The sequence below is a fragment of the Amblyomma maculatum genome, chromosome 3, assembly GCF_055883805.1.
Source record: "Amblyomma maculatum isolate TAMU_Amacu chromosome 3, ASM5588380v1, whole genome shotgun sequence".
Lineage (NCBI taxonomy): Eukaryota > Metazoa > Arthropoda > Arachnida > Ixodida > Ixodidae > Amblyomma > Amblyomma maculatum.
In genome coordinates this window covers 149,537,081-149,609,169 of record NC_139346.1, presented here as the reverse complement: position 1 = coordinate 149,609,169, position 72,089 = coordinate 149,537,081, and the positions used below count along the sequence as shown (strand labels likewise).

At 43.7% G+C, this 72,089-nt stretch overlaps 2 protein-coding genes across 2 annotated transcripts; both read right to left on the bottom strand.

Annotated features, from left to right (window-relative positions):
* Window positions 1–16,303: 16,303 nt before the first annotated feature.
* Window positions 16,304–19,881, bottom strand: LOC146196411 (uncharacterized). The gene is made up of 2 exons (XM_084596992.1): window positions 19,747–19,881; window positions 16,304–17,317 (listed from the first exon to the last, which is right to left on the bottom strand). The coding sequence occupies exons 1-2, from the start codon at window positions 19,879–19,881 to the stop codon at window positions 16,304–16,306; spliced, it is 1,149 nt and encodes a 382-aa protein (XP_084453118.1).
* An 18,017-nt stretch (window positions 19,882–37,898) lies between these two features.
* Window positions 37,899–70,266, bottom strand: LOC146196410 (uncharacterized). The gene is made up of 7 exons (XM_084596991.1): window positions 70,237–70,266; window positions 68,128–69,634; window positions 66,365–66,423; window positions 47,415–48,249; window positions 40,360–40,484; window positions 38,125–39,229; window positions 37,899–38,016 (listed from the first exon to the last, which is right to left on the bottom strand). Coding segments are annotated over exons 1-7 (3,636 nt in total). The 5' UTR covers window positions 70,240–70,266; the 3' UTR covers window positions 37,899–38,014.
* Between the last annotated feature and the right edge of the window lie 1,823 nt (window positions 70,267–72,089).

Here is a 72,089-nt window from a genome sequence, read left to right as displayed (position 1 = left end):
AAATGCCGAATGAAACGAGTGAACCTAAATTAAAATGATTTGCAGCTGTACAGATAAATTTTAGCACCCTTACTGATAGCATTCATGTTCAGAGCAGTGCACGCTGGAAAACAACATTGATAGCAGCAGGCAGCTGCTGTCATTTGCCAGGTACTCAGGGGACGCGTGCGCATAAGTGGAGCAGAAGAATTCATCAGAAATTTGTTTTCAGGTAATTGGTTTCGAAGTTGGAATGGCACTGCCCATACACAAGTACCGGTAGTAACATTTGTTCGAAAAAAAAGACAATGTTATTTTTTCACAACATTCAAAAGAAATTTTCACTGAAAGCAGTACAATATGTAATAGAACGGGGAATGCTCTCTTAAGATATTAATACCAATAGCAGGCATAATACCAATGTAAAAAACCTAATGTTGATTTAAATAAAATTAGGATTAAACTTTTGCTTTTGCGTACAAATGCAGAGCACTAGGTACTTGCACCAAAACAACAAACAGTATGCGAGGCTGTCAACTGTTTTCTGTCCTCTGCGCATAATCTTGACGGTTCGAAAACACGAAAACAACAAATGTGTACTTGTTCTACATATTAGAATTTAAAAAAATGAGGGCCAGGGAACTCCAAAAACCAACTCTTGGAATGCTAAAAACAATTTTGGCATCATTTAAATTAAACCACCTTTGAAAATATGTGCCTTGCTTTTAACTGCTTCAATTCTGCTGAAAGGAACTGGATCTGAGTCCACAAGTGGGTATGTGCCAGGCTTTGGAGATGTTTGTTACTGTTGCGTTAAGCCATCTCTACTGGTACCTTTTTATAGGCTGCACATTATATTTAGATACCTCTGCGCGGATCACATACAGGGCTCTAGAATCGGCGGTCGCCACAATCCGTGCTTCATAATCAAGTCAGAAATGCAGTTTGCTTCGGTAAAAACTGTCCAATGATCAAGAAAAACGTTGTGGCTTTGCATCCACACAAGGGTACGTACACAGCTTATAATTTGCCCCAGGTGGAAACATTAACGTCAGGAAAATTAAAAATGTTGATTGCACGTGTCTGATTTTAGCAGGCAGAGGTCGACAAAACAAATAGATACTGAGCATATGACTCCGCGATGTGCAGTCTACATATTCTGAATCCAGTTCACTGTCTACTTGTACTGCATGCTTCAGTCCAATGTTGCACGCACCGTTGCTTTGCCATGCTGAGCGAAGGACTGTTCGAAGCTCAAGCGCACTGGAGTGTTGACCGCAGGGGAAGCTGTCGACGCCAACAGACAACGTAAAAAAAGTTGGAGGTAATACTGAAAGCTCCAGAAAATATTCAGTTGTCAATGAGAGCGCATACAAAATGAAAGCGCGTGATGACAAACAAGTAATGCGACAAAAAATCAGTGCTTTCAAGGTAAGTTACCGATTGTCGAGAAAAAAGTCACCTCAAGTGAAATGGTGAAGAGTACCGCGCATGCATAGGAAGGTGATACACCTAGGTATGATTTCCAGGCATTTAGGCTTTCAATGTTGATCTAGAAAAACTGCCAAGTACACTTTGAACTTATCACGTCTTCTCTTACACTGACTTCCGTCAGTAATGAATTGATCACGAGCACAACGATCCAATCGCGAGCAGCAACTAAAATGGCAGAAACTTGTTTATAGCGCAGCTAATTTGCACTTTTCTGGGAAAGAGAGCATTGGTTAGCCTTGACCGCCTAGTAAAGAGCAGAGACGTGAGTCTGCCAACCAAGATCCGTATAACTTGTGCTATGGTCTTTCCAGTTGTGATGTATGGATGCGAGAGTTGGACTGTGAAAAAGGCTGACCGCCGAAGAATTGACGCGTTTGAATTGTGGTGCTGGCGAAGACTCTTGAGAGTTCCTTGGACTGCCAGAATATCAAATCAGTAGATATTGTCGACCATAAACCCTGACTGCTCATTGGAGGGTCAAATTCTAAAGTTAAAGCCCAGCTACTTTGGTCACCTGATGAGAAGAGAGGAGTCGCTGGAGAAAGATTTGATGTTGGGAAAGGTTGAGGGTCGCCGGAGAAGGGGTAGGCAGCGAACGCGATGGTTAGATGGCATCCTCGAGGCACTGCAGATGAAGCTATGTGATATTAGGTAGTGAGAGACCGGAAAGCGTGGCGTGACATGGTCCATAGGGTCACGAAGAGTCAGACACGACTGAACGACTGAACTGAACTGAATTTTCACTTTAAATGCGCAGCACCTCTTCTTTAGGCGAAACGAACTGCGTTTGACTTCCCTATCCAGGAATTAATTGTACTTGCTTTCGTGCTCATCATGCGATTACGATAGTTCTGGTAGGTATTTTGAGGTAATTGTAAATTACATGTTTGTAAGTGTCGTTACCCTTTAATAATCACACTGTTTTCGTCAGCAGGCGCTACACTCGATTCATTTAGCTATATGACATGGTTTCAACGTCTGAATACTTCACGGCTTCTGAATAGAAACGTGTCACCTTTCTATAGTCTCAAGATCCAATTCCTCTTTGCACAGTGAGATGCAACTAAGTATGCAACTTTGCAACTAAGTCTTGAGCTAATAAAATACACTTCTCGAGGTGTGCACAATTTAAACTACATCAATGAAATCGCTGAAGCTATACTATCCCCTTTCGTAGGCTTTGAGCGTTCACTTTGAGGTCCTATTGATTTGAGAACATGTGTCCATTAACCAGACACAGTATGTCTTTACGCATCGCGCTACAAAAAATATAGCCAAAGAAATCGGAGGTAGAACATCGCTTGAAAAAGTAGGTCAAAAGCTAGACAAGTTCAAAACCATCATTTATTATATATTCTCAGTGAAACTCAATGTCAATTTAAATACGCAGAATGGTTACGGTGTCACGTGTGTCTCTACGTGCGACGAACATGAGCTTTTCATTGTTGTCGTGGGCATTTTTCGCTTTTCAGGACAAAAAAAAAATAGAAAAGAGCAGAATAAACCCGCGCTAAGTATACCTCACTCTGACGTCCTACCATTTTTTGGTAAAAATATGAAACATCATCCAGTTTAGGTGGCTTCACGAAAATTGCGCTGCCTGCCACGCGTTATTGATACCACCCTGCTCTTGAGACTTTCCCTATCAGTTCTGCCTTGGCCACCATTTAGAGTTTGGTGACACTCGCTGTCAAGAGCACGGCTTCCACACTGGATGGATGGATGGAATTGATAGAATATAGGAACGTCCCCTTTGAAACGGTGTGGTAGCAGTAGCTATCATGCTCATTTTTCTCCCTATATCTTAATTATTGTTTTAGATTGGTTAATTATGCCATCGTTCTATTTATTAAATTTTTGTCTCTACATTACTAACATTATGTCACTTTTCTGCTTTTAAGCCACCAATCTTCCAGTCGTTTTTTGACCGCCGGTTTATTCACCCGGCCACTGGTATCTCTAAACCCCACAGCGTCAGGAACAGTGACTGCTCCTGCATCGACTTGCGGATGGATATCATTACATTCGAGTATAATATAGTCAATTGTTTCACTGGAGTTACCATATACAGCACATGCGTCATCTTCATTGTTAATTTTTTTTTTGTAGCTGCGTGTTTTAAGGCAGCCTGATCTAGTTTCAAAAAGTAGGGCACTGCCTCTTGAATGATCAAAGAAAGCTTTCTTACTTATCTGCGTTTCCCACTTTTGGTATAATTCCCCACTCTGTTCCTTTTCCATCGAAATTATCCAATTTTTACCTTGTGTTTTTCACCTTTGCCTAACGCTCTTTATTTCTTCGTCCTTGTGACCAGCATACTTACTGGTTAGTTTCCTAGTTCTTTTCCTCCATTTTGAGTCAACGGTTTTTAGGTATAGGTATTTAAATATTTTAGCTGCCGATCTGTTACTGTCCAATTTCCTCAGGCGTTCCTCGTATAATATTTTACTCTGAGCTTCCCGTACTTCGAAAGATGCCCAGCCCATATCTCCTTGTACCGCCTCATTTGTGGTTTTGCCGTGGGCACCTAGTGCTAGTCGTCCGACGGCTCTCTGATTTATTTTAATGTCGACTGTACCTCTGAGTTCGTTCCAAATACCCCTAAAAACCTCATACCTGTTGTATCCTCACAATGCCCTACTGCGTGCATTATCTGCCATCTGGCGGCTGGAGACTAGATTTACGTTTTTGCAGAGTTCGCTTTTCTCGGCAGATGGCAGTGACTGCAACTTGTCGCTCGGCTGCTAATTAATTCATTGAAGAGTGTAATACAGCGCGTTGCACAATTAGAGGCGCGATGTAGAATGCTTCTCCCAGCTAAACCGTGGAATCCTCACCGTTCAAATTTTGCACGGAAAGGGCATTTTGTCGCTAGTATTTTTTAATACCAAATTTGTTCGGCGAACTTGCCTGATTCGATCAAAAGAAGTCAGATGTTTCCATCTTATGCGGCGGCGACGACGCCAGACGAGCCGCTGCCCGAGCGATGGTACTGGTGGCGCCACCTCATGCTGCTTACAACAACTCTGTAGCAGAAAAAGAGCGGGCGAATGTTTTGGCAGAAGGTTTGAGTTGTTGTAAGCAGCATGAGGTGGCGCCACCAGTAGCATTGTTGGGGCAGTGGCTCTCGCGTTGTCGCCGCCGCATAAGATGGAAACATCTGACTTCTTTTGATCGAATCAGGCAAGTACCCCAAACAAATTTGGTGTTAAAAAATACTAGCAACAAACACAATTTCTGTGCAAAATTTGAACTGCGAGGATTCCGCGGTTTAGCTGGGAGAGGCATTCTACATCGCGCCTCTAATTGTGCAACACCCTATAGAATAAATGCACTGTAATGATTTCTTTCTCTAGCTCACGGCTGCCTCTACTTTCAAAGATGAGGCGACAAGCCAATGCCTGGATCCGAATTAGCGAAGAGGTGCATCACCAAAATTTTGTTGTCAGCAGTGCTATCGCCCCCCCCCCCCCCCCCCCCCAATAACTCGCAAACAACAATACCCATTTGTGCGATAGCTTTGTAATCGAGATTGGGTATTACGAAGTTTCAAATGCGGCAAGCTTTCCCTCCACATCTTCGAGCATTACCATAAGGACGAGTGTCTGCTGTCCCCCTTCTCATCTTGTCTCCGCTATATAGCATAAGTGCTTTTAGTTTTGTGTTGTTTATAGCAATTTGTAAGATAAAGATGAAGGCGAAGACGATGCCTGTCTGCGGAACTTCCAATCCTTCAAATTTCCACATACGTAGGTTATTAACGAGCAAAAAATAGCAAAAACACAAAGAACTAAAAGAAACTACATCTTATCAGTGGAAGTTCGAGAGCCCCAGGTGGTAGAAACTTCCGCAACCCTCCATTATGGCGTCACACATAGCCGCTTTGGGGCGTTAAGCCACATAAGCCAACCAACTCCTGTTATAATTAATGTCACTACTACTACTACTGCTACTACTACTACTACCACTACTACTACTACTACTACTACTACTACTACTACTACTACTACTACTACTACTACTACTACTACTACTACTACTACTACTGCTACTACTACAACTGCTGTTGCTGCCATTAAAAGAAATAATAACAAATGAGCAGTAAGCATAAAAAGGTAGTAAATTTAAATTGGCCGGAGTTTAACACCACTAAAATAGTTAAGAAGTGCGAAACGACTGTCTGGCATGGTTTCTCACGGATTTGCTTGGCGCTCTAGCGTGAGAAACTACCGATGACTTTGGCAACGCGTTAAAAGTCTTCAGTTGGATCAGCTTTGGGAAAAATTATGGTGCAGTATCTGTCTAACTTCTTGGTGAACGCCTGTACTTAAACTAACGGCATACCATTGCAGGGGCATGTATCATCGGTTTTTGAATTCTTCTCGCAAACGAGCCTCCTTGTTGATAATTAGCAGATAGATGCTATGTGGTTAGCGACATAATATGTCATGACACTGAACACTGAACAAGATAGGTCTGCGTGAAAATTTTGACAGGAGTCATGTTATAATGCCGCGAGCCATTCGAAGCTTTACTTGTCGCTGTTTTCAACAGCTGCCACCACACGGCTTTATCACAGTCATTTTAACGCATGGAACGATCTTGTTCATGTTCATTGTCGCCAGACGCGGCTTTAACACTTTCTTTGTAGCGCAAGATATGCCAAGTTTTTTCCCGAACAATCGCAGCAAAGCCCAACCGTTTTTGTATCATTCGAGATGTTTCCAGGCTCCTTTGGCCGGTTATCTAGTTGGTTCTTTACCGCTTTTCATTGTACACTGACGAATGTAACGGGCATTCTCAGCTGGACGGCCAGCGAGTACTTGCTATTATCGCCGCTGCCGAGGTACTTAGTCTTTTTGAGGGCCAAAGTCAGCCCCAATAAAGAGTTGATTTAAGTTATATTACTCTTGCCTTCTCTTTTGTGCGTACTGCTTTGTCACTACCACTTGGCAATAGAGAGATTCAGCACACCGTGATCCGCGATCCGCTACCGTGATCCGCCACCGCGCGTTCCATTGCGCATGCCCAGATCACTTTGATGCCGATAGATGCGCCACATACTTGATGTCGGCACATTGACCTTCCGTATCGGAACCAATCAGCTTGTGCGCCCCGCCCACGAGCGGTAGAGGGTCACGGTGGCGGATCGCGGATATGCTAAATCTCTCTATTATCTGTCCGTTGCCACTTCCTCTGGATGCATTCTGCGGACACGTCGTATGAACAAATCCTATGCACGCTACTCCTCAGCCAATTAAGGCTTTCGCCTTAAAAATATGAGATCGAAGTCGGCTTAGCTTGTTTGCGCCATTCGCATGGGGCTGCCGGACATGCAGTTTTGGGTTGAGTCTTACTTTGTGCTAGAGCAGGACAGTGGTTTATTGTCGGCTATTGAGAGAGTAAGCGAGGTTGTAAAAAAGCTTTCAGGAGAGATAAAGCGATGTGATTTTACGGAAACCTATATAGCTCGTTCAGTCGAAAAGGCGTTGCCGCTGCCTTCGTACTAATCCACATTTTAGAAAAAACAAAACAAAAACGTGGCATAAAAAATGCGCGCCTGAATTCAGATTGAAATTGTGACGCATTCGTTCTTTATTCAGAATAGTGTCATATTTCGTAATTGTGTCATAATTAGTTCGCTGCCCACGTAGGCTCCATCTGCTGGTCATGTTTGCGGCTGCTTTGCGATACGAATTCTAACAGACGCAATATGTGCCTCCGATTGCATGCTGTTGATTGTAATTAGGTGTCTACCGAGAAGTGAGACAGATACTGCGCCTTCTTTCCCCCCTCCCCCCCCCCCCCCAAAAAAAAAAAAAAGAAGGCATCTACAGGCGCTACTTTACGAAATTCTATGCCAGCCTCTCAATGCCAAAAACCGGGGCTTTAAGCGCTACCGCACCTACTCTCAAGGTGGAGCTTGAGCGTTCTCCTAACTTTTATTTGGTACCTGTAGCTACAATGCCCAAAAACACCAGTTGTTTGAGAAATTGTGCTTTACTTTTGTCTGCATCTTTAATATATTTGCAGCTGGAAGAAACTCCTTGCATGATGTAACTGTATTTTAATTTTTGAACGTTACACAAACGGAATAATTCACTGCCGACCTGAAGCGCTCGCTCTTCACTAACTGCTCACGAGAGCTGCGCATTCGATACAGTAAGGCCCGCGGAACTTAATGCGACCTGAAAAATGGACTTTAATATTTTTTTGCTGTGTACTAGTGTTGCATGCCGCGAAATAAACGCGTTGCTAGCTCGCAATGAAGATGTGTGTGTACGAAAAGGCAAGATGTCTATATCCCAGCACTTTGTAGCTTTTGGTTCTGTTATACGGCTTTGGACAGGATGTTAAATTACTATACTGGGTCGTACTGATGAGGAGTGTCTGGTTCTTTAAAAATCAGCACAATTCTCTTCAAGATATTTTTACCAAATTTGCAGGCGGCATCATTTGTGCCACACGCACTTTGGCGATAGGGCGCTTAACAGAAATCCGTGTTCCTGGTGAACATGCGGCCATCCTGTCAAGATTAAGTGCGAAGCACTTACACGGGCGCATTGAGCCGATTACGATAGCAGTGAAGGATAACGTAAGACTGAAGCCTATTATCTGGTGCATTTTTTCCCTTTTATTTTGATACTATATTATTAGTTCATAGTTCATAGATTTGTGTATGTCTATGCATAAATTTTACCTATGTGTTACGGGGGGGGGGGGGGGGGGGGAGCAAACTTGCGGACACAAGAGAACAAGGAATCAGTCAATCACAACTGTTACTATTTCATATTAGATTTTAATAGTCATATGTGGCTTTTCTAAAAAGTGCTGAACAAATACAAAAAGCAGTCGAGTGCTCTAAATAATTTACACCAGCAGTGAATGTATTTTGGCGCAGACAAGTTAACAATAATTAGCAATAATTATCTTATCGACATAATCTAATATCTTGATAAGCTAATTAATAAGCAATAAGAGTTGCCGCCTTTTATTTTGCGAGAGTGTAGCGGCAATTCTCGTCATCTGCAATACTAATGTACCGTCTAGATCTCCTTTTAATGTCACCAAACTTGAAAATGTCCAGCGTAAATGTGTCAGGTTCATATACAATTGTTATAGCTGGAAAACATCCCCAACAGCACTTTTACAAACAGCTAATTTAGAAACCCTGCAGGCAAGACGATGCCAAGAAAGATTAAAAATGTTTTATTTGATCTACCACAACCAGCTTGGCATAGATAGAAATGCATACTTTTATCCAGTTACCCAACGAAAAACCCGTTCTTTTCATTCTAAGAAAGTGAGAGATTTTTTGTGCAGAACAAATGTGTTCAAAGCCTCATTTTTTCCTAAAACTATCCGTAGTTGGAACGACCTACCGGCAAATGTGGTTGAGTGTTCGACGTTGTCTTCTTTTCTCAGTGCATTCCATGATAGATAGCGGTGTTTCACACTGTCATATCATGGTGTTTACACTTCACTTTTTTCGTGCTTTTTGCTCTGTACAAGTGATATGCCTTTTTTTTTTTTCGTTGTCGTCATTCGTGAGACGGAATGTGCTATGTATTCTCGTGAATTGTATTCTTCTGTACCCCCCACTCCTGCCTAAAGCCTGACATTCAGGCTGGCAGTATGCAATAAATAAATAAAATAATGACCTTACACTTGGCGCTGGCTGAGTGGCTAGGGCACTCTAGTTCTAGGCCCAATGTCGAGGATTCGATCCCTCCGTGGCGGCCGCTATTCGATGGAACGAAGGCAGGATGCACCCGTTTACTGTCCGATATCGTGAACGTTAGTAAACCCCGTAACGTGCGAAGCGTAGATGTTACGCGACAGCTAAGTGTAGTATGCACACGAGTTTTGAATAATGCCAGTAGGAAACATCCGATGATAAGAACGTGAATAAAATTCGTTTTCGTCAATTTGCAGTACTGCGGCTAATTAGCGCCCTAAGGACTCGATTGCGCTACTGGCAAACCAAAGTGCCCACGCATGTTAATGGAGGAAACAAAAAATTATTGGGACGCTAAAGCTTCACATTAAAAGTAAACGCAAATTACCTTTAACGCCTTCTTTTAATTCCGGGAATATTTGTGTACCTTGTGCATAGGTTGGTTGGGGAGAAAAGAAGACGCAGTACTTGTCTCAGCGCGTCCTTCTCTTTTTGATTGCGCGAATGTTTGCATATTTTTTGTTTGAATTTGGGTTTTGGAGAGAAAAAGGTCGCTCATGTGAAACTCAGCTTGCTCTCTTCCTACATAATTTGCACTCATACTTAGACCACAAACTTCCATTTGATGCTTTGTTCTTACATTTCAAAATGCGTTCGATAAAATTCCTCATGGTCGCTTAATTCACAAACTATTCCATCTGAATCTCCATCCCTTAATCGTTGATTGGATCCCTGCCTTCTTAACTGATCATCATGTTTGTTCATGCTAACTGTTACTCATCTTCAGTTTTACGCTTGAAGTCTGGCATCCCCCGGGGCACAGTACTGGGCGGCCTTCTTTTTCTAATATATAATAATAATCTACCGCTTAGCATTTCTTCAAACGTCTGGCTGTTCGCCGATGATTGTGTCCTATATCACCCTATAACAATCCATTGTATATCATCGTTCAGAATGATCTTGATCAAGTGCAGCATTGGTGTGACTAGTGGCTCATGTCTCTTAATATTTCCAAGACCTCGTTGATTTCCTTTTACGGTCGTTTTAACTTTTGTTCGCCTGTAGATATATACTATTAATAAGTCAGCAATTTCTTCACTTGATAATTACAAGTATTTACGAGTTCATATTTCAAGCGATCTAACTTGGACTGTCCATATCACTCGCGTAACAAACACTGAAAACAGTGTCCTTGGGTACCTTCGCCGAAACCTTGCATTAGTACCCAGTTGCCACAAATTATTGGCTTACAAGACAATCGTCATACCTAAACTTGAATACACTAACTCTGCTTGGGACCCCTATCAGATTAAGCTAACTAATACCATTGAGTCTGCACAGAATTGTTCCGCCCGGTTTATTTCATCATACAACTCTTTTCCTGAGAGCATCTCAGAACTAAATCATGACTCCAGTTACCCACGTTTGTCCTCCGTCGTAATTCAGCCCGTCCTTGCTTATTTCATAAACTATTTTGCAATATTCCAGAAGAAAATGATATCATCCCACGCTCGCATCGCATTTTTCGCTATAACCACCCGAACGCTGCATACCTTCAACGTGCTCATACACCCACATTCCAGCAACCCTTCTTTCTAAAGACTGCCCGCGACTGGAATGACCTCCCATTTGAAGTGGCCGCCATCACCAATCATCAGCTATTCATGCTCGCCATCGAGGAAGCTCATTCATCAATATAAATCATTGTCCATCATCTTAACTTGTATTTCATATCTTGCCGTGTTATCCCCACCCCTCATGTAATGCCCAAAAGGAACCTTTGAGGAATAAATAAATAAATAAATAAATAAATAAATAAATAAATAAATAAATAAATAAATAAATAAATAAATAAATAAATAAATAAATAAATAAATAAATAAATAAATAAATAAATAAATAAATAAATAAATAAATAAATAAATAAATAAATAAATAAATAAATAAATAAATAAATAAATAAATAAATAAATAAATAAATAAATAAATAAATAAATAAAAAGGCGCAGTATCTCACTTGTACGGGTGTCGTCTGCCCGAGTCCCCATCGCAAGCTATTCTCCAACTTTACTAAAATATGACGCTAAAAAGAAAGCGAAATGGTATTACATCACGTTCAACGCTACACAAAGTACGGCTGCGCGACAGTTGCGACACGGATTACGCAGTATTTTCGCAGACGTCGGTTTTCTCATATTTTTTATATGCATAGTGTAAACAACTGTAGGCTTTTGTAGGCTGTTACGATGCGCTCGTTTTACCGCCCTAACCCCACTGAGAATCACAGAACCTGATATGTGAATCTTGATTCTTGCTTCTGTGTTCGCATGCATCTTTGTAATTTATTTTTTCTGCACGTGCGGCTCGTCTCACTAAGGTCGTGCGAGCTGGGGCTGAGGCAACTGTGTATTTCTAGTTTTCCTTCACATATTGCTGCCTACAACTGCGAAACGAAGCAGCGGGTGCACTTTGCCAATCTTCAAGGCAGGCGAAGCGTTCATGCTAGGTGAGGTTCCTTTGATGACATATTTTTTTTTATTACGAGTAAGTACTCATAAGACATCAGTGGTAGAGAGAGAGAGAGAGAGAGAATAGAATTGAAAGGCAGGGAGGTTAACCAGGGGATGCATTAATGGTAAGTTTAAAACTCTGCACACGGTGCATTGGATTGAGAACCTAGATATCGATGCTTTGAAAGCAGGGCTTTGAAACAAAGGTGCTTGCACAACGCGATGTTTAATATAATTTAGGATGTTCACGTGTTCTTGCGTTCTTCAGTAAAACAAATCGGTCTGTTGGAAAATTCAGAAAATAATCTGGTGGCACTGAATTCCCCTGTTCTTTCACATTTCCTGTTTTCGAATTTTCAGTTCCAACGTTCCTAAAGGTAGCCAAACTTCAGCCTCGAAATTCTCGACGTTTAGGAACGCTCTCGACTGAACTTTTAGCCACTAATATTCAGTTCGGGCCGGCAACATAGCATGAAAAGAAAAGCTTAAGAAGATGGCTGATGTAGTTGGCTTTATTTCTGGCTTTCTTTCTTTTAGGTTTCGGTCTTGATGGTGATTTCGATGAAGGATCCGAGCTTTCTTGACGGTGGGACAGATTGGAATGTTCGGTTTTGCTCCAGAGATCTCTGAAAATCAAGTTAAGTAATATGATTAAGGGCTGCGCGTAGGTACGTAATAAGAGAAAAGAAACATTAAATGCCTCTTTGGCGTGACGTATGTTGATACTAATACGCATTCATTTGCAAGTGCATTCAAACTGTTAAAATTTTATTTCTTTTTTGTTTGTCTATTCAAATCGGTGAAAAAATTTCCTCGTGCAGCCTGGTGTAAATAGACTTCAGAAATAGTTGGTCTGTACAAGGTGCAGACGTTTCTAAACTATAGAGATGCGTAATAAATTTGTAAGCAAAACTGAAAATCTTTTTGTACAGTCATAAGATTAAGAAGTAGTTTGTGAGCAAGGAGACTAGAGGCGACTGGAATATAACTGAAAGAAAACATACCTAGAAATTTCGGACATATTCTGGGAAACAGTTTTGAAAGCAAGTTTGTCACATATCGTCCAGGATCACGATAACGATCAATATATTCGCAAATATTTACTCGGATGGCTTGGAGTTTTTGCTATTAACTTTCTAAAACGATCTCTGCTGGCTTTGACCGGAAGTCTGAATTATTTTTTGTGAGCGCAGCAGAAACTTCGGAGCGAAATTTTTGTCACTTATAGAAAAGGTAGGCCACTCTCATCAAATTGTTCATGACAGTATCTGATGCTATCCATAAGTTCGTCACAATTTAAATGTGTCCCAGAATCCCCAACACGATAAGCCCAATAAACTGACAGCTGCATCTTCTAAGCTACGCGTTGAAGAGCAATCGTGAGTGCTTACATTTTTTCTTGAGGAGGGTGGCGTAGTCGACAGCGCTCAGACCGTAGCCGTAGCTCAGGCCGTAAGGGGCGAGTCCGTAGCCAAGGCCATATGCGTAGGTTCCCAAGGGATATCCAAGCCCGTAGCCAAAGCCGTAGCCATAGGTAGGAACGTGCTTCACAGTCGTCGTCGTTACAGCGGGGACGGTGTGCACAGCAGGCACATAAGCGGCCACCTTGGCTGGAACGGCAGGCACAGTGGCCACCTTGGTCACAGTGGGCGCCACGTAGTGGGTGGTCGTGTAGGTGTAGGCAGGAGCCACGACTCCGTAGTGTACGGGCACATAGCCGCCGAAGGCACAACCAGCCAGGGCAAGGAACAGGCACAGCTGTGGAGAACGATTAGGTAAGAAGAAATTGACTATTGCAGTGAAATAGTTCAAATAATTTTGAAGGCCGTAGACCCTAACTCTAATTCAGTTTTCTAGCACAACAGTGAAATTTATGATTTGCAATTTCAAATTCTGCTGGCCTGGTGCATTTTGTTTGGAGAATGATAACCTCATTTTAACAGCTATTTAGAACAGTACCCACCTCCAATTACCCTGAATTCCATGCTCGCAGGAGCAAGAAAATCGGGGGCCTTTTCAGGCACATACTCATGCTTTTGAAATAAGGCCCACTGGCGTCACCTGCAGAATTGAGTTTGGTTCCAAATTTTCATATGCAGACCCGTTAAACGAACTAATTTATAATCAAGTAAAATGAAGGTGGGCTGGTTGGGCTCAGAATATTTACAACACAACCAGCCACAAATGTTGTGTTATGCTAGAAATATTAATCAAATAATTTTAGTCACTATGAGCTAGGTTAAAGCTTGAGCAAAGAACGAAAAAACAAAGCATGCGCGTGTCGTACAGTGTTTCACTTATCTAAACTTTCAAAAATCTTTCGTGTAAACTCGCAGTAAGCCACACTGAATGCACAGGGCGGAAGACAAGGATAAAGAAGCCGCCCAGAGCGGTGAGTCGCAAGTGATGTTTATTGAAAGAAATTAGTTGCGAGTCAGCCCTCGCCTTACCGCCTTCTTCTTGCCTTGTAATTCGCACTGTAGACTCAGCACGAAATGTTAACAGCTTTCGGAAACGCTTAATTCCGCAACAAGCACTTAATACTCGTAACTGTAGAATTTGTATATCGCTTCCTGGGAACGAAAGCTGACAGTAAGGGGAGGAGCTTACAGTTGAACACCCCCACAAAGAAAGGCCGAAATTAGATTTAATAAGAGCAACAGTCTATAAAAATAACTTCCGCGCTTCATCAGTCGTAACGAGGAACGAAGCTGTGTACTCACAGAAATCATGGTTTTGGGCGAGTAGGTGCTCTGCAGCAGGAGACGCGCAACTGCGGACGAGCTCTACCGTGGCGGCGAGCCCCTTTTATAGACGAAACAGTAGCAGTCCAGGGGTCACCTGGACCGGCCCTGTATTTCCCCCGTTCATTTGTTCGTTATTGCAACTCCAGCCGCATGTGTGCTGAAAGTCTCGCTTCATATTCCCATTTTCTTTTCCCATCAGTTTACTGCAGGATGACCCAGTGCATATCTGAAGTGACTGAAAGCACTGTGCATCGGGTGAAAGGGTAGAAAAGTTGGGTCCGGTTCGCAACTTGTTGAACAACCCACGACTCCGCTGGGGTGGTGACACGGTCATGGAGTCGAGTTCAAGGTCTCGAAAACCAGACGGGCGAGACACTTATGGTGGCTGCCAGGAACCAGGCCTGTCCGTTTTAAGCTATCATTTCTAAATGTATGCATGCACTTTGTATCTTACTTGTCTAGCCTTTCCACCCCGCCGCACATCAACGCAATCAAAACAAGAAAGCCCCGTCGAGTGTGCTGTAACAACTGCCCATTCCTTGACGGAGTAAGAACTCAGTGACCCTCACTCAGCATTGACACAACCCACATATTCATGCTTCAGTGCCGGTGGCTTATCATACAAGTCAAGCACATTGGCCGCACATACATACAAACACACACAAACACACAAATAATACTACTCCAAACGAATGCTGGGCGTTGCCCAGTGTTCGCAGCAGTTTCTTTTAATTTTAGTTATTTCAGAGTACACGTGCGTGATCTATAATGAGTTTTTGCAAGAGAAAGAATTAAAAAAAAAGAAGTAGAAAACTTAAAGCATTCTAGAGATAACGTCTAAAAAAAGGAAGAAGCGAAATGGGTAACCGGCATTCGACAGAGATTTAAAGAGAATGACAACATTTCAAGTCAGGGGGTAGAAGTGTTCCTTCGGAATACAGATTAATAAAAGTCGGTTGCATTACTCCACTTGCCGAACTGAAGTAAAAATAAACGTCCTGCTTTTTATTCGCTCTGGGGGGATGGAGGAAGTGGTACTTGCAATGTTTAGAGACAGATAGTAGACTATGCACTTGATTTTCGGAATTCGTTTTTACTCAAAAGACGCATTATATCAAGAGCTTCGAGGGTTTGATGCGAAGCTAATGTCTCATTGCTGCAACACAGCGCAAGGTGTTTCCAGAAAATCATGCGACGTAAACTTCCTAAACATTCTCTAAACACAAAAGGATTTACTATTTTCTTGTGGCTGAACAACTTCAAAGAGTTTAGATGCATCGCGCATACGTAGTTTGTGCCACAGAACAGGACACATGAAATACAACTATACAACAGTTCAGCAATCAATTAGCAGGGTAGTAAAAGACGGTATGCTTCAGAAGATTATCGTCCCCTACATGCCTGTTTTTATTTGCAGAGGATCAACTAACTTCAGTAATTACCATTTTATTTCTGACATTTCTTTTGAGATTTGAATCTCGCGTATTTTGTGAATACATGTGAACCTCATTATGAAGGCGCAGGAATATTTGGCTTTAAACTATATTTTTGCTTCGCTTAATGACAATGGGTATTTTTCCCACGCGAAGAAATGACTAAGCCTGAAGAAAACAGAAAAAGGCACAAAGCTTTTAATACAGAAGAGTGAACACTACTTTAAAGATGGCAGTTTGGAATGTGGCTTCTGGAAGGTTGCTAGGACGTCAGGAGCGGTGATGGCTGCACCTCCCGTTTATTTCCTTCGTCTGGAATGGGTGGCCTCTGAAATAAAGGGAGGAAGGTTAAACATGAAATTCGAACACGAACCTCATAATGGGCGTCAGGTATGTGGTTTAGTCCTTAAATATTAAAGAGTGTGAACTGGCGCTGCCCTGAAACATTTATGGTACTCCGTGTCACTTCGCTGTGAGCAGTGCGATGCGGACACAATATGCAGAGTTGTGTCCGAGTTCTAATGTGTACTCACACTTCTTGTGGATTTTGGCAGTGTAACCAAAAGCATCAAGGCCGTAGCCATAGTTGTGGCCGTACACTGGCAGACCCTGGGTGTATCCTAGTGCTCCGACTCCGTACCCGTAAGCTGGTAGGTGCGCCACTGTGGAAACAGGGGCATGGGCAACACTGGAAACAACTGGGGTGGTATGAACAGTGTGTTGCTCAGATACGTGGAAGGGGTCAGCCTTGGTCACTCTGGACACTCCAGTGGCCGCGTGGACGGTTGTTACAGCCGGGGCGGCGTGGACTGCAGTCACTGCTGGAGTTGCGTGCAGTGCAGTGCCCACAACAGGGGCAGCCTGATAGACACCCGTTACTGCTGGTGCAACCTTGTATGCGGCCACGGCGGGCACGGCGTGAACAGTGGTCGCCAGAGGGGATGCTGCGTAGACAGGGGCGCCCTGGTAGACACGAGTCAGAGTGGGCGCATTGCGGTAAGTGGCGAACGTTGGCGCGGACTGGTAGGTGGCGACCTTGCTCACTGCAGGTACTGCACCAACGGTGCGAACAGAGGAAGTGAAGAGAGGAGTACTGTGGTATTGGTGGGAGGTCACTGGGGCTGAGTTGTAGGAGGCGAAAGCAGGGGTGGCGGCAAGGGTTGCGACAGCTGGTGAAGAATGGTAGACGGCCGGTCCCGACTGGTAAACACGGGTGAAAGCTGGAGCCGTGCGGTACGTAGCGTAGGATGGCACAGCGGCAGCATGGTACGAAAGAGCTGCTGGGGCCGAAGAAACGACCGTCTTGTAAGCTGGAGCGACGTCAGCAGCGACGGGGTATGACTGGACCGCCGGAGCGGAGGGTAGTGGGTAGGCTCCGTATGCAGAACCTAGCCCATAGCTCACGCGGTAGTTTCTATAAGGAGCGTAGTCGGCGAAGCTACCGACTGCCAGAGCCAGGAGCAGGGATGCTTGTACCTGCAGTGAAATGGTACGGACAGAAAGTCAAGTTTGCCTCATAAGAATCCGTTTAGAAGTGGAATATTAAACAGTGGAAAATTTTAGGCGGCATAACTGGCGATGTTTTTTCTAGATGGCAAAGGAAAAAAGCTGAACATGGAGGCAGCTGCCACCACTCCGTTCCAAAGGGGACGCTCCTATGTGCGATCCATAAGCTTTTGTGCCCATATTTACTCCGTTAGGTGGTTGCTTGCCTAATAGTCAATATTATGGGGACAAGGGATAAGTGAACAGACATGGAAGGGGGGGGGGGTGCAGACTCCTTATTCATTTCTTCCACGTCGCATATCTATACGGGTCGCCTTACAATAAATACAATATTTTAATACGAAACTGCGAGGTTTTATTAATACTCGCAGCTTGAAAGCAGAATATAAAACGCTCAGCGCGACAGATGCAGTCCTCGGTGTGTGAGAAAAACACAGTCAAAAGGTAAAACTATGTCTCGAGGTAGCTGGTTGCAGAATCCCTATCCATTTTCACATCCCTATATTTGTTGCAATCCTACAAGTAGGGTGTTTTCCTGGAAATAAATTAAGCATTGTTTATACTATATTAATATTATTATTATTTTATGGTATACTATAATCTTATATTAGAGTGTTCATAACGCGCAATAAGTGAATAGAACTCGTTTCCCCTTTCGGACTTTACTGATTGCTGCATGTTATCGCTGGAAGGCGATGAAGTATTCGGTAATTGTTCACACCCATATTCCTGCGCATGGAGATATGCTTCAAGTCGTCCCTAACTATGCTGTAGTGAAGAAACCCAACGTGACGAATTTGGAAAACATTTTTTTTCTATGAAGTGTAGCTGTTTTAAAAGCTGCTATATATTCAGGAATGCAAGCCAAATCCGCAAAGACTGCGCGTTTGCGCTGCACTTAAGAAGTTGGTTTGGTTTTGATTATTTAACAGACACATGAGTGTAGGATCAAAAGCACTGCTTGCATTCGCATAAAATTAAAGAGGTTATTGCAATTTTTATGTGCCTCATTTGAAACTGCTGTGAATCTTAAAAAAAAAAAAAGATTAGCGGCTAACGGTGAAATGTATTACTGCTTGCTCAATAATAGGTAGTCTTTTCACCCTCCACAACAAGTGTAGAACACCAATAAGGGCTGTGACGATAGAAGGTTCGGCTTTGATACTCACTGAGATCATGGCTGTGGTGGTTGTGCTTTCAGTAGTGCTGCTTCTCTTCGGACGCGGGAGGCTTATATACTGCCGATGTTTTTATACTGGCCAGGCAGTTGGCGTTGGAATGTGCGGTAGATGCAAATGCTCAGCGAATGCAAGTGAAAAATACACAAATGATATGCTCGGGATCACGGGGAGGAAAAATGTTTATGCTTCATCGAAGCGCGCTGGCGACATCTTAAGAACGGACTGACACTGAGGAGTTACTGCGAGGCTGCGTTCTTCGCAGAATGAATGTGTTTTCCCCGACCCCTATTGAAGGAAAGCAAGAAAATAAAAGAGAGAACGGGGAGCGCGGCTTTGGGAGGAGCCCCCGGATGCTACCGCATTGATATCACGTTCGCTCTTGGTTTTCGAATCTGAAGGCTATTCGAGAAATGCCTCAAGATGCGGCAGGAGGAAAACGGAAAGAAAAAAGTCAACGGCGTTCAGATTGACTGGTGTCTGGATTAAAAGAGGATTGAGTTCATTTGCACAGAATGTCGATTAAAACGGCAATTCGTCCTTAGCGTTCTTTCTCGCATATAACGTAGATCCCAACCTTGCATTCCGAGAGCTACTACTTGGAGGGATGCGCGAAATATGAGATGTTGTTTAGAATGTTGAAAATAAGGTGACCGTTTGTGTCTCTCATGCCGATTTAGTTGTTGTAAATGACTTTTAATTGCTCGGTGATAAACAATTTTCTTCTTTCCGGGTAGCTTCGAAACTGTCGCCAGTGGATCAGTGACACGACTGTTGAAATCTCGGATGCTCCGTGAAACGTTTTACTGCCTCTGTTATTATTTAGGATGCTGGATAATAGTAGCGCCCGTCCGAAATTGTTAGTCCTTGAAGATTTTTAACATCGATTTTTGCTAAAGCTCATGAGGAATGCTCGACTAAGTCAAACGTGTTTGGAAATTAGAGAAACGACGGCGAAACGTCAAAATGGGTCCACTAGACGCTGCTCTGGGAAATGTACTATAGGACACCCAAACTGACTTGCGAGATGGCTAGCCGAAATTTTGGCTGTGAGACACTTAATCGTGCAGTCGTCTCTTAGTCGCCCAAACGGGCTTGCGGGATGGCAAGGTTGACAGGGCAGCAGTTCCTGAGCCTTGATCTGTTCGGCGTAGCTCAGACCGACCATCTGATTGAAAATATGATCAGGGAGTCGCATGTAAAGTCATACGACTCACACACCCGCACCGTCGACCGCGCAGAGCCGTACCTTGGACTCTGATAGACCCCCATGCTCTTGTTGGTCGGGTGGGAACACATGACTTGCACCGATAAAGAGAGGGTGCGAGCTCCACTGCTGGCTTTCGGTAGTGCCATCGCTCACAGCTCATGTGCAATGACCCCCTCTCCTCCCCCCGCCTGCCCCCCCCCCCCCCCCCCCAAAGACACCTCATAACTCCGTTGTATACACTAAGATAAACAGTTTTAGCTGTCAAACGATTTCAAGGCCTTACCTGAATTGAGCGTAGAACAATAATTCAAGATGTGAGTACATCATAAAGGTTGGGGACATAAAGCTGAACTTGAAACTAGAGACCGAGTTTACAGCTGTCGCCTTTTTTAAGTTATAGCTGCATTTTGAAGAGCTAGATATCTTCATTAGTGTGCATTTATTATCATGATAAGCGGGCTGGCTGAGGCACACATCGATGCTTAAAAAATGTATATAAAACGCGGTTTAACAGGTACATTGAAAAGCGGCATGAAATATTTTGAGGTAGTAGAGCCCTGTGAATAGGATAGCCTGTTCTCCCATGCAGGTGGCTTGAGAAGACGCTTGTTGCTTCGTGTAGAAGGCAATTGGGATTGAAAAAAAAAGTGTGAAAGGCTGTGCCTTTGTTCTGAGGGATAATATATTTCTACCAGTATGCGTCGTTGGTCTAGTGTGTTCCTAACGATGCAAAGATGAATCTCTCATAGAGGGCGCTATCAAGGGATGACCAACAGAATAGAATGTTCGCAACGTCTCTTGTCTTCTCTCTTGAGTATCTCTTAAGCCCAAACCATATTTGCTTGAATAATATGCGCAACTGTATATTTTCGATATTTCCCGCTTAGGGTTGTTCATCAGTTCACTGTCGCTTTATCTTCTCGTCGATAGCCGCCTCGGCTAGTTAAGTATTGTGAGCATTTGAGGCAGAGGTTAGATGAAATCTGAAACAAGCTGAACTCTTGTTTGACTATATTGATATTTAAAATCTGTGCTGCTTCCCTTTGTAGCCGTAAGGCTGTCCTTCGGGTCTTTCGGTGGACGGTAATGATTCTCAATATGTCGTTATATTTCTCCTATTCTCTGACGTACCGTTTTGCGCTGTAGTTAGCGTAAGTCATTAGAGAGATTTAGCTTACCGTGATCCGCGATCCGCCACCGTGACTCTCTACCGCGCGTGGGCGGGGCGCTTAAGCTGATTGGTCCCGAAGCGGTAGGTCTGTGTGCCGACATCCAGTATGTGGCGCCATCTTTCGGAGTTAAGGGGTGTCCGGGCATGCGCAACGGAACGCGCGGTGGCGGATCACGGTAGCGGATCGCGGACCACGGTGTGCTAAATCTCTCTATTGTCAGGCAAACGTAATTTTTAGTGCCAACACAGCACCGGAACTGACACGAAGACTTATCTTGCTACTAGCGGTAATGCTGCAGAACGCAAGACGACTGCTCTTCAAACAGAGTTGAAAAAAATCAAAGAATTCTGTTTAAATTTATTGCTGTCAGAATGATACAGCCTATCGCAGCTTCAGCAGGCATGTTTTATTACTTTTATGTGATGCTAGTGATGATGAGATAAAACCTGAAAAGGGACGCGTTTGCTTTAATGGCCTTCGCTCTGGGTTACTTCTAGAAAAGTAGAAGAGCGCTTTCAGAGCAGGAATCTCGTTAAATATTCAGCCCACCAGCTGAGTTATATTTGAAGGATCGCATTTGTACGAGAGGCATACAATTCACAGGTGGTGTACCGCAAGAGAAAATATAAAAACAAAAACAAGACGTGATAATTTTTAATCCTCCCGACATGCGTAGTGCAGTTAATAGCAGAGACAAAATAGATATTTAGCCGTAATAAATATGATTAGCTGCTCTTAAAATGTGGTTTCTCTACCCAGAAATATTTAGTCTATATTTCGCAAAGTTGTTTCATATCGGTCTCTGGCTCCAGTTTTATAGCTCTAGTCAACGGGGAAGAAAAGCAATATAGCTGTTCAGAAATTTTTTTCTCGCTTTATGTAGGGGTCACTTTGCGGTTTCGTGTGACCCAGCTGCTTTTAAGTGCGCAGGAGAATAACTGGGAGCTTAAGCTTGTGCTTTATACAAGATATTTGCTCAACAGCGCGAAGTTAAACCTTCTATGCCAGTGCCAACTGAGAAGTCGTGTGGAACTAGAAAAAATTTCATAAATGTATGTCGCATTGAATTAAATAAGGACTACGCTTCTGGTATTCTCTCTCTCTCTCTTCATTCTAACGCGACAGGGTAATTTTGGTGAAGACTTATTCCGATGCCGCAATTGGCCTTTTTTTTTTTTTTTTTTTACCCGCTGCCGTTACGTTGTGCTATTTGTAGCTAAGTATGGTTTTGTACGAGAACCGTACAATACACAGGTGTTGTACTTTGGGCGGTAGCGTAGAGGTCGTGCTTGGCAAATAGCCTTGCGTTGGCGTTGTCGACGTTGTGTCGGAAAAGACCGTGCAAATAAAATGATTAAAGGCCGATTCTCACGACGGATTGAATCGCTAAAGTGAGCGGACGAACACCATATGACCCGACGTCACTGGCTCCGCCTCGTCTACGGATGGCGCAGCCCTCCCAAGTCAAAAACTGGCACGCTTGTGTTTCCCCTGTCAAATAATGGGGGTTATCTGCTATTTTTCTAACAGAACTAAATATTCTAAGCGGGGCAACAATAGTATTTTCGTTTCTTTTTGTAGTAGTGGAGGCGCTTTTGTAGCGTCAACAATAGGGTGTGTTGATGCTCTCGCCTCCCTGTCCATCGAGGCACTCTAGTCAACAATGCGGAGTAGTTGTCTTGGAATGCCGTCGCCTGCCATTTTCCTCAGCGTTCGTAGAGCTGAAAGGAGTGGTGCAGCTCTGGCCTCCGGCGGTTTCGGTCCGCAACGTCGTCCACCGCCCCGTCACCCGCCCGCGGATGAGGCGGAGCCAGTGACGTCGGATGACGTGGTGCTCTGTCCGTGGACGGTTCGTCCGACGTGTGAATCGGCCTTAACGAGACTGCAAATTAGTGCTAGAGCTTTGGGTTGCTCGCAAACGTTGGTCAAACAGTATATATGTGCGAACCAAAGTAAAAGTAAATTTCGATACACTGGGTGTGATTCGAACTCTTGACCTTGTATTGCGAGACGAGAATGCTACCTACAGGGAGTGAGGTGTTCTTTTTCTTTACTAAACAGGCCAGGAGGGTTCGTCCGGTTGGGCAGGAGAGTTGTGGACCTAGCGGATGCGTTGATGTCTGATTTTAGTATGTCTCTTAATGATATGTAACGATTAGCATTTTGTTAAACATGAGTATGGTACTTTGAATTAGGAGATTAATGTAAAATTTCGAATATTGTAATGGTTTACTAACTAGTACAATCGGAAGCATGTGTAGGAGTTCGCTGTCGCGTTACACAGTTAGAGGCAAAGCGTAGGCGCTCTCAAGTTTATTTTCCACCTTGCTTTGGAACTGAAAGCAGTGGGAAACGGGAATACAAACTGTGAGTGATAGTTAAGAACTGCTGAATGATATGTACAGAGGCTTTTACAGATCTCTAAAACTTAGATGCAGATTTCAAGTGTGTTGATGCCTCATCCATGTGGCAGGAAAGGTCGGGTAAGAGCCACGACAGTGTACGTACTATATCCATTGCCACGTACTTCAGCGGTAGCTGGACGAAACAATGTCTCAGTCGCCTATGCGCCATTAAACCCAACCCAACACAACAACACAACACAATGTCTCAACTGCGAACTAAAGCTATGAATTCATCTTTATGGTCTGTGACCGCAGACCTTCATGAAAGTGTTCTTTAGGACACAACACTCGTATTGAAAGCAGTGTAAAACCATGATCAATTCTCGGCACTAAACAGTAGCGGGAATCATGAGGGACCTGTTTGAATTCGCTTGGATGCCCGTGTTGCTACACTTGCAAAAGTTTTACGGTAGCTGCGCTCTCGTGAAATATAAGACCACTTAATCCTTACGGCCCACGTATATATGTTCCCACCTACCTGTACTTGAGTGGGGTTCCGGCATTGTTTCGTGACGTGTAGGCAGAAGTCACGCTTTTTACTCGCAAGGTTTTACTCCATACGCGTTGCTTCATGCGAACAAATAGCTGTCATTGTGCAATATCACATGTTGACTGCGGTATTGCGTGCATGGGTTCCTTTCGTGCTTGATAGGCGGAGTTAAGTTTCGCTATCTCCTCTTGCTAAGAGACATTGAAAAGAATTTGAAGTTATCTTTATATCAGAATCGGACTTCTACAGTTATTCCAATATGTTGGCATGGTGGATAAGACCAAATGTAAGGTTCAAGTCATAAAGTTCAAATAAAACATCAGCTCTCAGTATGCAATGACTACATAATTAGGTAGTTGTAAGGAAATGGTGGTGTCTTTTATGCACATACACCTGACTATAAGTTTTATTTACGCACATCTCCAAGAGTTTTTATTTGTTCAATACTCGAATGTTCCTTATGTTGGTGGTATAGCGAAATAATTTTAATCGCTCGAAAAAGGTATGCATATAAAGGTATGATTGAACCGACCTTTCAGAGGCTGGTCTTCACAAGCACTAGTTGGGGTCCCTAGTGCAGGACCCCAGTGGCGTCGGCCGCTGCCTGGGCGCGCTCTGTGATGGCCGTTTGGGCCTGTAGGTCATAGCAGCCGAGCAGGGTCGCCTGCCAGTTCTCTAGGGTGGGGCTGGGGTTAGCGGGGATAGTAGGGTCGGATTGGCAGGTCCACACTATGTGGTAGATGTTCGAAGACTTCGCCAGACGGTGCGGACTGTGCGCTCGCGAGAAAGAAGAGTCAAACGAGTAGAGAGCTTCTGGGCACAGCAAAGTATTAGAAATATACCTCAATTATCTGGACTCGATGCTGACATTGCTTCGCTAAATAACTCAGGAGATGAACTGCAAATTATGATTGACGGCCTAGACAGTTTACTGTCGGCCTACTACAAAGGTGGAGCTAAAAATAAATATTCAGCACTTTAGTGTAAGTTCAACAGCCTAGAAAAGGAAGAGTATTTTTCTTACTGTTGTGTTTTTCTATTGTTAATTTGCATCTTTGAGTGGAAAAAACAATTGCATCTGTACCGCGCTGTTTCCCCTGTGTACAAATTGTATGGTGCTCTGAACCTCGTCAGGCGCAAGTACGCACCTTTTGTTCGGGGTCCTTTAGTTTCTGTGTAAGGAAACTAAGAATAAACTTCAAACTTCAAACTTCAAACAATAGGTATCGAAGCACTGGAAGGGACAGGCGCATATGTAGATTCTTAGGACAGGTAGTGACTGCTGATCCTGACCATAAATGGAAAATAACTTTCAGTGTAAGCTTTGGACTGCACGAATTTGGCAAGCACTCGAAGATTATTACTATCAGTTTACCGGTATCGCTGAAGAGGAAAGTATATTAAATTTACGTCTTACCACCACTGAACTTTGGCGATGAAACGTGGAGGCTAGCGAAATAGGCTCTACTTAAGTTGGAGACAACGCAGATATATACGAAACTGAAAATGGTAAGCGTGACGTTAAGAGATGGGAAGCGCGCAGAGTGTGCCAGCGAAATAAATCTTGTTAATCACCTTCTAGTCGCAATTAAGAAGAATAAATGCACTTTAGCAGGTCACGCAGAGAAAAGAGAGGATAACCGACGGTAGCTTTGGGTAACAGATTGGATTCAATGGCAAGGAAAGCGCAGCAGGGGCGGCAGAAAGTTAAGAGGGTGGATGAGGTTAGCAAGTTTGCTGTGATCTACTGAGTACGGCTAGCAAAGGACCGGGTTAGTTGGGAGAGTGCAGAGAGGCATTCGTTCTACAGTGGGTGTAGTCCGGCTGATGATGATGGCGAAAATGATGACTACGTGCATAGATTGATATGGCGTGGGTGCCTTTCAAAGCGCATCTCTCTGGGAATATGTTCTTACAGCTGTGCTCCCTGTACACGCAATTAGCAGTTACGGAGTGGAACTCGTCCATTTTCAATAAAAGAAAGGCATTTTCATAGGTTCGTGCATTGCTGTCGTAATTAGTGAGATTTTCTTGCCAGATGCAACGCTCTTCTTAATGACTGCCTTCAGGCAACGAATACTGTAAACACTTTTATTGGTTGGTGACTGCCTTATTTTTGTTAGGCGCACTGCAGTGCAATTTTAAGCTGAGGAGTGTGTATCCGGTACACGACTTCTGATAGTCTCGCCCCTCTTGAGGTTACTCACGAAACACCCGTTCAAAAGCACATGAAGGTTCTACAGCTTGGCCTGTACGTCAAGCCTACACATGTAAGCTGGGCCTTCCAACCTCGGGGCAATGGCGCTCTCCTCCCGCATGAATCGGGCCATTCTAAGCTCGTGAAAAGAGGTACCACAGAGTCCTGCTTAAAAAGCTCTGTAATAAAATCGTCGTTGTCGCAGAATGCCTTTTAGCCTTCTATCACAAGTAAAAAGAATGGATGCTTTCTGCTCGGTTTCCTCTGAAACATCTCACTTCAGGGGTCGAGTCAGCCTTGAAGAAGAGGATGTCAAGAGTAGCAAGACGCGATAGCACGGAATCAAATGGGCTGCCCTGCGGTAGACAGTAAGTGGATAGACTGGATGCCGCGTTAATGAAGGGCTGCAAGAACATTGGTGTAATATGCTCAAAAGTGATGTCTGGACCTTGTATATAATTTACTGGCAGTATTGAGAACGGGCAACGATAGAAAAAAATCGGTGCGTGCCACTTTGCAATGAAACAGTTGTATCGCAAAAACCCGGGACAAAACCACGAGGAAAATACCAGACTCACAAAGTAATGAAACCAGGAAATAAATATGTCAGCAACTCTTCGTTAGTACTACTACAAAAAGAGCTGTCGCTTTTGGGGGACCTACTCCCAGCTCATAACAAGTTTGCTTGTTGTTGTCGCGAATTTCCTATTTCTTTCTTTCTTTCTTTCTTTCTTTCTTTCTTTCTTTCTTTCTTTCTTTCTTTCTTTCTTTCTTTCTTTCTTTCTTTCTTTCTTTCTTTCTTTCTTTCTTTCTTTCTTTCTTTCTTTCTTTCTTTCTTTCTTTCTTTCTTTCTTGTGCGTCTGTTTATTATTGGAATTCTGATTGGGCATGAAGAAAAATAACATTAGGTTGTTAGTCAGCGCTGTGTTCATCGCTCTTAATATTTAGTCTGTTGTCGCTGCTCTTCTTGCGCTGCTTTTCACAAGATGCCTCACAAACTAGCCTGCTTATACGTGTTTACGGGTTATTCGACTCCGATGCCAACTGGGACGTGGTAAAACTTACGATATGAAATATGGGTGGCTGGTTTACGTCTTGCTTTCAGTTTGGGAAGGCTCGCAGCGCAGTGGCACTATTGTAGGAATACGTATACAAGATTAATCGGTCTTCAAGCTTTTGAACAGATTCAATTATGCCATAAGGATCGGTGTGATGGTGTTCCGTACCTGTTTTCTTTTCTATAGTGTCTTTGTTAGCATTAAAGGATTTATTTGAGGAGAGCGTGGTTGTACTGTCAACACCAGTCTATCTATACTTGTAGGTGTCTGCTCAAAAGCTTTCACTTATCCTAATTTTCATTGGATTTAATTTACTTTTCCCTTAAAGGCAAGCAGGCATTGCATAACCGAGAGCATACCGATATGTCAGTGGTAGTGGCGGAGTACAAATTAAAAAAGAAACTACATTGGGTACGAAGGAAGAAAAAAATAACGAATTTAACAGCAAACCCTAAGAACAAAGCACCAAATAGAATAAACATAATACGTAAACAGTATGCGTTTAACAACTCTGTTCAATGCTCGATGATAAAGGTTACTGAAATTTTGAAAAGCGACTATTTTTCTTTTCACGGAATAGGTGGTGGTGGCTATCGTTATCGATGTTATCGAGGAGGCAGTGCCACATTACTATGACATGAGGAAAAAATTAATTGCTCACGGGGGAAGTGCGGGCGTTAGTGCGTGCAATGGGGTTGCTGTGGCTTAAGCGGGATGATGTTCTTGTGGGTGGTTCAATTAAAGAAAATTCTGGCGAGCGATAAAAGAAAAAGTAAAGAAGGCATAGAGGGGAAATTGCGCGGAGGACTGAGAGTGCTGGCAGGCCAATGGATCGTTTTTAGTAACGGGACGCTGGCATTCCTTGAGTATTCCGATATCATGAAACGTGTGGCTCGGTTTTGGATTGGTTCAAGATCTGAAGGGAGCTATGCTTGCGAAAGATGCCGGACAGATGAAGTGTATTCTGATTTCAGGTGTACGAATGTTGTGTATGGTATTCTTTTACATCCGGTGACGCGGATTTCAAGTGTGTGCCGGAGAAGTCCAAGCGTACGCGATGCTTTGGAACAATGTTAATGTGTGTTGCCCATCGTAATGTGCACTCACAAATATTTATACGATGACGCTTTATTGATGCTCCTTGACATAATATTGTAAGCGTTAATACTGTAAGTAATTACGGTATGTTTCCGGGAAAACGTAATGAATTGACCTTTGTTTAGATTGAGAGGCATGTTCCTTTTATCGCAACATATTGCGATTTACGTTAGGTCCTGTTGGAGAGAGGTGAAGTCGTTAGCGCTGCAAATAGGGCTGTAAATTATGCAGTTATCTGTATATAAACGAAGTGCCGATTTTATGTCAATCGACAGGTTATTGATGTAGATGAGGACTAACAGAGGGCAGACAGGCCTGCTTCTTGCGGTACCCCGGATGTCACCTTGCTAAGAGTTGAGCTACAGTTGTTGACAAAGTTGAACTGCTTGCGTCCTTTTAAGAAATGTTCTAGCCACAAAAGCAAACGTTCTGGAATATCAAGGCACGGCGCCCCGCTGTTCGCGCGCCGATCGAGGCGGCCGTGATCAAGCGATGGCAATTTTAAAAAAAGATTGGTACGCGTGACACGATCAAAGGCTTTCGAAAAATCTAGAAATATAACATCGATCTGGACATGGTCATCTAAACATTTTGTAACATGTGGGTGAATACGATACTGACGAGGTAATTTCGTGTTACTAAATCTCTAGCGAAGCAACAGTAATTACCGCACCGTCTACTATCTACAGTTACTGAGAATATAGAAGCAAGTAAAAAGCGGTTATACGTCCCATTGCGATGGCTCACTGGTTATTGCGTTCTTATGCTGAACCAAAGGACTCGAGATCGAACATTGGCCGCGGCGGTCGGTTTTCGATGGAGGCGAAACGCAAGGCCTCCGTTAAACGTTAAAGACCCACAAGCGGTCGATATTTCCAGAGACCTCGGCTAGGCCATCTCTCATAGCCTAAGTCGCTTTGGAGCGTTGGACCTGTAAAGCACTCCGAACGAAACTAGACAAGCTGTCACTAAGATTGATCCTGCTAATAGAGCACCCCACATGCAGTGTTAGCGCATTTGTAGTGTACTTATCAGCAGGCGTATAATGACGTGTATTTGAAGCAGCCATCACTAACACATTTGCCACTGCAGGTCGGTCGCACGCATGTAGTTGTTTTAAAAGCCGGAGGCAAGTTTCATCGTAGGCACTGCTGCGCTTGCCTCCATTTTCACAAAAGGTACGCTATATCGAAGAGCTAATCGATGCGAAGCGCCGTCCCGGTTGGTCAAGTAGTTATTAATCACCTGCGACGACACTTGTCTCCTAACATTGGAGAAAAAGTCCAGGCGGCTTTATTCACCAGTGCTTTCGTATTCTCTTCTACAGCCCTTCTACAAGGGCCCTTACAGATTTAGTCAAGGGCAGTGCAGGTACACGCAGGCTTGGACACTTTGAAATCATTCGCGTCGTCGACTACATTTGTTTGCTTAATGCGAAATATTTCTTTTATGAAACGGCCACTACCATAAGCAGTAACGACTGTAGTAAGCACTAATCGCTTTCCAAGGTCCGGGGACGACAAATTCAAATCGGCCAGATTAACCCGTCTATAGACAGGAGCCGCCCGATCGGGAAGCAAATCGGTCGGAAAAGGAAGTATAAGCGGTTGTGTACAACCAAACGTAGTAGTGTACGTCGATTACCTTATTTCGTCAATAGAATATTTAATAAAATCGGCACAAAACGCTCCTGTAGCAGGGAGAAAGGACCGCTAGCACACACTGCAGACTCCTCTGTAAAAAAAGACGGCTTTATTCACTGCTTTAATTCGTAGACCGAAGACAACAAGAGCGAAGGACGAAACAGCTGACACGGATTAAGAACAGAAGAGCCAGCCGTGGCTTCACGTGCCACCCCCAGCGGGCGACTTTATTGTATTCTTCCAGCCGCCGTGTCTTAGCTGTGCTTTTGGCGCAGCGAGATGAAGACGCTACAGGGCCCCCCCACCTAGACTGGATGTCGAAAGCGAACTGAAGGCCGTCGGTGCAGGAGGGGCAACGGGGAGTCGAAAATCACGGACGGTGGGTTGCCGATGGCAGGCGGCACTGCGATGCACTCGACCGTGGTCTCCAGGTACGCCCGCTTAAGACTGTCCAAACTGATCGTCTCTTGGTGGCCCTTCTGCAGCAGGTGGCAGTTTTTGCGGTGCGGCGAATGACGGGGAAGGCTCCATCGTAGGTTGGGGTTAGCAGTGGCCGGACAGCGTCGAGACGGACTTAAAAGGTGTGGAAGTGGGAAGATCGGGATGTACAAAAATGGCATTGCAGTGGGAAGGGTGAGGTGGAACAGGCCTGAGGTCTTTAGCGCAATACATTTGGCGCTGCAGGTACTCTCGCGGCTGGTCTGGTTGATGCGCTGATGGGAATAAGTCTCCGGGGAGGCGCAGGGAGATAAGAAGAGCACTGCTGCAGAGCACTGTAGGTCTGCTCGAAGGACGGCCCTTAAACCCAGGAGCATAAGCCGCAAGGAGTCAACCCAGTCGATGCAATTGAGCCTGTTAGCTAGGACGGCCTTCATATTTATTAATGCTGAAGTATACTTAAACGTGCGAGCTTCATTTTAAAATTATTTGTTTTTCTGTAACTGAGGCCTACGTGGTGTTGCTGCAGAAAGATGTTTAGTGTTTATTTTTGCGAATAGTATTCCTTTAGGTGTCATGAACAGATGTCTTTTGTACCAAGACGAGTATCGCGTGTAAAGACACGAGTAGCAATACACATGTTTCAAACAGTGCAAGCAGTCCATTTTATTTTGACTTCCTTTCTTTATCGAGTCGCATCCGGATAACCTCGTGGCCGGAGACCTAATCTTTACGAACACGGCATTTGGTTTGCGGCCCTTCATCGTCGTTGTATGGTGTTGTAATTTGAGCGCCTACCGGGAGAGACTGGACGACGTTTCATTGCCGACCAGATCTCTCGTCGTTGCCAGCACCTCCAGCTGATAATTTACCGCGGATTGAGCCAATGAGAATCCGGTATTATCCGGAAGCAGCGAGTTATGCGTCGAACAATTCAGTCCCGTATAATAATCGGACGCTAGGACTGTACACTCGCTCACTTCTCACTTCCCGAGTTCTGTCATTGTTGTTTCGTATTACTGTCAAGTTCTCTAGTGCATCATAAGAACGGTCTTTATGATTTGAGGAAAAAAAAACATCGCGCGAAATATTATGTGCCTTAAATTGAACTAACTGAAAGGAAGGAACTAAGTATACTATATTGTATCACTGGCACTTGTTCTTTCCGCCCCAATGCCTAAAAAAATGCCCCAGCTGCCCAAAAACGCGGCCTGCTGTACTTTAATCTTTTTACGACTGCACAAAAACACCCGGCGTCCCCCCCCCCCCCCCCCCCCCCCCATAACTCTCCCTATTGTCTCCTCTTGACAAGATGCCTTGTCCAGCACGGTTCCGACCGACCAATACCGGTAGATAAAGTGGGTTGAGAGGATAACCATGGCCAGCGGGGTTATGGACTGACAGTTAAAACGTGTCCTGAGGCCACTGTGACAAGCAAAAACCCGCTAACCAGCGACAGCTGCTCTGGCGGGCCTGCATGATAGAAGTGGCACATGGAGGCCTGGATTAAGTGTTCCACTTAAGAATTTATTTCATTCTTTCCGATTTACTACGTTAAAGACACAGTTAGGTGTATTACATAAGGGGTGGATTAAAAACACAATAAACGTTTTCTTCATTCATGACGCGCGGAAGCACTTCTACGGAACATTAAGGGACAAGTGATGGCAGCTGTGTGGTTGTTAAGGCCGTTCCAGCTGCTGTTCTCGAAAAAGCAAAATGACGTTGAAAAGGCGGTAGCTTTTCCTTTGAGGTGAATTCACACAAGATTTATACATAAAAAAAAATCTCAAGATAGGGTTGAGCGGTGAAAATGGATAAAGAAAGAAATGGAGCCCAATTATTTAGCTTTTGGTTTGGTTTTAGTATTCTGGGGTTTACCGTGGTAAAGCGAATCAGCCTGCGAATCAGTGTAGGGCTACAGAGCAATATCGACTATATGGGAATCATTAAGGTGCGCTGATATCGGACAGAATACGGGTAGCTTGGTTTTCGCCTCCATCGAAAAGCTTTCGGAGGGCACTGGTGTGTGTATGCAGGTTGGGCTATCCATTCGTTATTTGCTGGCATAAAGACTAGCTCGCTGGATTCATTCAGCGTCCATCCTCATTGTTAATATTTGCAATCCGAGCTTTATGTTCTGCTTTCGAAAGGGGAGGCAAGCGATGAGACCTATATAAATGCATATGAAAACTCGATCTCTTTATAGAAATGAATCTTCGGTGGGAAGAAGAAAAGCGTGCTCTTTGGCGACAAGTTCACGCGCCTTTCATATCCTGGATTTCCTTGCGGCTTTGCTAATTGAAAAGAAACAGATATTTCTTTCTGCAAAGTACGAATAGAGCTGCGACCTTCAGAAAGAGAAAGTAGAGAAGGCAAGGAATGCTGCCGCATACTGATGCGTATAGTGTCGATGTTCACACGTCGTCCTTGCTCTGACGTTTGCGTGAGGCACGGCAACACATGCTAGGAGCGTAAAGAGAGTGGTGGTGCGGAAAAAAAAAAAAAAAACTGGCCTGCTGAAATTCGATCACTACATTTCAACCGATATTATTCCGCTTTAGCGCGAGTTTTCAAATTAGATACTTGAAAAAGTGTTTTGAGAAGACAGAAAAAAAAAAAAGAAAACAGCTGAAAAACTGGTCGGCTCCCTTCGCAAGTAAAATGATTGGTTAGATGCACGTTTTAATACCAGACCCATGTAAACAATAACATCACTGGATCACTTAATAGTGCTGGCTCTTCAGTGACAATATGAGATATGGTAATTCTAGCCGCAAATCTATACACCTTTCATACACGCATGATTATGTAACACATTTTTTTTTGCCTTGTTTAATTAGGAAATAACGCGAAGTTTCTTTTTTTTTTTTTTTTGTGGAAAGTATCGGTGGTGTTACCGTTATCGTACAGAGACATCAGTGCATTCAAGGAACGGGGGTCATGCCGATGCGTCCGTAGTTTTATGTTCACGCGTCGTCCCTGCACCGATGCGTGCGTAAGGCGCGGTAACATTGGGTAACCATATATGTAGAGTTGTGTTATTGAATATTCTGGTCTACTAAATTCGATTACGACAACTCAAACGAAAATAAGCTACTGTAGCTGGAGGTTTCAAATTGGATGTTTTAAATAGTCTTGATAATCTAGGCAATAAAAAAGAAAAGAATTTGCATCTTCATCGGTTAACTTCGAGAGTGAATTATCTGTGTTAATAGAGATTTTAATGCCCAGATCTCAGAGACAAGGTTGCTCAGCCATGGCCTTAATAAGAAAATTGATTCTGGGGTCATCTTTGGTGCAGACGTCATATCTAGAATTGAGGCACAACATGGCAAACCGAAACGTATTGCACTTTTCTTTTTCACAAAACACAATGCGTATTTTGTTCTCGCTGAAATCAGGCTTACAGAACGATTTTGCCTGCATGTGTTTAATTTGTATGACAAGAAATATTGAACACGAATTAATACAAAAACTAATATTTCCGCCTCTTCATAAGCACTCTTTAAAATAAAATCTCCTGATCTATGAACATATTCAAGGAAAACAGTGATGCTCTGATAGTATGAGCCTTTTACACATTGCTGCTGTTCGAATTACACTTCCGACGCGTAGTGCATGGGACACCGAAATTGGATTAAAAAAAAATTATTTCGTCAGAAAAGGCAGAATGCAGGGTCCGTGCTAGTTAGCCATCGGTCCACGGCTGAGAACGACCTGAGTAGCCCATTCAATGACCCGGGTTTGCCAAGACACAAGGATTATCATACTTAAAATAAATGAAACCACTTCAAACGTAAATATGTAGCTTTGAACTTGTTTATGCTTACTTTTAGCCGAGAATAGATTCTAATTAGAATTATAGAAGCCGCCCCTTAACGCTTACGTGTTCATGCGTACTAAAATTACGGTCCTTACGGAAACGCTTCAGTTACCCGGCAGTTGCTAAGCTCCCATTTAGAACCAGTCATGTAGATGTTACAGAAAAAAGTAATGAACAAAATATTTTGCCAAGTCACGTGAAATGCACCTTATTGCAGTTATAAATACATACTCCTGTAGTAACTGAAGAAATATGAAGGAGCAGCCTATTATGCCTGTGTTGTTTTTCATTCCATGTTTATTCATATAATATGCCCTGCAGATAACCAACGCGCCTTTCTTCATGTGTAGTCTGGTAATTTTCATGCACTTTTGTCCACGTCTCTTAGCGGAAATACCAGAAATGACAGTGAAGGCCCTCTCGGCTGGCATTCTGTAGGATGGGGTGCTGTTTTAACCTAGCTCTCCTGGTAGAGATAGGATAACCTCCATGCATCGTTATTATTTATTATTTAAAATGATACACCTCGATTTTCTTATGCATGATTGCAGTGGCGCTGTAGCGAGCAATTGCCAACCGCGGGACACAGGGCTGCCGAAATGTTGGCTGCTCAACTTGCATGTCGGATATCCTGGTGCACGCAGCTTTTCCACAGCGCTTTAAATATGTTGAACAAATGACCCGCTTAGGGGCTAGTCTTCGCCACGAGCTGCAGGCTCTGGAAGACTTGCGGGTGTTTGGAACTTGATTTTAAGATATAAAGTAGCAAGACTATTATTGCTGGATTACAAAATATAATATGTGGTTATCAGAAGTTGCCGCCTTAAGAAACTTTCAACAAATTGAAAAATTCGGTGAAAATATTTTCGCACCGAAACAAGATAGTGCTTACAGAAGTCTTCACATGCAGGCGTCACGGTGGCCATAATTTTGAAGTAGGCTTTCACCGGGCTGATGTGTGCGACAAAGTGAATTATTCCAAGCTTTGGCACTCGTGTGACGTTTATATTCTGATGTTCCCCACAATATATGAGTGATGCAATGCTGCAGCAAATTCGCGTTTAAGCCTCAAATTACCCTGTCTGTTCCTTGCAAGTGTTGCTGCTGAAGCTTAGACCTGTGGTTCTAGCACAAATGTGTTTATGTGCATTATCGCATTGCTATATTACATTGATTTAAGGCAAATCATTTAATTTTATTGCGTGGCCGGAGATTCTGGGTGTAATTTACACTATTTTTCCGATACAATGCACGTAATGTGCAAAACTTCGAGCATCAAGAAAAAGCTTCGTCTAAGTTTTACCAGTTTCCAGCAGATGAAACCCTTTATGTGACGTGGGTTATTACCATACCTCGAAGCGATTTCGTTCCGAACGACAAGTCCGTCCGAAGCTGCACAGACTGCTGTATGCACAGACGGGAGCAAAACCGAGCATGTTCTGGCTACAATGAACAGTGGTGATGAGGAAAATTGGGCAATTTCGTCATTAATGCAAGCGTGTGCTTCAGCTGTATATGCAAAGTGTCTCAGCTAACTTAATCCAACGGCTAAAAAATCAAGCCTTTTATGTAAGCCAGAGAAACCACTTGCATAGAGGTGCTAGCCAACTTTCGTACCAGAAGCAAATTTTGTTTTGTGATTTATTATTTAGTAATTAGAATAACGTTTCTAAATTTAACAATATTGCCTTCAGACGATGGGACATGCAAAGTTGGAGAGAGCCTTCAGAAAACCCGATTCCATTTGTTTGCAATGAAGAAATCCTCTAGTGTAACTTTTTCCCGATATACAAAGAAAGCTCGCGAATTCAAAATAAATCACATGACTTGCGCATTCGCACGCCACGATTTCGCTGCGATCGATCACGGTTTGAGTGAACGAAATCAGCTGCAGTCGTTCTCCACAGCACCGTTGCAGCGGCAACCTGATTTGTCGGCGATGATTTCTTCTGCGACGTCAGCCAACCGGAGCACGTGATGGTGTAAGTTGCAGTGAGTGCGGCGGGCTCGCTGCAACCATCGCCAGCATGTCAGCCTTGCGTTCGACCTGGGCCGTCGAATCATGGCCGCAGCTAATTTTGTTCACTCAAACCACGATCGGCAGGACCACAAACATGGCGCGCAAATTTTCCGGTCACGTGTTAGTTTTTGTATTTCGCGGCTTTCTTTGGATTTGAAAAAAATATATATATATACACGTGAGGATTCATTAATCGCAAATAAGTGGAATGGGGGTTTCAGAAAGGGCTCTTTATTTTGCCAATAACATTTATTGTCTAAACGCAATAATAAGTAACTTGTTGAGCAATATTAAGTAAGTGCTTTTTCTTCAGCACACATTTTCGCAGTGTCTTGGGAGGTAATATTTTTAAGGCGCCGCAAATTGCACGTAGCCATAACATTGGAGGTGAAGGGTCGGAGCGGCACGCCGCGGTGCTGCAACAGAAGCGGACATGCCCTTAATTCTCCGCAATAGCACTGTCCTCGTCCGAATGAAACTTCCGTACTAAGCCCGTCGCGCGCGCCGATCTAGACGGTCGTGTACAATGTGGCCTTACTTTAGTCTCTCGATTATGGGTTATGGCTTAAGTGAATGAGCGCGCATTTTAAGAATTCGAGTCCTGAAAAGCTGCGCGAAGTTCAGGTGAGAAAGTTGATATGGAAGAACGAAACACTGTGAGGAATACAGACTTCGATTTTCTTTTCGACCTGTGGACAAGAAAAACTCCCGAGCTGCCATTTAATGACACCGGCACAAGTTTTAAGGAATATGGTCAGCCACAGCTACTGGCGCGAAAAAAAAAAAAGAATGAAAACGAAATAAAAGCCCAGAATACTGCTATTAATACCCGAATGATTAGAAGGACATTCTGGTAGCGAATACCTCTGCCCGATAACGTTAGGTAGATAACATCGCCAAATTAAGATAAGCTGCTTTGCAGAGCGAAAACAAGAGGCACCCTTCTTTGTGAAAAAAGCGCTACAGGGAAATCTCGAAGTGCAACTAGGAATCACTACAATGCTATCAAATCCGAATCTGGCTCTTCGCAAAGTCAGCAGTATGATTTGAAAACTAATTTCATTGCCCTATGTAAATTCTTTTTCTCCCTTTGCTCGCATCCTCAAGGTGAGGGTAGCCTACTGGGCATCGCCTAGTTAATGTCTCTGGATTTTTGTTTAATCTATTTTGGTTCTTCAGTTTCTTTCTATGCAGTACAGTAAGTGTTTCATGCTTCATTATATCTAACAGGTAGACTCTAAACTTCTGAAACTATTGATATAGGCGTTCCATCATCTGTATGTTTTGGAGAGAAAATGATTTGAATTGCTATTTTGGAATGTGTGAAAACTTTCTAAGAAAATTATTAGTGGCTTACTGTATTTTCAACGTACTACGGTATAATCAAGACATCTCTTTTTTCAAAGCTGATCAAAAAAACGACGATGAAACAAACCATTTAGATTAAGGTTTTTAGGTAATTATTGCGTTACAGGTTAAGCACAGAGCACAGCAAGATATCAGTTGGGACTCAGGAATTGGTAATGATTTATTATTCACATATCATTGTCTACTTAAAAAGCGCGCACTGCGATGATACCTACTGGATTCTTCTATACTTTGAAAATGATAATTCTTATGCATTAGATGTTTTCTTGAAAAATATGTACCACTACCTTGAGTTGTAGTTTTGCGGCTAGCGGTGGCGATTGCGGCTACTGGTTAAGGAGTTTTAGTGTTCCACTGTGCTTCTCCTTCAGATGTTAGAAGGTTGCCAGAAGTTATCAATTTTAATGGAGCTACATGTAAAAACATTACACGGTTGAAAGACCTGTTGGTTTGTACATATGAACAATTTATTTCTTTCACACTGTTGAAGGACTATCGGCAGACATCCAAAGGCCGACGCTCTCCTATCACGAGGTGTCGATATTTTCAAAACGAAGAAATAATTTCTGGAAATAAAAATAGACAACAGGTTAGAAAAAGCAGGGACAAACCCGCGGGGAATTTCTAAGCGCAGATTTCACAGCAAAGATGTTACTGTTTAATTTTGTACTCACACTTCTTGTGGATTTTGGCAGTGTAGCCAAAAGCGTCGAGGCCGTAGCCATAGTTGTGGCCGTACACTGGCAGACCCTGGGTGTATCCTAGTGCTCCGACTCCGTACCCGTAAGCTGGTAGGTGCGCCACTGTGGAAACAGGGGCATGGGCAACACTGGAAACAACGGGGGTGGTATGAACAGTGTGGTGCTCAGACACGTGGAAGGGGTCAGCCTTGGTCACTCTGGACACTCCAGTGGCCGCGTGGACGGTTGTTACAGCCGGGGTGGCGTGGACTGCGGTGACTGCTGGAGCTGCATGCAGTGCAGTGGCCACAACAGGGGCAGCCTGATAGACACCCGTTACTGCTGGTGCAACCTTGTATGCGGCCACGGCGGGCACGGCGTGAACAGCGGTGGCCAGAGGGGATGCTGCGTAGACGGGGGCGCCCTGGTAGACACGAGTCAGAGTGGGCGCATTGCGGTAAGTGGCGAACGTCGGCGCGGCCTGGTAGGTGGCGACCTTGCTCACTGCAGGTACTGCACCGACGGTGCGAACAGAGGAAGTGAAGAGAGGAGTGCTGTGGTATTGGTGGGAGGTCACTGGGGCTGAGTGGTAGGAGGCGAAGGCAGGCGTGGCGCTGAGGGTTGCGACAGCTGGAGAAGAATGATAGACGGCTGGTCCTGACTGGTAAACGCGGGTGATAGCCGGAGCCGTGCGGTAGGTGGCGTAGGAGGGCACAGACGCCAGAGCGGCGCTGACCACTGGTGCAGCATGGTAGTTTTGCACGCGGTACACGGAGGGCGCAGCGGCCGTATGGTAAGCCAGAGCTGCTGGCGCCGAAGCTAGAACCGCCTTGTAGGCTGGAACGGCGGCATGAGCGACGCGGTTGGACCCAACAGTTGGGGCAGAGTACAGTGGATAGCCTCCGTACGCGGAGCCGAGTCCATAGCTCACGCGGTAGTTGCGGTAAGGCGCACTCTCGGCCAAGGATCCGACGGCGAGAGCCAGGAGTAGGGAGACTTGTACCTGCAGTTGGGCGGCAAGAAATGATATAATGTGTGAGCACATTTTGAAGGTGGAATGGTGAACAGTGAGATCCTTAGTTTTTGGCTCAGACGGATCCTTTTCATTGTAAGGGGTATGCGTTTGTGCAAACTCTTTTTTGATGGATTCACTTTTTGATGTTTTTTACTTCTACGTGTAGGCATCCGATGCTTTGAGTCATAATGAGAACGAAGACAAGTAAGCAGCTGTGCGCATATACGTTACTCATTTCTCGAGGCGCGTCGATTACCTTTTTAAGGTAAAATACTCCAATATTAGGGTTCCACGAGGTGCGATTTTATACAGTGCTCACGTGGAAATGCAGTCTGCAAAAAGGCTGCGCTTGAGATACGCTCTTTTTAAGAAAGCAGTAGAGTTACACAGGTACTTTTATCTGGTTGTTACTGAAAACATTCACTCTTTTTTTTTTATCGCATTGTATTTAATGTTATGTTACAAAGGACGTCTTCTTTATGCCTGTATTTATGAAAACATTATTTGGACATTGTTTTCTTCTATGAGAGGACTTAATAATGCGCAGTAAATCTATGAAGCTAAAACATAGCTAATTATGTGGTTCATATGCGCTATAAAATTTACATGCGCATTTCATATTTCAGCTTTTGTGTCCCTAAAGAGCTGTATGCCTGAACGCTAGTAAGGAGTACCAAAGGGGGAATTTAGTATGTATTTTGAATGAGAAATTTGGCTTCTCTAAAGGCCGTATCCACAAGAATGACGGTTTGTTTTTGTGCAAATAACGACTTTTTTGTTTTGAACAGAGAAATAAAGCAATTTTTTCGAATTAAGTGCATTCTTTGTATTTAGCTCGCACATGCGCGTAAAAGAAAGGGTATAAATGCTATCTATGTTCCTTATTGTACAGACCGTGGGATCATAAAATTGCTGTCGGTTGCGACTTGTGAGGGACTGCAGAAATGAAATTAAGGTGCTGTACTTTTTAAAAGAGAATTTCTACTTTTAATGACATCCCTCTAAGTGTTGCACAAACAATGACGAAGGCTAAAAAAATTGGTGTCGCGCTACCAAATAAATGCCGAGAGTAGCACAAGCTACATAACCACGCCAAGACCACGATCCTATAAATTAGAAACAAATTTAGCCGCTTTTACTATATCTATTTGAACCATGAAATAAAGAACATCGCTATGAAGAATAAATATCGGAGGGATGAATTTGATACTCACTGCGGCCATGGCTGGTGCGGTTGTGCTGCTCGGATAGTACTGGAGTTTTTCGCCGGACGGCGGAGTTATATACTGGCGCTCTTTGGAGCAGAGAGGTATGGCAGTTCGCGCTGGAATTTTTCCGACTGGCAAATATTCAGCACATGTAAGTACAAAATATGAAAAAAGAGGGTCTGGAGTCCTTCAAGAAGAAACGTTTTCGCTTCATCGAAGTGTTCTGACGAAACACGCTGAAGAGTTACGGCGAGACAACGTTCTTCGCAGGACTGACGTGTTTTCCTCAATGCTTGCAAGAAAGGAAACCATGAATATAAAATAAGCGTCTGTTAGCAAGGTTCTACGAGCAGCCGCCGGATGGTTCCGGATTTAAATCACGTTCAGTTTTGCTTTTCCAAGCCGAGGCCTGTTCGTCAAATACCTCGAGTTGCGGCAAACAGAAAGGATAAAAAGAGTCACTATTCAATTAAATTGAGATGGATGGGCGCCTTCATCGGTGGAATTCACACAGTTTGTAAAAAACGGCAATTAAAAAGGGTATTCGCTTTTCGTAATTTTACCATGCGTTTCCAGTAAAGAAGAAATCAGCCTTACGTTTTCAAAGCTAGGACGCGCAGAACGTGCGAATTGATGTTTACAACCGGCAAATTAAGCCAGTTGTTCAATGCTTTCGAATCTATGGAGTCGCCTTATAACCTTGTGGTCTCCGTTTGATCTTCGCTACGGCTAAGTTTCGAGTTGCAAGGGAAATCTTATACTTTGTCGCTTGGTGACGGCGGTAAAAATTTGTTCGAACTGGAAGCAATTTTTATTGGCAATCACCTACGGAATTTATCTAAGTCGCTCCGTAATTAAGTGGCTGGAAGGTAAACATTTCGAGCCAAACAGTAGTCATTATTTCAGCAAATTTTATAGTTTCTCCAGTTACAATGAGCTGCAAAAGAAGTGGCGTGAATTATACGGTTTGGCAATACCAACATAAAACTGGACATGCGGGTTTATGAAGTTTTTACGTTCAGTCACGTTTGTGGCCTTGAACTATATATATTGTAGGTAATTGCAGCCGTGTTTCATTTCTCCCAAGCTATGAATTCTTATTCTGGAGTGCATAATTTCAGTTCAGTCGAGATGGGACTTGAGTGTTTCCTTTCAGCGATATACGCACTGAAAATCAGATGATATTATGAAGTTTATTTTGCTGCCAGTAAGTTTATTACTTGGAAAGAAGGCAAAGTATGAATATTTTGTACCCTTAATAGGAGAAATCAAGCAGACGTGATAAGCTGTGCTGTTGTGGGAGCCACAGAGCGTAGGTGAGGTACCGGAGGTGTATTTAACAAATTAATTCTTTATTTCAGGGGTACTTTAAAACAGAAGCTGAGAAGAAAGGTAGCATGATTCTGAAATAAAGCTGAAAATTTAATATCCATAGCCCTGGTTCTATTGCATGGACAGGAGAAATGCGTTGACGCGAGTGCATTGTTTTACTCCAGAATATATTGAGATTTCAGCAATGTGCACCAAAGTGGATATCTGAAAAACAGTGTATGCAGAAAAGAAAGCAAGAACAGGAGATTTTATTCTTGAAATTATTTACCTGTAAGGCTATCTCCCACTGCAATAAACATGTATTCCTATCATGCAAGTGTCACTGAACTAAAACAAAACGCTCACCTTACTAACTTAGCACACAGACGCAAAATTCCTAGACTTAGCCTTTTTTCACAAGTTTTGCCATCACCCCCTGCTCAAGTCTCTCATCAGCCCCGGCCATCATACATCCAGCCGCATGCACCATGAAAAGACCGTTTACCCTCCGCCTGCCCGGACATCTGCGCATCTGTAATCTATTTTTGTTCGCACCCCACGAGACTGGAATGACTTGTCAAACACCGTCGCATTGCATTCCGACCCATCAACATTCAGATCATTCATCGAATGATTCATTTACTCATCAGCCACTCCCTCATGCAATACCTCTTAAATGGGGCCTTTGAGGTATCAATAAGTAATATATTCCGTAATATTGACCAATAATTGGGCTAGCATATACAGCTTGGAATAGCATGATGTCTGGTATATCTTGCCTTTCTTTTTTTTCGAAATGTGTGGTTACGGTTCAATTTTAGGAATGTGCCATGCAGGAATGTGCACTTCTTTGACAGTATTATTTTTGACTTTAGCAGCCACTCTGTAGCTTCATGGGTTTTAGCCATTAACAATTGGCTTCATTCGCATCAGCTATTCAAGCTGTGAATAAGAAAGCAGTTTAAACTGAAGCTTCTATGTTCGTGATCAATCCCACACTGACGTTATTCAATCAGGCTTGAAAAGCCGAGTACTAAGATGGGGGATAGCGTACACACCTTTCAGAATAACTATGTGAACCCGGCCATCAGTGGAAGTAATAACCACCACCCTCCATGCCTAGGCGGGTGCGCCGTGGGGATGTTTTAACTCGAAGTTGCGACAAAACTTAAAGACGTTTTCAAATGTAAGCTGCGTAATGCGAACGAGAACTGTCATTCGGTAACCCTATTATTGTGTTTGCGTTATATGTAGGGGTGGGGGGAGTTTTCACTAATGAATCGATTATCTCCCCCGCCGCCCTCCATTCGACTCATTGAACGAGCAAAATATTGCGAGCAGAAATTCTTGCAACGACATTATTATTACCTGAAATGTTTGAATATTTCGACAATGATTGGTGCGCAGTTCGAGTAGGGAATGCCGTTTTTTTCATTGATGGCTGTCCGAAAAACAGAGTACACTACTGCGCCTCGTAGCATGCGACCATATTTGTTTTTAAAGTTCAGAACTGCGACGAGGTGCATTCGTGTGACCATATGGTACTCAATATGTTACTATACTATTGATACTTTTAGATACGTGATTTATGTGATAAATGTGATATATATGTGATATATATGTGATATATGTGATATGGGATACTACTACTATGTGATACTCAATATGTGACCACGTTATACGTGACAGAGCTACATTCAGAGAGGTGTGGAGCTAGTGTGCTTGCCATCGTCAAATGGTAATATCTTACGCGCATTATGAGACATTCACACATGTAACGTAATAATTGCATGGTTGGCCCTCGCCGGCAGAAGTTGATGTTGCGTCTTTGGAAAGGCGCAGCCGTGACTTCAGAGGTTATTGTGCCACCATCAACGCCTCGCTGTTTCCATAGAATATTCCCTTTTCACATATATTAGCAAAAGTAACGAATATTTACATTAATATTCGCGGGTTTTTTTCTCTTTATATGACTCGCATTTAGTCCGATTTTAAGGCTGAAGCTTTGATGCCCTATCAACAACGAGCCGCTGTGGCTGCGGCGGTGTCCACGGAAAGTGGTCCCGAGAACTTCAAGTGATGTCATCGCGAAAGTCACGTTGTAGTAGCGTGTTGTGTTGGGGTAACATCCCAAAGCGGCTCTGGGACTTACGACCGCCTGATTCTATCCACTGTGCACTGACATCACGCAGCTCACGGGCGACTTGGTTTTCGCCTCCATAGAAAAGCGGTCATAGCGAAGAGGATTTGATATCGCATCCTTGGGATCAAGAGTCGAGCGCTGTACCCACTGAGTTGCAGCGTGGGGAGGAATGGCCCTTCGAATATTGAATGTGCATGTGTATAGGAAACCAAAGGCTAAGACGTTGGATTGCGTCAAGGGGTTGATAATTCTAGAATAATTTTAAGATTATAATTCGCTAAGGGTGGACTACGTTATTTATGTTGTTATATGAAGTAGATCGATTTCAAAGCGGTGGTTTAAGAGTTCTTTACGTGTCTATAGGCAAGATTGCAGAATAATATTGACAAATGCTGGTAGATTGCGGTGGATTAAAGGTGAATTACATCGAATAAGATTGCAGGAGGGCAGATTACTGTGAAATAAGTAGTACTATGATATATTAGTTTGTATTAAGGGAGACCAATGGATTACCTTGATTTAATCTCTTTAGGGCAGAGTACCGTGCACTGCGAGAATAAAAGGTGGGGTCTGATGAATATGGGTAGATGAATAGTGAATTACTTTGGACTAAGATGAATTAAGGTAGATGTGGATGAATAACGTGAATTCGGTTGAATTGCATTACATTAAGGTGCAATTGTGTGCGAAATAGGTTAGAATAATAAGAATTATGTTGGATAAGAATAGATTAAGGATGGACTATTGTGTATGAGGTAGTGGACAACAAAGTAGTCAGTGCTGTGACCTTGAAAGCAAATAAGCAAGTGCCTTTCGTCAGTTTATCTGACAACGCTATTTGTAATAAATTTGACGTCGAAATTCATCTGTTTACTGTCATTTGGTTTAAAAACGTGCCATTTGCCCCGTCATATCCAAAAGCCTGATAGAAAAAAATGATAGTCTGCCATAAAATTTCATGACTGGCTACCAGAACTGACGTTACCAGATGGCCAATGTTTCTGTTCGCTGTCGCTAGACAAGAATTGACGCCACTGAACAGATGTACTTCTGTACAGTGACATCAACATACCGAGAGTGACAAATAATTCTATGTGTTTTGCCGTATATTCGAACTGTTCATGTCGCTACTGATTGACACATTTGTGGAAAACTCCAACCACCAGCTAGACTATCTGAAGAGCTGTCTCGATGTGTGCACAAAAAAGTGCAGGAGTGCAAAAAAAAAAACACACACGCACACAAGGAGCAATGACGCTAAGGTGGATGCAAATGCATCAACAGTTTCTAATGCTGTCGTATCAATCTCTACGTATATGTTTTTCTCGCCTTTGCAGCTTCGTGGTAATTTTGTCGATATTTAATGCTATGCAACACTACTAAACATAGGGCTTGGTCTGGCGTAGGCGAAACTAAAGAATATGCTTTGTAGTGGTTTTTAATACGCAGGTGCTGCAGCGAACCGGATGACAACGCCTGAGAACAGCGTTCCTAGCCTTTAGAGAAACTGATCAACTACATACGAAGCTGCGTGGAGGTTCGTTTTCAGGACGCGTGTTAATGACCTGCAAGAGCTTATTTAGCAATTTGGAAAATAATTTGAACACATTAAAATCCCATCAAAGCGGAGCAAATTCTTGTCTGAATAGTGTAAAGGGTTTTGTATTGTCGACATGGTAGGGTTTAGTGGCAGCTGGACGAAATTATGCCTCAACTGCGAATCAAAGTTTGGACTTTGGTTTGTGGTTCGAGCAACGTTTGTTTTTATGACAGCGCTCTTCAACGTCGAAGTAGCTCGCGTTTAGAAAAGCAAGTGCAAAACCTTCCGTTGCTGCGAGCCGGAAGGAGGCTGTTTTGATTCGAACCCTTTGCATGGCCGGATTAACAATCTTGCAAAACCTCACCGGTAGCTAGGCCCTTGCAAAATATAGGATAGCTATAAATATGCCGCGCACGTCTATCAGTTCCCACTGGCCGGACTCTAGTCTGTCGAGTTGTAAGCGTGCAGGTAACTCGTAACTCGCAGGTTACTTCTACACAATGGCCACCATACTGAAACAAATACCACCGCCTGTCAAACTGCATTTAATGTCGACAGTATTTTGTGCGTGAAATTCTTGTCTGTTTTTGCAGTTTCGCGATTATTGCCCTCAAGGCGCATACAGCAGCGTAATTTCTAGGAGGCAACGCGAGGAATCGATAAATTAAAATATTCCACTTCCCAACGACGCTCACAGCGAGGCACTATTGTGATGCAATTGATGCAATGTGTTCATGTGGAAGCATGAAAAAAAAAAATGCCCAAGAATACAAAAAATGTCGGAGGAAGTTTATAATGTATGCAGTGCTCGTGATTATACATGATGCAAGTGGCTTCAGTTGGTTCTCGTTTGTGTTTATTTGTAGTATGTTAATAAGAGATGGATAAAATATAACTCAGTTGCAACCGATTGCTGTTCTGCAATGGTTCAGTGGCGCTTTATTACAGGAATCTAGGTGCTGAAATCAGTTGTATTTAATATTAGTTAACAGTGTATGTAATCGAATATTCGATTCCGGTAATGTGTCAAGACAGGGGGCTAGCGCGACAATAGATGCGAGACGCAATGTTTTAAAATATATTACGGCAACCTTGTCTCTAGGATGTGGACTATTGCTCACCGCCTCTGTGCCTATAGAGCTCACTCTGCCGTAAAAGTAGCAATCTGGTTCAAGCGTCATTGCGTAACACAATATTATGAGTACTGTGCATTAATATTTCAGTGAGTAATTTGTGTTTCGTGTATGAACTTTGGTGATTTCTATCTTCGGAAAATATTTTTGATAATTGCGTCAATAGATGCGGAAAACATATAATCCAATTCATTACTTTAGATTGCTTACACTCTGACTGCATTAAACTATAGCCGTGTATTTCTTGTGTTGTACGGTATAAAAAATATTGCAGAAGCCCATTATATACATTTGAGGTACGTTATCCACTCTTGATTGGAGGAAACAAAGAATGTTTTCCTAAAATGTTGCTCAATTTATTTGTGATCTTCCAGTAGAAGATGAGAGTGGCGTCAGCATTACTTGATACTGCGATTCCAGTAAGAAATAGTTATGGGCATGGCGCCAGTACTTGGACGGGTTCTAACATTCTTGGCATTAAATGCGGCCATATGAAATGTGCGGAGTACCGCTTAGCCATAGATATTTACTGCATGAAAGAAGACTTGTAGCTTATATATAATGATGTGGTTACCACTGAAAATTGAGATTACATGAATCAGTAAGATCTAGTCGTTTCATACCTTGTTTGCTTCCTTAAGATGCCATTTAAAGCTGCCCAAAACTGGAAATTACGGCATGGACGAGCAAAAGATGCATCGTTGAAACAAAGTTGATCTGTATGTATAAACAATTTATTTCATTGTGTTAAACGAGATTAGGAGATTACCTAAATGCCGATGATCATTTCTTCACGACGCCCTATATCCATAATAAAGGATATTTCCTGGTTGAGGAAAGAAAATCAAATTACAATTAGTTGTGACAAACGCTGGTTGGTATTTAAGAGCAGAAAAGGCAGCAAAGTTCAAAGGCAGTTTCATTATGTACTCACATTTCTTCTTGTGGGTCTTGGCAATGAAGCCGAAAGCATCGAGGCCGTAGTCGTAGTTGTGGCCGTACACTGGAACACCCTGGGTGAATTCCAGTTCTCCGTCCCCAAATTCGTAGTTTGGTAGGTGAGCCACAGTCGAAACAGGGTCGTGAGAAGAACTCGACACTACAGGGGCGGTGCGCACTGCGTGATGGTCCAACACGTGGAAGGGATCAATCTTGGTCACTCTGGACACTCCAGTGGCCGCGTGGACGGTGGTTACTGAAGGTGCGGTGTGGACGGCGGTTACTGCTGGTGCAGCGTGCACAGCACTAAGAGTGGCTGCTGATTCAGGGGCATGATAGAAGCCTGTGACGGCAGACGCATCCTTGTACGTGGCAATGGTAGGTATGGTATGAACAGCAGGCGGAACGCCTGTAGTAGCGCTTAGGACTGGAGTTCCCTGGTTAGTTCCGGTAATGACGGGAGCAGTGCGGTAAGTGGATATAGCTGGAGTGGCATAATTGGCGGTGAGTTTAGTGACACCTGTCACGGCTGGAACAGGGTGAACAGCGGTGACCTCGGCTGAGGATGCTTCGACGACAGGGGTGCTCTGATAGACTGCAGTGAGAGCGGGCTCAATGTGGTCACTGAAGAATTCCGGTGAGGCCTGATAGGTGGTCAGCTTGCTTACGGCGGGAAGAGCTGCGATGGTGCGTACGAAGTCGGGGGTGGATGCGAGCGCAGCGGAGGGCAGCGATGAAGGCTCGAGTCCATATTTGGCGCGATAGTTGGCGTAAGGGACGTAGCCGGCAAATGAGCTGACGGCCGCAGTCAGGAGTAGAGAGGCTCGAACCTGCAGCGGGATAGTAAGGGTAGAGGTTTGAAGGAGGTGAACACATGTGAAAGGCGAAGTCTTAAGCAATGAAAAATGTTACGTAGGCACTGGTTGTGGTCCTTGCTAGCAATGGCGTTGAGAAAATAAGCGGAACTGCTAATGAGATTTCTTTCTTTTCTTTCTTTTCTTTTCTTTGGATGTCATTTTTTGCTTAGTGACATTTCATAAGTGGTGGGCAGAGCGAGAAAAAGAAAGATCAGTCAGCAAACACATCATTCGTGTCTCCTGTGTCGCCTTTCTCTGCGAGTGATCTACTTACGCTAAAAAGCAATCATATTGCAGCTCGCGAGTTTTGGTCAGGTTTTCGATAGCACTTGCAGCAGAATGGGGTCCGTAAAACGAGCTGCGCCCTGCCAGAGGCAATTTGACATTTGGTAATGCGAATTTTGATTGCATCTCCATAAGTATTAGAATTTTTTTGTCTATGCTACGGTAAATGCCGTAAACAATTTTGTGAGACAAAATGTATATACTGTGAAGAAGAAGATGGACATGGATATGGAAGATGGATAAATACCAGCTTAAGCGCTATACTTGAGGTAACAAAAAAATTTACTTTCAGCTGATGCTCCATTCCCAGTTTCAGATTTTACAGAGGGATTCTGTGATCTGTGTAGTGGCCGATGTTTATTAGGAACCGGACCAACGCTTGGTTCTGAATGACGAGGTTTGTTCATGCGTTTTAGTGAGGTAGGATAGGTAGATAAGAAATTTGGTACTGGTTCATCGCGAAAAGAAGAGAACGAGAAAAGACGAAAGTCTCCTTCCTTTTTAGCATCATCTGTTTTCGCGCGGTACCTTCCACAGTGAAGTTGAGTGAAGTCTTCGCCGGACTGGAGTGCGGTCTCATACATAAATAAAAATTGTAAATTGGTATATTAGAGAGGAAAGTTGCAGTAGTGGTTACACTTCTCGGTGGACACCTGTAACATAGCGTAAAGGAGGGAAGCAAGATGGTAGTGAAAGAAGAATGAGGTAAAGAGGTGCTATAGTTGACTAGTATAATTCCGATCACCTGGGGATCTTCAAAGTGCACTGACATCACACAGCACACTGACACTTTTTCGCTGGACCTCCATCGAAATGCGGTCTCTGTCATCGGGTTCGAACAAGGGAGCTTCAGTTCAGTATCCAAGCGTCTTTTCTACTGAGCCACCGCGGAGGGTAGGAAACCCCACACCACGTTGACCTTGTCTCGGGCGGCTCATGAGCCCGCTTCTATTCTGAAGCTCCATATTTTCCCACTACCTATTTTACGTATCAGACGATGCAAACTGAGCGGGATACTTCTTTCCTGACACCGCCGTACTCTCTTCTTCCACTTTCTGCCTGACGCTTCCGCCCTTCCGCCCTCTGCCACTGCTCTCCTTTCTCTCCAGCCGCACCCCCATCCAATGCCTTTCATTCTTACTGTCGTGTTGCGCGATCCCGCTGTTCTCGCCATAAGCTGCCGCTTTTACGGAAATTACTCTTCTATTTCTCGATTCACGCCTTGTGGTCGCGCGCACTCGCATACATTAGCCATAATCTCCTTTGCCATGTTAAAATAGTACGAGTCCTTTTCGCGTAATCGGGAGATTCCGATTGGTCAAATCTCCGTTCTCGCCATACTCTCAAGTCACTAAGCGACGTACCCGATGGCTGTTTTGCTCTCTCCCTCTCACCACCATCTTCGTCCTTCTGTATTCCTACTTCGCCCGCCACCTGGTACGTATGCAAGGTGGGAGGCAGGTAGTGGCACTTCGGTCTGGTACCCAGCGGAACTTCATCTTCTCCTTTAAGTGTACTCAGAGGTTTGCTTTGACTCTAGGTGGAGGACGTCATAGCTTTAAGCGGTTTCAAATGATCTCAACGCTGCCATTCATCAGACTGATCGAGACCTCTGTGCTATGCGTGACCATGGCGGATTGCGGGAGACCAGGCAGAACCTTGCGCCTCAGGATGGCGAGCGCCAACTTTTGGCTACTCCATGAGCGGTTACCGGTTACGCCAGATCTGCTCAAGCTGGGAATGAGCGCCTAAGATGTGAGCTGTAGAACAAAGTACATTAGGAAGATTTAGCATAGCTAAAGCAATGGCCGAGCAAAAGCGGTGCGCCGTACAAGTTGAACAATGCGCTTAACATGCTATCAATTACGGTCAGCCTCTGGCCTCACAGCTCGTTGTTCTGCCTCTGCCAAGGGATCACCCACCTCTCATCACGGCCTCGTTTCCTCGCCTCACTTAGGCGAATGAAGCGCCGCAGCTTTGCTGCACACTGTGCTGCTTCATATACAACTGATATGCATAGCGTCTTTATGTGAATCGTTGCAATGCGAAGCGTTGAAACCCGAGACACAGAAATTGACTTCTGCATTTGTGTTGAAGGAGGCAATAAGGAAAGAAACATATTTGTCGTTTTATTATAGCGTTAGCCTTAAAAGAAAAACGAGGAAATGTTCTGAAGCCACAGGCAAAACAAAATATGCAAAAAATGTTTATAGGCTTGGAACATATTTTATCTCAGAAGTAGTGTACTTTCTAGTGGTGAAATGTTTTACATTTAATTTCTACGGGTATGCCATGGGGCTCAGTAAATATGTCATGACTGCAGAAACTTGAAATCCACCAAATACTCAGTCGTAGAAGACTTTTTATTGCGCGCCCGAAAGATTTGCAATAACCTTTGGGATAGCTTTAAAAAAAAAAAAAAAACGGAAAATGAGGAGAAGGTTGCGCTGGTGTTTTATAAAATAACGAAATAAAGAATAAAGATGACTTGCACCACTGAGATGCAGTGCCAATTGTAGAAGTTCTTGTAACAAAGTACTGTTGTCCCCTAAGTTAATGCAAATCTGCCGACCCAAACCCCTATCAATGCAAACATAATTGGAAACACTTTATCATGGTGGCCATTTGGGCTAGTTGGTGTGAATTTAACATATTGAACCAACGAAAGACACAGAAACACAAGAAAAGAAGTACACGGGACCGCGCTGTGCCGTGTACTTGTTTTTCTTGTAAATTGACTGAAGATAAAGCGCACGGGAAGACACACACAAGAGAAGAAGACACAGGACACGCGCTCACATCTGGTTTATTGCAGCAATAACAGCAAATATATGCTGAAAAGGGGTCTTCTTCTCTTGTTTGTGTCTTCTTCTCTTGTGTGTGTCTTCCCGTGCGCTTTATCTTCAGTCAATTTACAATGCACCATCTAGCCCAACTTCAAGTTTTGTTTTTCTTGTGCTTCTGTGATTTTCGCTGGTGCAATGTGCTAACTGTAGAGGGTGTGTTAAACAAAGCAGCAGATCTGGAATCCTTTTTTTCTGGAACATTCACCCGAAATTGTTACAATTAGTTAAAAGGACTGTCTTGAAGCCGCAGGCAACACAAAATATGATAATAAATATTTAAGGTCCTGGAAATTATTTTTAGCTCAGAAATGGTGTACTTAATAGTGGTGAATTTTGTTATAACGTTCTTTTTTTAGGAGTGTGTCGTGCGGCTCAGTAAATATTTAATGAATGCAGAAACTTGAAATCCACCAAATACTCAGTAATAATAGTACTATTCCTCCAGGTTACTCAGTATTACTGAAGGCTAGGTGCTTACTTGGTGGAGGTGTCGCTATTTTAACTAAAACACATAAGCAGATGTCTCTATTACCTACCGCCAGTGACATAGAAGTACTCTGCTTCAAAATTGAAATCGAACAGGGTTGTATATAAAATAATCGAGCAAATGCTGATTTCGAAACAGTGAACAATTTACACACACACACACACACACACACACACACACACACACACACACACACACACACACACACACACACACACACACACACACACACACACACACACACACACACACACACACACACACACACACACACACACACACACACACACACACACACACACACACACACACACACACACACACACACACACACACACACACACACACACACACACACACACACACACACACACACACACACACACACACACACACACACACACACACACACACACACACACACACGCACGCACGCACGCACGCACGCACGCACGCACGCACGCACGCACGCACACACGCACACACGCACACACGCACACACACACACACACACACACACACACACACACACACACACACACACACACACACACACACACACACACACACACACACACACACACTAAGACACTAACACACACGCACGCACACGCACAGTGCAACTTAGGTGGCTGAAAAAATTGTCTGCACCGGAGATTTAAATTTGCCTGGTTTAAATTGGTCTGCTCTCAAAAGCATCTGTGCAATGGGTATTGCTTGATACACCGCTTCTTGATATCACGCGTGATTTTCGTTGAATGCAAATTATTCAAACGCCATACGTATCCCTGCGACCAGACTGCATGTTAGACTTGACGTTTGTCAGTGATAACCTCAATTCAGAATTAGTTCCATGTGACCTCTTAGAAGCTTTGTGGGACTACAATGCCAAATTTTGCTTTTTACAGCTATCCTTAGAAAACTGAGTGAACAGTTAAGTGTCATGCGTCCGTGACAATCATATACCGAATTCGTTAAATAATTATTTGTCGGGCCGTTTTTATTATGTATCTATATTTGGCCGTCTTCAGGGCTCCCTCAAGGTACAGCTGTAGCTTCAATTCGCATCTTCAGTTCAGTTCAGTCGTTCAGTCATGTCCGACTCTTAGTGACCCTATAGACCATGTCACGCCACGCTTTCCGGTCTCTCACTATCTTCCCAACATCACATAACTTCATCTGCAGCGCCTCAGGGATGCCATCTAACCATCGCGTTCGCTGTCTACCCCTTCTCCGGCGACCCTCGACCTTTCCCAACATCAAATCTTTCTCCAGCGTCCCCTCTCTTCTCATCAGATGACCAAAGTATCTGAGCTTTAACTTTAGAATTTGACCCTCTAATGAGCAGTCAGGGTTTACGGTCGACAATATCGACTGATCTGATCTTCTGGCAGTCCAAGGCACTCTCAAGAGTCTCCGCCAGCACCACAATTCAAACGCGTCTATTCTTCGGCGGTCAGCCTTCTTCACAGTCCAACTCTCGCATCCATACAACACAACTGGAGAGACCATAGTACGAGTTATACGGATCTTGGTTGACAGACTAATGTCTCTGCTCTTTACTAGGCGGTCAAGGCTAACCATGGCTCTCTTTCCCAAAAGCAGGCGTCTCCTAAGTTCATGGCTGCAGTCTCCTTCCGGGGTAATCTTGGAGCCCAACAAGAGAAAATCTGTCACAGCTTCCACTTGTCCCTTGATGCTCCAAGACTTGATAGGCCAAGACGCCATGATCTTTGTCTTTTTAATGTTCAGTTTAAGCCCAAACTTCTCACTCTCTTCTTGTACGCGCATCAGAAGTCCCTTGAGTTCCACTTCACTTTCTGCCATTAAAGTGGTATCATCCGCATACCTAAGGTTGTTGATACGTTTTTCAGCAATCTTCACTCCAGCTGAAGACTCCTCCAGACCGGCCTTCGTCATGATGCACTGGGCATATAGGTTACATAGGCAGGGATACACTATGCAGCCTTGCCTCACTCCTTTCTCAATCGGAAACCAATCAGTAAGACCATGCCCAGTTCTGACTGTGGCCTCTTGCCCTTCATACAGGTTCCTGAGGAGACAGATGAGGTGAATTGGAACTTCCATCTCTTGGAGAGCTTGCCACAATCTATTGTGATCTACGCAGTCAAACGCTTTCGCATAATCAATAAAGCAGAAGTAGATGGGTTTCTGGAACTCTCTTGCTTTTTCCATGATCCAGCGAAGGTTGGCAATTTGGTCTCTAGTTCCCCTGCCCTTGCGAAACCCAGCTTGCACGTCTGGAAGCTCCCGATCCACATACTGCTGCAGTCTACCTTGGAGGATTTTCAACATCACCTTGCTAGCATGCGAAATAAGCGCTATCGTGCGGTAGTTGGAACAATCTTTGGCACTGCCTTTCTTTGGAATGGGGATGTAAATCGACCTCCTCCAATCCTGTGGCCACTGCAGGGTTGTCCAAATATTCTGACATAATGTATGCAGTATGTTAACAGCGTCATGATTGAGGTTTTTGGAAGCAACTCAGCTGGAATACCATCAATTCCGCTAGCTTTGTTCTTAGCAAGGCTGGCTAAGGCCCATTCAACTTCACTCTTCAGGATGCCCGGCTCGAGATCAGTAATCACAACCGTCTTATGTTGGGTTTGCCCATCCGGGCCCTTCTTGTACAGTTCTTCTGTTTACTCCTGCCACCTCTTTTTTATCTCTGAGGCTTCAGTGAGGCCCTTGCCTCGTTTTTCCTTTATCACGCCCAGCTTAGCACAGAAGCTTCTTTTGATATCTTTGATTGTCTTGTACAGAGCTCTTGTGTTCCTTAATTGGCTGTTGTCCTCAACTGCTTGCAATTCGCCTCTTACTTTTCATTACTGATCTCGCACATAATGTCGACGCTTCTCTCTGTATGGTCCGTATGTTTGCAGATGACTGCGTCAGGTATAATGTAATCAATGGCGCCAATGATCAACATCCTCTGAACAATGTTGTTGCGCAGATATTAGCTTCTTGCGAGACATTGTAGATGGTAACCCACGTCAATAAAACAGTTTATATGTCTACAACAATGCAAAAACAGGCTTTCTCTTTTCATCACCATCTTGATAAGTCCAAAGGTAACTAAATTTAAATATCCTGCTATACTTATCACCAAGACCTGAAATAGGAGAAACATGTCTCTAATGTTACCGGCAAAGCGCAGTCGGCCTTTTATTACTTGAAACGTACATATATTAAAGGCGCCTCACCTGACGCAAAATATCTTGCGTAGCTCACTAGTCCGACCGGTATTCAAGTATGGCTTTGTATGTTGGCTTTCATATACTGAGCCAAGCATAATTTTTAAAGCATTCAGCGCAAAGTAGTCAGATTTATTTTCAACAAATACAATTGGTACGCTTCATTGTGAGGGCTCCTGCAATTGGCTGTATTACCCACAACTAGCAAGCGGGTCAAATATTTCTGTTCAAAATATTTTACCACCTCTTATAATTTGGTCAAAATTAACATCAGAAAGTACCTGTCTCTTTTAAGCAAGAGTGCCACCATGCACCAGCGTATCAAAAAAAAGAAAGGCATGCATATTTCACATAGACATACTTGGTTCTTCATTTTGTCCATATGTAATTAGCGATTAGAACTCTTTGTGCCAAGAATAATGGATTCCCCATCTATCACCACTTTTTTTCAGAAACCTTACCCCGTTTTTATTTCAAACAAAACATTAAAGTATCGTAAGAAGTGCTTATGAACATTTCGAATAGCTCAATGCCTCTTCTTTTTTTTTTTTAAGTTTTGGCAAAGTGGTTTTGTTTTTTACTTCTCTCACATGAACATGCATTTCTGAAGTGTAACCGATTAAGCTCGCAGTTTGTCTCTGTTAAGTCAGAGTGCCTGTAAGAGTGTTGCGTCATGGTGAATAATAGAGAACTTTCTCTACTACTTTTTAAACCGCAGGTATTATGCTCTCGTTGTTAGCTTGAGGGGCGTTGTCTACACCGTCGGCGTAACCGGTTGACATAGCATGGCTTTCTGGGCCACCCTGTTAAAGTTGGCAGTGGACTACCTGAACAGAAAGATCCTGTTCCGCCTCCTGCAACCCGCCGTGATCATCCGAAATGTACACGTTTTCGACATTAAGGTGAATGGCAATGTTGGAATCCCACACAAGCCTCGACGATAGTGCGTCCTACACTTAAAGGCGAAGCTTAAGGGAACCCGGGCTAGGGTTCCCCGTCTGGACACCCCATTTCAAATGGTAAAGGGTAACTCGCGGAACAAGATTCTTCATGACCTGGGGCAAGCTTCCATGATCGCATGAAATACTGACATCTCGGTGAATTAAGTAAACTGTAGCATATAAGGATCCTGGGAACGCCTTTGTCGCGTCCTAAACTTGAAAGCCGAGCTCAAGTGCCCCTCAGATGTGTGGCATGTTCAGAAAATTATCCTATGCAGTAACGCAATAAAGGAGGAAGAAACATTTGTAGTCGACACTGAGGCTCCGCCTTTAAGGTTGCAATGCGATGCTGTTGGCTATCAACATAACTCCCCGTTTTAACCAAGCCGTATGAACGTGCCTACGTTGCCTAAGAGTAACGTCAATGCGAATGTCATCGCCGGCTGATTCTGACACCATCCTCCCATATGAAAGGAAAGGCCCGAGTTGGCAGTTCCCGCCAAACGTGACGTCAGGCAATGGTGCGCCCAATTAGTGCGGGGCCATATCAGCTACCAGCTACCACCTAACAGTGCCATGCTAGTGTTTCTTTGCTCACTACGCCAACGCCGGCGCCGAGGTCGGATTTCCGGTGAACGGAGCCTTTAATGCTATCGCGGTAAAAACAGGAACGAGTGGATTCTAACTACCTCATCTTCATTCAAAAGAGCAGCGTTAATACATTGCGCCAAAGGACCCACCGGGATGGAGCAGGGGCTACGGCTCTCGACTACTGTGCCCAAGTACGCGGGATCGAACGGCCGCTTTTTATTGGAAAGAACGACGTATAGAAGTAGCGCCTTTAAATACGTTGTATTCCATTTTCTTAATTTGTTTTTTTTTTTGATCAGTCCCTTGGATGTTGCTGCGGAATTGGAATGTTTAGAAACAGAGCCAGAATTAGTCTTCGAAAGATTTATCCGATTGGCCGCTGGGTGAAGGTGCTGAACCGTAATCACTGTGAAATGTGGAACTGCACAGTTGACAGAACGTATGCATGCTTCTCGCACATTCCGCTGATGGGAAAGGCGCCAGGGTTTCTGCGACGTAAATATATGCGCTCAAGCATATAATTACCGAGGCCAGTATTCTGTGTTTGCGTCGATATTGAAGGGTCGCTGTCTCACGTGACATCGAGTCATCTGATTGTTGGAAACACCCGAACATGATGTTGCCACCTCTTCCAGTTCCGTAGTGGTAACATCATGTTCCAGCATTTCTCAGCAACTCAGAATACGGGCCTGAGTATCATAATTGTCGGTTAGTTTTTAGTCCGCAGAATATCTGCGCAAATTCGCTGCTATTTATTAAAAGCGTCCGATCGTCAGAAATATGACAAGACAACTGCTGAAAATGCTAGAACCGTTTCAAACTGCGTTTCAACGATTTGGAAATTACTTAGATTTAGAAGAATTCACTTTTGCGTCTATTTTAGTGTTAAACAAAAATACACTGCATTAAGAACAATAAAGATTGAAGGGTTGCCTTATACTTACAGCGATCATTTTTGTTGTGGCTGTGCTTTGCGCTAAATTCCGGTGCGCCTCGTCTGCCGTCGTAGGCTTATATACTGACGATGTTTCGAGTATAGAGGACCTGCAGTTCGCTCTGTAATATTTCCCATTTGCAAACATCGAAGCGCAAAAACAGCAACGATGGGATTAATCTGGCACGGCAGAAGTATTTACGCTTCACCGAATTGCGCTGGCGTGACCCAATAACAAGGCTTTGACGCGGAAGGGTTACATCGAGAACAAGCTGCTTGTAAGTCTATTGTGTTTTCCTCACCCAAATATTGAAGGCAAGCATTAAAATACGTAAAAGAAGCGCCTGCTAGCACGCTCTGATTATACTACGGAAATGAAGTCACGTTCGCTTTAGCTTTCCGAACTCGAAGGCTATTCGCGAAATACCTGATGATGGGACATTAGGAAAGAAAAAAAACAACAAAAAAGAAACACTCAGACGAATTTATGCTGACTGGGTTCTACATCGTAAGGATGCAGTCAGTAGGCAAAAAACATGATTTGAAGCCACGTTGTGGCCTCAGCCATCCCGCAACACTTTTCCTGCAGAGAAGATTACAGTCTTCCATTACCACAGCTATTGCTTGGGAATATACACGAAGCATGTGTAGTGGCGTGTAGAATTCTGAGATACAGGCGGTGTTTTTTGGTTTCACGGCGAGAAGTGGCTGCAGATGATTTAAGAAACATTTCTCTCAAATAGATCGACTCCAATAGGGTCGCGATGCGCTGGAAGCTGCAGTTTCAGTTTTCCATGTGGCGCCATCTGGAAGCCGCCGCTCCATATGACGGAGGATTAACCATGAACAAGGCGATCAGCTGCGGTGCAATGGTGTGCTTGATTTCGGAGGCCACAGGCTTAACCCTGTTTGTGCCACTGTCTGGGAGCCTCGCCGCCAAATGGTGGATACTATAGCGAGCGCGAGCACCTGCCGCGGTGTCTGAGTAGTTAATATGTTCGCCTACTTAACCCGAGTACATGGGTCCGTACTAGCCCGGATTCAAACAGCTCAGATGGTCTTTTTAGAGGGGAAACGTTTCTGGAGGTCATAATCAGTCAATGTGGAATTATAGACTCCATCCCTCTCTCTTTTGGCTGGCAAACGTGAAAGACCCGTCCGGAGACTCGTGCGTTCGAGCCATTGCAGCGCACGTAGTTTGAACTGCCGCGCTAGGGCACGCAGTTATGACCTCACGAAACAGCATAGTCAACCAGAGCGACGGCACAAACAAGATCGGTCAAGATTCTTGGTCGATGGTGTTGAGGTCATCAGTGCTTTCAGGCTAATATTCTTTTAGAATTGTCCTCCCCACGGCCACAGTTAGGCGTTGAGTGAGGTGATGAGGCAGGGAGCTTTTCCAACCTGAACGCGGCCACTTTTTCAAAAATTTTTATCTTTCTGAATCTTGAAACTTTTACGAAATACATATTCATCGCCTCTGTGAAATTTTGAGAGCAAAGATAATGAACGCAATGACCAGCAGCAACGGTACACAGAAGATTTAGCGAAATACTGGAAAGTCCGATCATGCTTTTGAGCTCGCTTTCATTTTTGCTTTCAGTTACATAAAAAAAAAACTATATATGTCAATCTCGTGTACGATGCTAGCAAACACTTCTTGAACATTGCTGTGTTAATGGCCCACCCAATTGTGTCAAGAAATATGAGACGAAACCGCGTCATAAATTATGAGCTCTACTGAAAGTTCGAATTCGATTTTCTTTACCTTAGTACCACTTCGTGCTTTGTTTCACGAGGTAACCTGGCAGATACATGAGCTATGATTTATTTCTTAAAAGCTCTTTTTATGGCGCTCAATAAACTTTCGGCCTAAAGGTGCTTGCCATTAGGTGGAGTCTCTCTACTTTTGAGAACAATGTAAGCTTACACATAAGGAGCCAACAGGCACTTTCACAAATGAAATCATAACGCACATTCGTTTTTTTTTTCTGTTGCTGTTGGTCATCGTAACACCATAATATAACCATAGAGATAATTTAGAAGAACAGGAACAAGATTGCTTATTCACAGCAGATGTGACATAAATAACAGAAGGAGGTCTCAGAGCGAAAGGTTGAATCAGGTCCCCCTAGAAATTGGTAGAAATAGCAACCAACAGCGGACAATGGGATCACAACTCATGGCATTCGAAATTCGCGTCGAGTGTTCTACCAGCTGACCTAAGACAACAGCTGTTCATTCTGCTCCTTTCTTGGGTTTTTATGTTTCGTGCAACCTATCCTAGAGAGTGTTGACCGGTGTCTACTCCTTCATAGGGGTGAACGTGGATCGCTTTGGAAACCGTTATTGCCAAGTGGAATGCGATGTAGCGTGAATGATGAGAACCATGCTAGAAACCTTTAAGCCACCTATGACATCCAGGATGCCAGATGCGAAGCCCCATTAAAGGTAATTAGCACAAATATATAAGAACATTAAAGGGCCTCGCTTCCATTTTCATCATTTTGCGCACATAAATTGAAGAACATATTAACAAAATTGAGCCTGTATTTTGTTTGTCGGAGATCTGTGGTAACAAATATAAGTAAGGAAAATCAGCTGCTTTATTTTCTTCTTCCGCATTTTCTTTACGTAAGTTAACGTACACGAAAGAAAATTAACATCACTAATTTGTTTGCTGCTAACGAATGTAAAAAAAAGGCAGGGGGTATCTTTGCTAAAAAGATTATAGGACCAAAGCAACGATTTGTTTCGCCTTGCATGCTTTAACTGGATGTAATTACTATGTTTTACACGACACATGTATGATAAAATGCTGATGTGGTCATTTGTGTGGAGCGTTGCAGTTAAAGGCTGAACAGCTGGCGCCATCTGGGAGCCGTCGGGTCAAATGGCGGAGGTTTATTCGTGGTTTCCGCAAGACGAGGGACTGAGAACGAGAGGACACACACAGCTCTATGTGAGAGGACACACACACAGCGAGAGCACACACAGCCCGGTTTGTGGCGGCATCTGGAGACCACCACTTCAAATGGCAGGGCTGTAAGTCTGCTTAAACACTTAGCCGCCGCGATGGCTCAGTGTTAACACGCTCTGCTACCGAAGTCGAATAACTGGGCTCGAACTCTTGTAAAATAGGCTGTGATTGTTTATTTTTTAAGCGTGAAAGCACTAAAGTTTTGTTCAAGAAATTTGCGCCAATGCTGCTTTGTTTGCACTAAAAGAGGTCTTGGTCATTCCTATAGCTCAATTACTCTCTCTGCTGTGTGGCGAACTTGAAAGTCTCTTCGAAGGGACTCGTTCGTTGGAGCTCCTACACCGAACTTATTTTAAATTACGCGCGCGAGGCCACGTGGTTGTGACTTCACGAAGAAGCTTAGCCACTAAGAACAACGGCACAAACAAGATTGGAAAAGATTCTTGGCGTGTGGTGGTGGCCGTATGAAGCCGGACTGCCATTAATAATAGTCGTAACGATCGTCATTGCTATGCTGGTTTTTGAGGGAACTGAAAATTCAGGAACATATTATGACTCCATAAAAAGAAAAAGGCGCGGAGAATGCGATTGTTCTGTATGAATTATTGAAAAAGCAGAAAGAATTTATTGATGCGATAGCATTAGAGATCCCATTGGATACGAACCCGGATGTCGGCGAAATATTGATTCTGATTGGTGGAAAGGGCCATTATAGGAGCATACCTGCGTCATACCACACACAAGGAAAAAGGATTGATGGTTAGATCACAGGTCAGATGGCGGTTTGTGATGCCATATGCCACAGAGATTGTAATTTGTGAAATTTAAATAAGTAAATTATATCATTGCCTACAATAGACTATGTAAATAATGAAAATTAGGGACTGAACTTTGGTTCCCCGGTATCAAAGGCTAGCGCGCTACCTCTACCCTAAGTAGACACATGCGTTTGAAAGAAATAAGAAAACACAATGTATTTGCGACATATGACTTCAAAAAAGAGCTAAATTTAAAGATCAGAGGTATCACACTGCCGACCAAGATCCTGTTAATTCGTGTTATGATTTTTCCAGTTGTGATATATGGATGCGAGTGTTGTGAGCAGGGCTGATCGCCGGTAAATTGCGGTGCTGGAGGAGACTCTTGAGAGTTTCTTGGATTGGGAGCATATCTAATCAGTCGATACTGGCAGCTATAAACCTTGGCTACTCATTGGAAAGTCAAATTACAAAGTTAAAGTTCAACTACTTTGGCCATCTCATGCGAGGAGAGGAGTCAATTTAGAGAACCTTGATGCTGGGAAAGATTAAGGGACAAAAGAGGAGGGGTAGCCAGCGAACGAGATGGTTAGATGGCATCTTCGAGGCACTGCAGCTGAATCTGTGTGATATTCGAAAGGTAGTGGGCGACCAGACAGCTTTGCGGTATATGGTGTTTGGGATCAGGAAGAGTCGGACACGACTGCACAACTGAACTAGACTTATAAACCAGAGAGGGGCTCCCAATACAAATAACAGATAGCTTACTAGTGAACGCGGCGTTTCTTTAAGTGTTCTTTAGGAGTGATCCTCAGACGCTGCCAGGTATAAACTTTCAATAGATTGCCTGTGCGCTCTCAGTTTTCCAGGGGTTACCCGACTAAAGGAAATTAAAAAAAGAGTTGTGCTTTTTTTTTATCCTTCATAAAGGCTTGTTCTCGACAGCAGCAGAAGCAAATAGTCTGCAGAAATATGTATAATTTGTGGGTTGTATTGTTACCAACTGAAAGATCATTTTACATATGTTTCGAGAAGTGTTAAAGTAGGTATGTATTGTCTCGATCAAATCTCTGGCCTACACGAGCAATGAAAGCTCTTTGACAGTTTCGTATTCTTTACGGAGCTGTGTTAGCAGGCACTGTGTGGTGTTCTGCAGTCTCCTTCTGAGTGCGTAGAAGTTGAAACCAGAGCTCCTGCTTAAGCCTCAATTAACTTCATTTCTCTGCCACTCTGCAATTTTAGTTTGTTCTGACTGCTTTGCAAGTTGACGTCTTGGTTTAGGTATTGTCACTAATTTGCTTCGTAAAGTTTTAAAGAATGCTGTTCCTGGATTTTATTTTACTTCGCGATACACTGGCAGAGCGAATATATATAGAAATAGGGTTTCATGCCTTGAGCGGAAGTAATCAGTCAGATAACGAAGCTTTACGGAGAACACCCATGGAGATGTTCGAAAAGGAGGTACGAACCAACATTTGTGTTGTTTCTTTGACTTGTATGGTGTATGCATGTCATGTTTTAGTGTCAGCAGGACGAAACCAAATTTAAGTTCTGCAAGAAACCATAGACTGCCGCTTTATCGCACGTGAAAAGAGAACGAGTACATATGTTGGGAAGCATCCTGAAAACAGCCATCAATTCCCGCTAGCTGTCATTAGCCTCGCTAGAAGGAGGTTATTTCGTTTCCACTCGTTGAAATCTCCGGTTTAAAATAGTAATCAGGAATTAGCTGTGCGAGTGAACAATCTATGCCAATCAACTTCAGGGCATTCGTCTGTCAGCTCTGACCGACTGGCACTCGAGTGTCAATCCTATGGCATCGCGTGCTGTACAGGCAGAATTCATGGTCCTAACAAGCAGCTTATTCTATTTAATCCTCATCTCCTTTAAACAAATACTCCTTTGCAATAATAATCGTTGCCAGTGCTGCTTCGTGTGTGATTTTGTTGCGGGATTGTGCTGCATCCGCATATCCCGACAGTAGTAAACTTAAAACGCCATTTAACCAAGTTAACTGGAGTCACAAATTATTTTGTTAAATCGGGAACTTTGTTAAATCGAGGGAGACATTTCTAGGTCGCTTAATTCGATACCTTTGACTATTATATGGTGTAGCGGCGTCATAGATGTACCGCGCCATCATACGTTCAAGGCGTAATTTCGATGAAAATGAAATTGTGTTTTGAAGGGACATAACAGTGTAACTTAAAAGAAGGACCAGGGAAGCTGTAGTGCTACGTCATTTGGAAATGGAATACCAATTTCCATATTACGTAACGTTAACACAATGAAATTGCGTCCCGCGCAAGCGACTGACACCGAAAGCGTGTATAAAAAGAAGCAACAAAATTTTACCTCGGCAAGAAAGGTGCAAAGGTACTACAAATTTCTTTCCCAAGAAAGAAGTCAGTGATCTTTGCTTGCTTACGGTTTAAAGCAAACAACAGCACAGAGTTTTCATGTTTTTGTCCGTCGTGTGTTTTGGCAGACTGTCCCAGGAGATCAAGGGAGTCCATAACTAGATTCGGTGTCGGCATGCGGCACCACCGGCGACATCGGGTCGACGGGCATGCTTTTTACCGTTGGGAAAATTTCGTGAATACAAATCAATAAATCTCCCGTTTTGTGCCACGCAATTTAAAACAAAAGTGAGAGGAAGTTTCTCTACGATGCTACCGTTGGCTCCCATCAATACACTTATGGGCGCTTTCTACAAACTAAACCAAAAATAAATTTTATGGTTTTCATTTTTAGTTTTCATTTGTTAAATCGGGAGAGATGGCAAAAGTGATTTCGCTAGTTCGAGTTACTTAAAGAATTTGACAATATACTTGCCTGAGGGGGATCAGAATATCTTCGTTAAATCGGGACTTTCGTTAAATCGAGTTTCGTTAAATTGACATTTGACTCTATACCTTTTACCTTGCCCGAAGTGAAAGAGAAGCATGAATTGAACGCTAATAGCTACTACTATTCCTCACACACTCTGTAAGTAGAAACCAACAGAATAGCCACTCTTTTACATTGTGAAGAAAGAAAAAATGACATTTAGTGATAAATTATATCGTCGCTCGGAAACTTAACTATAACCACCCTTAGTGTCTTGAGCGTACGGAAACTGCTGACCAGGAGGAGCCTTCATACTTTTTCATTATATGAGTGTGTCTACGGAAGCTATGAGTCAAACATTTGGCTCGTAAAACATCACGTGAGTGGTAGGTGTGTCAACAGGCAGGTGAGTTTGATCAATAGATCGAGGATATGACGAGTTGTTTCTGCAAAGCAAAACAAGTCGCGTGATGTATGTCACTCGAAAAACATCACGTGAGTGGTAGGTGTGTCAACAGGCAGGTGAGTTTGATCAATAGATCGAGGATATGACGAGTTGTTTCTGCAAAGCAAAACAAGTCGCGTGATGTATGTCACTCGAAAAACATCACGTGAGTGGTAGGTGTGTCAACAGGCAGGTGAGTTTGATTAATAGATTGAGGATATGACGAGTTGTTTCTGCAAAGCAAAACAAGTCGCGTGATGTATGTCACTCGAAGCGCACTAATCTTTGTGATGGGCGCTTTTGGCTAACAGACGGCTGCGTCGAAACGGCGCTATGGTTTTTGTTGCTCTGAATTGTCATTCCTAGTGGATAGAAGCAGTCGCTATGCTACATGTCACTGCGGAATAGACAACAACAACGGCATTCCTAGAACCGCAGTTAACGACAACAGAAGTGAGTTTACGTCAAATGTGTTTGCAAAACTTCCAGCGGCAAACAAACGCACAGGGGTGTTTAGATTCACATGCAAACCTTTATTTTGCATTTATTTAAAGATAATGCGGATGCTTAGAACCTGGTGCTGCTAAGATTAGCGGAAATGCGATAGTCAGACTGCCCAAAGAACTCTGGTGCGCGAGTCAGACTGACATTGACTGTACTACCTCTCCCGCGAAATGTACAACCGTGTCTAACAAAAATATTGTAGTATAATGTATGATATCGTGAAGTGCACATGTAATGAATGCCTCTCTGAGATAATCCAATTAATGTGGAAGCATACTGATGCATGCGCAAGACTTATTTTGAAAATTGAGAACCGGATACGAGCTTTGACAGGCAATGTCAGTGACTAGCAGAGAATGAAAACTCGCTAAACAGCACCTGAGAAGAATGAAAGCAAAAATGACATCTGCGAAGCACTTGCTTTTTCACGGAAGACCATCAGTGAGAGGTAATTGGCAACATACAGGATAAAAAAAAATAGACCGGTCGCTGCCATAGGTACAAGCGGCAAAATTTCCCATAGCTTTGTGTCCAGAGACAGCGCAGCAACCGTAAAGCTGCTAGGTTGCGTCGATACCTGCTCATTGTGGCACGAACGTTACAAAAACGAAGAAAGATTTCTACTCATATAATAACAGCTTTCCGAAATTAGGGGAATGATTAAACGTCGACATAAGATTAGACTCGAGCAGAATGCTTTTGCTTGAATGATCTACATTTTTAGATACGACGGAGTACGATACAATGACTACGCACTTTTAGTGCGACGTACTGAAGCAAAATGACCACTCACTTTAAACTCTTTGGTTATGACGGAATACGACGCGACGACTCACCGTCTTCCTATTTTTTATCTACGACGCAATAACTATATAAGCATGTTTTTTTTATCCATATTTAATTCCTCACTTTGAAATAAACTTATTTTATTCTTTTTCTCTGTTACTTTTATTTTTTATTGTTTAATTTTTAAATTATTCTTATATGTTGATACATAATTGTTTAATTACAGCTTTAGTATTACCCGCCAATCATACATCCCATCCCATCAATTACGTAGCATCTATCGATAAACTACACGCCTCGATTCTTGCTGCCCTGCAACGAACACCCCCGACAGTTCCCGAAAATAGCCGAGCTGAAACTGGGGTGTGGCGACGGCTTTTCGACTGAACGAGCTGTATATATGCTTCGCGTAAAATGCATCACGTACTACGTAGCCTTCATATTGTTGTTCCCTGTCATTAGAGATGAACGTTCACTTGTAACGAACGGGCAAGGGGATAACGTCTGACCTTTTTTCAGGCATCCTGTACTTTCTATCGAACAAAGCTAGTGGTGAGATTGTAGAGCTTGAGTAAGAAGATTTAATAAACAGATATGGCACCCACAAATATGCTTGAATCTGTTCAGAATTACATTCATGCTGCTTTCTTGTCGACATCTAAAAATAGGAGCCATTCTAAAGTTGTCATTGTGTCAGCCACTTTTTTCAAGCAAGTCCCTGCGTTTTTGTAATGACCGTAATTTGCTAGAGGACGGCGGCAATTTAGCACATATTTCAGCATAAAATATTCCGCAAAGTATTTAACTTTAAAATTGTAGGCAATGGCTACATTGCACATTTCATTGCTTTCCTCTGACTGTAAATTAAGCACGTTTATGCTTTTTAAGCTTCAAATCTAGAGCAAAAGGCAAAAAAATTGACTTATTGTGTCCACGTTCTAGCATTGCAATGTCAGCACACCCACATGATCTGAGTTAGGCGACTTGTTCAAAGAAATTAAGAATAAGTTAACAGAACACAGGCCACAGCGAGGGTTGCGAGAGGTTCTCAGGAGCTTTGATTTGAAGAATCGTAAAGTGGTAGTTTACATGGGATTACTCCCCATTGCATTCACGCCTTCACGATGAAAATAATACTGTCATTGATTTGCAAGTTTTCAATACCAATTCGCGAAAAATATGGCCACGCTGGTGACCGCCAAAGATCTTGCTTGTCACAAAATAAGAAGATAGCTCCTTCCTATCGTGATGCCGGAAACTTCAGAATTTGTTGGTGAGGCCAAACTTTGCGCCTCATTTAAGCGGTTTGGTTTTATTATTTTTTTTTTGCTGGGTGTCTTTAGACTCAGATTTCATGGCTGTTCTTTCGACTGTAGCCTTGAATGGGACCACTATATGATTGTATCATTGGTTTGCCTGATTGTAGAGCTGTCTTAATAACATAGTTGCATGGCGGCATCTAGATACTTAGGTCCTGTCGTTGATGCAGTGACAAGTAGAGTGCAGGTTCAGCATACTCCACCTAGATATTACTGCAAGAAACAACAATCGAAATCATTCTTCTCGCTGTATGTAAATAATTTATTATGAAGTGTTTGAAGACAATCGACCTGCCCGAAAAGCATGGCGTTGACGTCATGTCCTTTTGAAGAATACTGGGTTTATGAAAAGTAGAACACATTCTGGAAAAGAATAAAAAACGGTCCAGTTAGACAAAGTCTTGATAAATCAATCTGAGGTCATGACGCGACGGCGTTAATATCTTCCGTCTGAGTCATTAAATACCTAACTCTTTTGTGTACATGCGCTTTGCGACTCGCGTATTTACTGATCCTTGAAATTGTTCCCTGATACATAATTCATAAAGATTATAGTTCAGTCATAAGCTACCATATGCGAAGGCCACCCGGCCTAGATATGCAACGCTATTTTGACAGCCGTACGAAATGTTTTCGTGGCCTAGCTGTAGCATGCCTTACTGTGTATCAAAGGGTCCCAGAAGGTTCAATTCCTATCTGATCCTTCCATCTCAAAGAAGGTACCCCAAGTGACAGGACCTGCCAAGTTGGCTATGTCATGATGTCTCGCGACATCACGCAACCCCCGAGCACTTAGCTGTCGGGCATGTCGCGTGCGAACTACCAAATGTCAGAGATATGCTCATGATTAATTTTTTAGACTACAGGGCCTTTAAAGCCACTGCGGTAACACTGCGTTTGTTCTCTGAAGTGTTCTCAAGACCTTACTCACATTTCCTTTTCCGGAGAAGGGAGGTGTAGTCGAAGGGAGTGCCAAGGCCATAACCATAGTTCAGTCCATATACACCGATGCCATGGCCAAGGCCATAGTGACCGACCCCATATCCCAGAGTGCCAATGCCGTAACCGTAGACTGGGGTATGATGGTAATCAGAGACGGCTGGCGTAGCGTGGGAAATAGTGGCGACAGCTGGGGCGTGGTGGACTGTAGTAGTAGCGATTGCAGGGAGCGAGTGGGCAAAAGTGACGACGGCTGGAGCAGCGTGGGTAACAGTGGCGATTGCAGGGACAGCGGCCACCACTGCGGCAGGCTGGTAAGGGGTGATGTGGGGCACGGCTGGTGCAGCGTAGGTGGCGACGGCTAGAGGAGCGTTAACGGTGGCCACAGATGGCGCAGCAGCAACTGGTGCAGTCTCGAATACCTTAGCTACAGCAGGACCAGCGACCGCGGCGATAGGTGCAGCTGACTGGTCGGAGTTGAAGTGGGAGTCAGGTTTGGTGGAAGCACCGGCTGCAGCAGTCCTGAAGGTCTTAGGCACAGATAGAGCACCCACGGCACCCGCAGACGGGCCGGAACGGTAGGGGCTGAAACGGGATACAGCAGGGGCAGCAGAAAAGCGTGGAGTAGACTGAAAGACTTTGGCCGCAGTTGGAGGGGCAATAGATGATACAGACTGATAGGCACTATTGCGGGAGGCAGCTGGGACAGATGTAATGGCTGGAGCAGACTGGAAGACCTTGGTTATAGCTGGAGCACGGACGGTGCCCACAGATGAGCTGGACTGGTAGACTCTAGTTGCAGCTGGGGCGGCTTGATCAGTGGGAGTACTGGCAACTGGAGCAGCAGCCCCGTTGGAGACAGATGGGGCGGCAGCGAATGGTGCAGACTCGTAACTGTTGACGCTGGGCACATCTGGAGTTGTATGAGCTATGGTGGAGACACTGGGAACAGAGGAAACAAGATGGGCATGCTGGTAGGTGGTCACGTGAGAAACAACTGGGGCAGCAGCAACAGCAGCCACGTTAGCGACAGCTGGGGCGGTGGCAGCCACGACTGGTGCTGATTGGTAGGTCGTGAAGCGGGATAGAGCGGGAAGGGCGTGTGCCACTGCGGCGACAGGTGGAGTAGTGGCGACCACTGGTACAGACTGGTAGGTGGTGACACGGGACACTGCTGGAGCAGTGGCGACATTGATAACTGGAGCAGCTGCATAGGTAGCGACAGCTGGAGAGGCGTGAACAGCGGTCACGGTTGGTGCAGCGTGGTAGGTCGAGACGGTACGAGCAACAGCTGGGGCGGTAAAACCATAACCGACAGCTGGGCTATAGGCGACACCGTGACCAAGTCCATAGCCGGTGAGGCTCGAGTAAGCGATTCCGTGGCTGAGACCGTAGCTCGTCAGGCCAGCGCCGTGAGTGGGGGCGTAACCACCATGGAGGGCATCATGAAGGAAAGCAGTGGCACTGGTGGCCATGGCCAAGACGACGCAGACGAGAAGCTGAAAATTTCCAAACGAAGTTTTCAGAAAGATACCATTTGCTATTCAGCAATTTTAATTTCACATTCTAGATATATATCCATGAAAAATATTTGCCTGACGTGTATTTAGATACGTTCTGTTTGAGTGTCCATTTATAATGAGTACGTAAAAATAGCATTTTCATTAAGTGGTTTTAGTGTATAGTGTTGTGTCAGGCATGCAAGCCGCTCAGTAAAATTTCAGATTTTAATTTACGTTTAGCGAGGTAAAAATGTGTGCGAAGTATGCGTGCTTGTACCGCACCTAACAGCTTTATTCTTGAATTCTGAGAATATGATAAGGAAAAGCGAACAATAAACAATAATTTATTACCCATTGTAACGTAATGATTTTGTAAAGTAGCTTGAAAGCATTACCTGTATGGACGTCGCCGGAAGGGAAACAATTAGATGGCGCGGGAAGACAAGGAATAAGTGCACAAATGAGTTACAGTTGTGTAGCACGACTTACGTGAGAAATTGCACCACATTCTACAAACACACCAATATCCTGGAAACTTCGATACGAAAACCGTCTGCGACTTTCAATTTCAAAGGAGGAGAGGGACACATAAGACTTACCATGACTGTGAACAAAGTCACCGTTGCTGAGCAAAAGACCGCTGATCTCGGTGAACCTTGGGCACGCTTATATACCCGTCTGAAATTCAGTGAAAGCAGAAGGTGGAGAGAAATTATTCTGGTGAGGGTGTACATGTGAAAGAGGCAACAAGAACGCTAACTGTACGGTTTTTAGAAGGCTGCTAAGCGCTACAATTCACATATCCGGTTTGAGATGCGGTTAATATAGCTCCCGTTTGTACGAATGCGGATCAAGCCATCTTTCTCCTTCGCCGTATTCAAAACGTACGTCTGGAGCGTCTGAAGCTCTTTCGTAGAAACTCAGTGTTTTTTTTTTATATATTGTAGCATCCCTGAGCCTAGAAATGATAACGTAAGGACAATGAACAAGGAGATGGTAACGCTACCACCTGCTGTGCACAGGAAAGAGCGAGGCTTTGGAATAGGCCAAAGGTGATACCTCGCCTAGCGCATGCTGGCTCTGTGGAGCGACTTTCATGCCCTCGCAACCTTCCTCCTGGCCTCACTGCTCTTAGGGAAAGAGCGACAAGCGACGAGTTGGCACAGATTTTGCCGTAAGCTTTTTCTTATTCATGCTTTTATTTTGAGATTTTGAGTTAGCGCACGATGAGTTGGGGCACTTGAAGAGCTGTTACACGAGAAAGTTTACGTTAGTTTTTCTTCTTAGTGGTCAAGTACTAAATTGTTCCCTCCAAAAAGGGTTGGTTACTGATCTAGAAATTACAGCTAGAAAGGCCAGTTCTTTGCTGTTACTCAAATTACATTAGTAAGAGAGAGAAACACTTTTTATAAAGATCTTGATATCCGGGTCATGGAAGAGTCCGGTGGTCAATTTATGAATTTTAACTAATTTTAAATCGCTTTGTGGTTAAAATTGTTTGTAATACTGGGACAAAGAAGACAGTCAGAATCACGAGGTTAACCGAACATGTTTGCGTTCTAATGTTTAGGTGTCACACACCAAGTATGGAAGACCCGAATACTTTCAATCGCATAGAATGAACAGGTTATATCAACATCTGCTCAAAGATGGAAATTTTGGAGGATATTGGAAGAACACGTAACGTTGCTTGCGTTACTACTTAAAGAAGTTTAACCAACTGGCGTAAAATCATGAATGCGCCACTATCAGAAAGTGCGTTGATAAAGATAAAAACAAGACCGTGTAAAAAAAAATGGACAGAAAGATGGGCCGTTCCTTATTCTGGGAGAATTATGTTTAAATATTTATATCAGTCATATCTATTACGATTGTGACACCGTCGAAAAGATTTTACTTGGCGACCACAATAACTACCTTTAATGCACCAGCGAGTATATAGCGGGCTTACCGAGCAAGGGATAACGAAACAAATTTGGCTAGGCCCGCCTATGGCGCGTTTAAAACGTCTGCTCAAAAATTTTACTTTCCACGAACAAAGCAACAACGCATGCAGCAGCATGGATAGCAGTTATGTTTTCTTCGACTAGAATATATGTGAGTGTTTAACGGTAACTGTCAAATAAGAGAATTTTTCCTAACCCTTTGAAGTACAGTTCCATGTCAATGTACTGAAATATCCCCTTCATATATTTCTAGGCCGAATAAATCTAATTTTGATACCATGAACCAGACGTATTTCCTGAAGGAACCTACAACCTGAGATGAGAGAATTTGTATAGGCAACCAGGGCTGAAGTTTTCCGTGTCGATTACAGCGCCGTAGTGTAAAGTCGATCGAGAGAGGCAAGTCGTTTTGGGGAGCACTGCAATGCTTTTCCACGCCGCTTGATTCAGCTTTTAGGAATCATATTGCGCGCTATAGCGTAGCAACGCGTGATATAGATCGTATA

Coding starts and splice junctions, on each gene's coding strand:
- LOC146196411 (XM_084596992.1), bottom strand. CDS start 19,881: ATGGCACTACCGAAAGCCAGCAGTGGAGCTCGCACCCTCTCTTTATCG. Junction 17,318..19,746: donor CTGCGCGGTCGACGGTGCGG/GTGTGTGAGTCG, acceptor ATTTCACTGCAG/GTACAAGCATCCCTGCTCCT.
- LOC146196410 (XM_084596991.1), bottom strand. Junction 40,485..47,414: donor CAAGACCCACAAGAAGAAAT/GTGAGTACATAA, acceptor AATATTTGCCAG/TCGGAAAAATTCCAGCGCGA. Junction 39,230..40,359: donor CCGCACCAGCCATGGCCGCA/GTGAGTATCAAA, acceptor TACAATGAAAAG/GATCCGTCTGAGCCAAAAAC.